At 42.5% G+C, this 72089-nt stretch overlaps 2 long non-coding RNA genes across 3 annotated transcripts; one reads left to right on the top strand and one right to left on the bottom strand.

Annotated features, from left to right (window-relative positions):
• Nucleotides 1-36729: 36729 nt before the first annotated feature.
• Nucleotides 36730-38035, top strand: LOC127003137 (uncharacterized). The gene is made up of 3 exons (XR_007756982.1): nucleotides 36730-37321; nucleotides 37358-37609; nucleotides 37674-38035. It is a non-coding gene; the product is annotated as an uncharacterized LOC127003137 (long non-coding RNA).
• Nucleotides 38036-38192: 157 nt separating this feature from the next.
• Nucleotides 38193-65636, bottom strand: LOC127002876 (uncharacterized). Of its 2 annotated transcripts, XR_007756634.1 has the most exons (6): nucleotides 65422-65621; nucleotides 57786-57896; nucleotides 51405-51590; nucleotides 40612-40733; nucleotides 40312-40378; nucleotides 38193-39522 (listed from the first exon to the last, which is right to left on the bottom strand). It is a non-coding gene; the product is annotated as an uncharacterized LOC127002876 (long non-coding RNA). The 2 variants fall into 2 exon arrangements; XR_007756633.1 differs by having other exon boundaries at nucleotides 38194-39522; nucleotides 40312-40733; nucleotides 65422-65636.
• Nucleotides 65637-72089: the final 6453 nt, after the last annotated feature.

The following is a 72089-nucleotide window of genomic DNA, read 5'->3' as shown; positions in this document are numbered from 1 at the left end:
CCCTCTTAGTTGTTCTTAATTGCATTCTCTCTCTCTCTCTCTCTCTCTCTCTCTCTCTCTCTCTCTCTCTCTCTCTCTCTCTCTCTCTCTCTCTCTCTCTCTCTCTCTCTCTCTCTCTCTCTCTCTCTCTCTCTCTCTCCCCCCCTTAACTATTTGGTGACACACACTCGTGATAAATTGATTTGTTGAGACTTGAGAACAGATTGTCGCCTCGTCTTCATTTTATTCTGTCGGGGTAAACTGTTTGATCTCGAGTGTGTGTGTGTGTGTGTGTGTGTGTGTGTGTGTGTGTGTGTGTGTGTGTGTGTGTGTGTGTTTTGATAAGTTGGTCTTTCGGTTTTTCTCTGTTGATTTGGAAAAGTAAGAAAGGAAGGAAGGAAGGAAGGATGGATGGATGGATGGATGGATGGAAGGAAGGAAGGAAGAAAGAAAGGAAGAAAGAAAGAAAGAGAGAAAGAAAGAAAGAAAAATAGAAAGAAAGGAAAGAAGGAAGGAAGGAAGGAAGGAAGGATGGATGGATGGATGGATGGAAGGAAGGAAGTGATAACGAAAGGAAGGAAGGAAGAAAGAAAGAAAGAAAGAAAGAAAGAAAGAAAGAAAGAAAAAGAAAGAAAGAGAAAGAAAGGATGGATAGAAGGAAGAGAGAACGAAAGGAAGGAAGAAAGAAAAAAAAGAAGAAAGAAAGAAAGAAAGAAAGAAAAGAAAGAACGGATAAATAAATAGATAGAAAGATCGATCCTAAACAACATTAACAGATATACAGATGAATGAGAGATAGATAAAAGAATGGGTATATCATTTCAAAGGAGTAACAAAAATAGATAGCCATACAAAGCTTAGACAAATGAATGGATGAATAAATTAAGGGGTGAATGAGTGAATAAATGGATGAAGAGTATAATGAGGGGAGTTTGGAGGAGAAAAGGGGAGAGAGAAGGAACGTGATATCCCATTAACCTTTCTCTCTCTCTCTCTCTCTCTCTCTCTCTCTCTCTCTCTCTCTCTCTCTCTCTCTCTCTCTCTCTCTCTCTCTCTCTCTCTCTCTCTCTCTCTCTCTTTCCTCCCCTTCTTCTCCCCTCCTCTCCAAATTCTCCCTTTTCTCCCTAATCCTCACCCTTCATAACCTCCTCCTCCTCCTCCTCCTCCTCCTCCTCATGCCTCACCAGTCACTTGTCAATTATTATATTACTCTCTCTCTCTCTCTCTCTCTCTCTCTCTCTCTCTCTCTCTCTCTCTCTCTCTCTCTCTCTCGTATTTCTTCTTGTTTTTCTTCTTTTACTACTACTACTACTACTACTACTACTATTACTACTACTACTACTACTACTACTACTACTACTACAGTTTATGCGTCACCGGCTTTCATCAATAATAATAAATGAGGAAAACGAAGCCGCCAGAATCGTAATCGGAACTTAATGGAAAAGGATTCGATGCTTCAAAATAGAATTGGAATGTACTTTTAAGAGGATTGTGGTGGTGATGGTGATGGTGATGGTTGAACTTATAGTGGTGGAGGAGGATTCTCTCTCTCTCTCTCTCTCTCTCTCTCTCTCTCTCTCTCTCTCTCTCTCTCTCTCTCTCTCTCTCTCTCTCTCTCTCTCTCTCTCTCTCGGTTTCATTTATCTCGATACAAGGCTAGAAGTAGTAGTAGTAGTAGTAGTAGTAGTAGTAGTAGTAGTAGTAGTGCCTCATTAATGAGGCCCAGTCCTTTCGTAGCGCAAGCAAGTGTTTTATAGCGGTGCCATCTTGCTTGGCCCAAGGGGGGTCGCCAAGCGTTTTTCCTGGGGTCGCCAAGACCTCAGATATCAAACATGGTGTTATTATATTATAATGACACATATGCAACTAAACTAGTGGGGTCGCGGTCATGTCTAGAGATGCATGATTGGGGTCGCCTGAAGAAAAAGGTTGGGAGCCACTGTACTAGGGTCAGGCTGTTCCTCGGAGCTCCAATTGATCTTTTTAGGGTTTCGCTGGGTCCGGGCTGATGGATGGTCATGAGGATAGCTTTTGGGTAGTCTTATTAAAGCCGGGAACACACACGCGAACAGAACACCGTAACACAACTCCGTCGCGTAACAAAAACGCCAGTGTGGACGGGGCCTCGCAGTCGCAACGTTACTGCGTAATGCCCGAGCGAGCATAGGCTACAATGGCTACATGTTACGCGTCAGGGCTCGCTCCCGCCCCGCCAATTGTCGGTTTTTGCGCGTCGCATCAAAGGATGTTACGGGGTGAAGTTACGCAGTATGTGGACGGGACGTGTGTTTGACGCGTATCAACTGGCTGCACCGAGTCTGCTTGACTCGCTGACAGCTCAGCAGTCAGCATCTTGCTGTTCCACTGCGTGTGAACTGCTCTTATGAACTGCGTGCCTTACCACCAAGGATGACGGGAGTAACGACACTGTCCTTCAGTTTATAAGCTGTTACTTGAAGACCTTGTGGGATGCAAGACACCCAAGACATTTTAATAAAATGCTTCGCAATGACGCGTGAACAGAAATAACTCAGAAAACAGGCGAGACAATACAACCCCCAAACACGGACAGACTCCGACTGAGATAGGCGGGACGCATGAAAGTTCGCGACTCGACGAGATTCGGTTAGGAATTTCAATATTTCCACACCCTGGTGCGCTGCGCTATGGTCAGGATTCTCCCACGTGAGCCGCGGACCTCCAGTCTTCGTGGCGCAACACGGCCTTGCTGCGATGCGGTGTTCTGTTGGCACGTGTGTACGCGGCGCCTTGTCTCGGCGACGGCTGAAAAATGTCAGTTCGTAGCGGCGGGCAGGACCTGAACCCGCGCCCGCACGATGATCATGCTGAAAGATAGAAAAGAAAGAAAGTAAGTAAAGCAGGAAAAATGTGATGTAGTGAGGGAATGCTGATGCTGGCTAGTTGGTCAGTAAAAGAAAGAAAAAAAAGGAAAAAGAAGAAAAAATTAAGTGGATGGTTCAGAACTTTAGACTGACCCCCTCCCTCCCCCCCCCCCCTCCCCCCCTCTCTCTCTCGCTCTCGCACGCTGCACACCCGAATTAAATTACATGAAGGTGAAAAACACGAAAGGAAAGTTAGGCGAGTTAATTAATGGTGTCTGTCTGTATCCAACACCTGGCAGGAATTCATTAATGAGGCGCTCCGGGCACGTATATAAAGTGTTTCGAGCCCAGAGCTGCGCCTTGCCTCAGTGCTCACATCTGTATCCCTGTATCTTCTGTATCTCTATCTCTGTCTTCTGTAACTGTATCTCTGTATCTTTTGTGTCCCTATCTCAGTATATTCTATTTCTCTATCTATGTTCTTTATCTCTCTCTGTATCTCTATCTCTGTATTTTATGTATCTCTTATCCCTGTATCTCCTGTATCTCTTATCTCTGTATCTCTTCTTGTGGATTTGATTTCTTTGCCACAGGTGACGAGACAGAGCTACGCCTTGCCTCAGTGCCCATTTCTGTATCACTTCACGCTTTGCTTTCCTTGCTGAATGTTATACTTAGAGGAATGTTGAAGGGAGAGAAAATTTGGAGAAGTTTGGAAGATTGGTGGAGAAGGAGGAGGAGGAAGCGGAGGAGGAGGAAGAGAAGAAGAGGAGAAAGAGATGATGGAGGAGAGAGAATCAAGAGAGAATGTAAGGAATGTGTGAAGGGAGAGACAGGAGGGAGGAAATGAAGGGTTGGGGAGAGAGAGAGAGAGAGAGAGAGAGAGAGAGTGGAGGAAAAGAAACGGGGAGAGAAAATTTGAATGCAGTAAAAAAAAAGTCAGTTAAATTTAAAAAAGAAATGGTGTAGGAAGTCAAGCGAAAGGAAGAAGAAAGTGGAAGAAATGAGGAAGACGGAAGTGGAGGAATGAGCGAGTGTCCCGTGTGTGTGTGTGTGTGCGTGTGTGTGTGTGTGTGTGTGGACAGTTTATGATTAGTTAGAGAGTTGTGTGTAGTTTGAGGTCTCGGAGGAGGAGGTCTGAAAAGGGGCTGGCAAGGGTCTGAAAGAGTCTGAGAAGGGTCTAACAGAGGTATTGGCTGACTGGGGCTGACTGAGAGAAACTAAGCCCGATATACACAATTTTATGGGTCTTAGAAGGTCTGAACTTGGTCTACTCATGGTCTGAACAGGTTTGCAATGGTTTGATATTAGCATTCAATCGAGTAAGGCTGACTGAGAGGTATAGTAGGACTAGTATGCATGATTTAATTGGTCTTTGAGGGTCTGAATCTGGTCTGATCATGGTCTGGACTGGCCTGGAATATTTTAAAAGGGGGACAGTGAGGAGAAAGAGAATGGAAGGGAAGAGAGCGAGGGGAGAGAGAATGGAATGGAAAAGAGAGAGGGGAGAGGAGATGGGAAGTGGAGAAGTCTTGAATATACGGGGTTTGTGTTAGTTACCATAGTTTACCCTAACATACCCTCGTTTTCTCTCTCCCTCTCAGGTGGTGGATGTAAACGGCGCGCAGGTCCCGTCACTCGGCGCAGCGGACAACAAGGTGAGTGGTTGGGTCCTAGGTTGGTATTGTCAAATGCTCCCACCTCTCGCACCAACTATTTCCAAAGGCCAAAAAGGAGGTTAATCGAGTTCTAATGAGTGTTCTTTTAGGTTCACGGTACAGAAGTAGGCTCAGACTACCACCAGGGTCATAAAAGTACCCCTGGAAATGCCTTAAACTCCCACGAAAGACTAGTAAACTACGTGTTCTTGGGCGCAGAAATGTTTAAAAATACGGCCCCTAGTCCTTCCTGCCTTCCCGTGAGTGTTGCCGTGGTGTTGCGTTGCTTCGTTGTGGTGTTGATCGTGGTGTTGCTGGTGGTGTTACTAGCGCCAAGTGTTTCTCCTGCAAGGTTTGTGTCTCTTATGTTCCTGTTGTTGATGGGTACAGGTGGAAAGAGAAGGAACGAAAGAATAATGGATGGGGACATCATTATCTTAGCCATATTTAGCCTCTGTTAGTCCACTACAGCACATAGGCCTTTAATAACGTCCTCATTCGGGTTCTCTGTCTTATGTTACAGTGGTTTCAAAATATCGAGTCCGTTTGGGCGTTGGTTGCCCCGGGTGTTCCTCCGTCCGCTGGGCCGCCACATCAGTCCCGACACACCTATCTCTCTCATATGTCGGCTATTAACTATTTTTAAATGAATTTTAAAAACTGTTTAAATTTATTTCTCTAATAAAGCTACATAGTGTTACGAAGATTTAGTTTTTATGGATAATAACAATGATCTTGTATAAATACCACGACTCTTGGCAGTGTTAATGCAATCCGACGTTGTGAGAGTGGCCAAGGCCGCCATTGCCGATGGAAGCTACCTCTGCCACTCGCCCTCATATGTTTCCCAGAGGAGAGAAAGAACTTACTTGCAATGTAAATAAGAATTTAAAGAAAAATCTAACAGAGCACCAATAAGTGGACCCTCAAGAGCTCGAACAGACAAAACTACCAACGTTATCGAGGTGACACAGACAGACTGAAACAAAAAGAGAAAGGAATAATGGTAGAGAGAAAGGTCAGTCAAGGTCAGGTCAGGTCAGGTAAGTTTGGTAGAACATTGGACCCAAAGGGAGCCAACGCCCAAACCATCGCAATATTTTTAAGCCGCTACAGTGACCTGGAGAGGCAGATTGCTGCCTTGGGTAATACGTGCCGACGCAGAATCACGGGATATCGCTGGAATGACTTTGTGTTTGTGCGCGGCGACTTGCCTGGAGTGATTGATAGGGTGGGCGAGGCGACTCGCCCTGCGGCGTTTGCCCCATTGATTGAATTGCAGTTTTATTTGTTAATACAACTTTATTTGTGTGCACTATAAAGAAATATTAGCTAACGTTAGCCTGTAGTACAACAATGTGTGTGTGTGTGTGTGTGGGGGGGGGGGGGGCTGTGCATGTTCATGCAAACTATCACCCAATAACTCAGCCCTCGGCAATATGATAATAGCAATAGCGGCGATCACGCGGCCGTTAGTTGCCTTGTCGCAGCGCTGGAATTACGTGAACTGAGCGCTAATTAATGTGGCGCACCTGCCCGGCCCTCAGGCCCGCCAGGTAACATGACGGTGCGGGAGAGAGAGAGAGAGAGACCCTATGGTCCAGGCTAGGTGGTCTGTCCTTAAACCGAAGTGGAATCCTATCAAATTTAATTATTAATGTCACCAAGACTGTATTTCTCCGTTATTGAATATTAAGAGGAAGTGTTGGCCGAGCTTGTTTTGAAAAGGATCATTCGTACTACACTGGACCGCTGAAGGCGGAATTTATTCCATTCTCGCGCTGCAACGTTGGTGAAGAAAAATTTGGTGCAGTCTGAATTTATTTGTTTACGCTTACGTTTTGTGCCATTATTTTTCGTTCGGAACGTGTCGTCGATCAAAAACAATTTGGATTTGTCCACATTCGGAAAGCCATTGAGTATTTTGAAACATTCGATCAGTTTTCCTCGGAGGCGACGTTTCTCAAGAGAGAAGAGCTAGAGGGTTGAGAGCCTTTCGTCGCAAGGTTTGCTGAGCAGGGAAGAGATCATATTTTGTTGCCCGACGTCGCACACCTAATTTAGCAACGTCCTTTGCGTGGTGGGGAGACCAGAACTGTACCGCGTATTGGAAATGAGGTCAGGCTAAACTATTGTTCTGCTATCTTTATTCTTGAATGAGAAGCTTTTCTTAATGAAGCCCAGCATTCTGTTCGCTTTGTTTGCTGCGCCAGTGCATTTCTGTGAGAATTTGTGGTTTGACGCAGAGAGAGAGAGAGAGAGAGAGAGAGAGAGAGAGAGAGAGAGAATACCACTTACTGACTCATAACAAGCTTTAATAATCGAGGAGGAGGAAGAAGAAAAGTTATGTCTGCTGAGAGAGAGAGAGAGAGAGAGAAGCAGCAGCACACACACACACACACAAAAACATCCATATCAGTTCCTCGCCTTCAGGGAAACCGCTCCTCAGAATTCCTTGGCCTTGGTATCGGTGGGCAGAGGCGCGTCTGTGTGGGAGCTTATTTGGCCCTGGGCGGCGGCGAGGCGAGGGGAGGAGAGGAGGGGAGAAAGAGCGAAGGGAGAGGATATGGAAATGGAGGAAGAAGAAAGAGTGAGAAAAGGGGGAAGGAGGAAAAAGATAGGAGAAGGTAAGGGGAGAGGAGAGAAAAGGGAGGAAAGGAACAGGGAGAAGGAAGGGAGTGTTGAGGAAAGTGAAGAAAGAAGGTAAAGGAGAAGAGAGGGGAGAAAATAGGGAGAGGGAAGAGGAGAGAGCGAAGGTAGAGGAGAGGAAAGAGGGAGAGTAGAAGAAAGGGAAGAAAGATGGGAGGAATAAGGAATATGGGAGAGGAGAGGAAACTGGAGAAGGAATGAAGATGTTAGGAAGGAGAGAGCAAGGGGGGAGGAGAGGAGGGAGAGGAGATAGCAGGGGAGAAAGATGGAGGAGGTAAAAACAGGGTAGAACACAAGGGATGAGGTAAGGGAAAGGGAGAGAAGAAGGAGAGAGGAGATGGAAAGGGAGAAAAGGGAGAGAGATGAGGAAGGGAGGAGAAAGAAGAGGATAACCACAAACAGACAATGATTTACAGAAGCGAAAGAAAGAAAAAATGAAAGACAGACAGACAGACAAACACAGAGAAATGTTAACAAACACACACAAAGAAAGAAAGATAAATAGACATACTGACACATACATACATACATACATACATACATGCATACATTCGCACACCAACAAAACACACACACACACACACACACACACACACACACACACACACACACACACACAAAGATAAACAATGCTCAATACACTAAACCTTCACGCTACAAGAAAGACGAACAGGAAGAAGAGGAGGAGGAGGAGGAGGAAGAGGAGGCTTGGCTCATTCCGTATTAGCTCCACTTGAATAGCTCCACAGAGTCGCCCCTTCCAAGAGAGCTCCGAGAGAATAAAGAAAACGGAGGATCTCGAGGAGTCCCCCTTTAAACGCTGCTCGGGGAAGGAAAATGGGTCTTGAGTTGCCAGCGTGACTTAGCCGACAAATCCAAAAGTAATGAGAGAAGGAACTGAGGGAGGGAGAGAGAGGGAAAGAGGGAGAGATACGGAGAAAGGAAGGAGGGAAGGAAAAAGAGAGAGGGAGGGAAAGAGAGGGGGAGAGGGAGAGAGGGGAAGAGTTAGGAAGGAAGGAGGGGAGGAGTAAGAAGGGAGGGAGAAGAAAGGTTTTGAAGAGAGGGAGAAGGAGGGAGTAAGGGAAGGAGAGAAAGAGGAAGGAATGAGAAGAAAGTAGGGGGAGGTAAAAAGAGAAATGGAGAGAGAAAAAGGAGGGAGGGAAGGAAAGAGGGAAAGGGGGAGACGGAGAGAAGGAAAGATGGAGAAGGAAGAGAAGAGAAAGAGAGAGAAAGAAAGAATGAAGGAATAGGAGGAAAGAAGAGAGTAAGAGAGGAAGAAAGAGGGAAGGGATAAAAAGAAAAAAAAGTAAAGGAGAATGAAGGAGGAACGCAATAGGAAAGGAGAGAAAAGGAAGGAATGGAAGAAAGAACGAAAGAATGGAGAGAAAATAAGGATAGAAGGAGAGATAGAGGAAGAAAGAGAGAAGGAATGAAAGAAAAGGAAAGAAAAAGTAAGAAGGAAGAGAAAAGAAAGGTTTTAAATGAATGGAAGAAGATAAGAAAGAAGAAGTAGAAGAAGAGGAGGGAAGGAGCAATAGAGGAAGGGAGAGAGAAGAAATGAAAGGAGAAAGAAAAGAAGATAAAAAGGGAAGGAGGAAAAGAATTAAGCATGAAAGGGAAGAAAGGAGAAAAGAAGGAAAGACGGAGAGAATGTAGAAGGGAAAAAAGAGAGAGAGAGAAAGAAAAGGAAGGAAAGAGAGAAAAGGTGAAGGAACGTAAGACAGGGAGAAGAAAATAAAATATGAAAGGAAGGAAAAAAAGAAGGAAGAAAGGGAGAAAAGAAAAAGAAAATAGGAAAGGGGAAAGGAAAGGGAAGTAAGAGGAAGAAATTGGATGGAGGGGAGAAAGAAGAGAAAGAGGAAGAGAAAGAGGGAGAAAATAAGGAAGAATGGAAGGGAGAGAGAGGAAGAGAGGGAGGAAGAAAGAAGATAAGGGCAGGGATGATGGAAAAGAAGGAGGAAGAGAAAAATAAAGAAAGAAGGAGAGGGAAGGAAAGAGGGAGAGACAAACAAGGAAGGAAGGAAGGAGGAAGGGAGGAAGGGAGGGAGGAAAAAAAGGGAGATATGACGTACTAAGATCTGGAAAAACAAACATGATAAAGAGAGAGAGAGAGAGAGAGAGAGAGAACCCACCTGTTGCTTATCTTAAAGTGTGGCTACTCAAGGCTCCTCCTCCTCCTCCTCCTCCTCCTCCTTAGTTCTTCTTTGTAAGCATCTCCATCAGAAAGAGAGAAAGAGAAAGAAAGAGTAAAAAATGCTTTGACCAAACTAGTTGAAAAGAGAGAAAACAAACGTAATAACTCTCTCTCTCTCTCTCTCTCTCTCTCTCTCTCTCTCTCTCTCTCTCTCTCTCTCTCTCTCTCTCTCTCTCTCTCTCGATAATTGGGAGTCAAACACTATCAGATTACAGTTTTCTCTCCATCTTTTCCTCCAACCCCTCCATCTCTCCCTCCCTCTCTCTCTCCCTCCTCTCCTCCATTTCATCTCTCCCTCCAGTCCCTCCTTTCTCTCCCTCATTCTTTCTCTCCTCTCTCCCTCTATCTCCTTCCTTCCCTCCCTCCCTTTCCTTCTCTCCCTCTTCTCTTTCTCTCCTACCCTTTCACTTTCTCTCTTCAGTATCAATATCATGGGTTTTTTTCCTTCCTTCTCAATCCTCTTCCCTCCAATCCCTCCCTTTTTTCCCTCCCTTCTTTCCTCCCTCCCTCCCTCCCTCCCTCTCTTGCTCTGAATATTCCTTCCTCCAGTTTTCATCTCTCATTTTTATATTTCTCTCTCTCTCTCTCTCTCTCTCTCTCTCTCTCTCTCTCTCTCTCTCTCTCTCTCTCTCTCTCTCTCTCTCTCTCTCTCTCTCTCTCTCTCTCTCTCTCTCTCTCTCTCTCTCTCTCTCTCTCTCTCTCTCTCTCTCTCTCTCTCTCTCTCTCTCTCTCTCTCTCTCTCTCTCTCTCTCTCAACTATTTCTCCATTACCATCAATTGTCTTTTTTTCTTATTTTTTCCTCCTCCTCCTCCTCCTCCTCCTCCTCCTCCTCCTCCTCCTCCTTCTTCTGCATTCCTCTTCACCTGTCTTCTTGTGCCTCTTGAAAGCGCCCTCGTGACCACTCGCGGAGGAAGAAGAGGAGGAGGAGGAGGAGGAGGAGGAGGAGGAGGAGGAAATATGGTAGCTTTCATCCATTCATCTCTCCTCTCCTCCTCACATTCTTCTCTTCGTTTCCTTCTCTTGTTTTTCCTCTTTTTTCCTCCTCATTTTTCCTTCTTTCCTCCTTTCCCATATTCTTCACGTTTTTCCCCTTCATATTTTCCCTTCTTTTCCCTTCTCCTCCTCTTCCTTCTTTTCTTTTTCTCTATATTCTCTTTCTCTGCTCCTTCTATTCCTCTTACTTCTTTCCCCTTCCTCTCCTTCCTCCTCCTCTCTCTTCTTTCCCTCCTTCTTCTTCTCCTCCTTCTCTTCCTCTTTATTTTCACTCTTCTCTACTCTTTCTGTTCCTCCTACTCCTTTCCTTTTACTTACCTTCTCCTCCTCCTCCTCCTCCTCCTCCTCCTCCTCCTCCTCCTCCTCCTCCTCTTCATCCTCTTGTTCTTCCTTTTCATCTTTATTCACTTCCTCTACTAGTCATCTTTCTATTCCTCTTTCCCTTTTAACTTCCTCCTCCTCCTCCTCCTCTTTATTTACATTTTTATCTTCTTTTTTTACCTTCTCTACCACTCCTCCTCCTCCTCCTCCTCCTCCTCCTCCTCCTCTATTTCCATTTTTACTTTATTTTTTTACCTTCTCTACCAATCCTCCTCCTCCTCCTCCTCCTTCTCTTCCTCCTCCTCCTCCTCCTCCTCCTCCTCCTCCTCCTCCTCCTCCTCCTCCTGTTTCCCCTGGTGTTAATTGGTGGTCTGTCCGCAAGGGGGGGAAGGGGGGCGAGGGGAGGGGGGAGGGGGAAGGGGGGGCATTCTCCCTTGCGTCCAGCCTTTGAGGGGAAAACAACAATGGTCGGCTCTTGATCCTCCGCCCTGACTGACAATTGGCGAGGAGGAGGAGGAGGAGGAGGAGGAGGAGGACGGGCAGGTGAAAGAGGAGGTGAAGGTGGAGGTGGTGGTGGAGGTAAAGGTGGAAGAGGAAGAGGAAGAGGAAGAGGAAGAGGAGGAGAACACATAGAAACACAAAGTAAGAACAAACAACAGCAGACCTGCTGGTCCTTACGAGGCTGTTTGTGGCAAGCTACACTAACTATCAAATCAAAGGTGGAAAATGAAGGACAGCAAAGGCGAAGGCTCCTCCCCACCCCCCCATCCCTCCAGCCAAAGCTGGCAGGAAAGGAAAAAGAACCATGCAGCATGGAAAAACTGCATGGAAATTATGTAGGAAAGAGGAAAGAACTACCATTACTGCTACCACTAACCGGGCGATAAAAACGGACAAGGACACCAGTATTCGAAAGAACTTAACGTTATTATGACAATGAGTAATATCTTAGTTTCTGGCTGGATTCAAAATACTTGTCTAATCTATTCTTGAAGGCCGTAACTGTTGTATTATCAACGACATCACAAGGTAGAGAGTTCCAAACATTAACGACTCGATTGAAGAAGAAGTGTTTGGCTTCGTGCAACGAGAATCTTTTACCACTTATCTTGAAATTGTGATTTCTTCTTGTTCTATTTGATCGATCAATTGTAAAGTAATCTTCCGCATTAATATCACTGAATCCTTTAAACATTTTAAACACTTCTATTAGATCGCCTCGCATTCTTCGTTTTCATAGGCTGAATAAATTTACTTCTTTAAGCCTTTTTTCATACGATAAATTTTTCAACCTTGGAATCATTTTTGTTACTCTCCGTTGAACCCGTTCTAACTTTTCTACGTCTTTTTCTGTAATAGGGAGACCGAAACTGTACACATTTTTTTTTATTTACGTCTTTGGCCTATTGCGCCGGTAGGCTTCGTCCCGGTGGATCCTGATGGTCGGTCCAAGGCTTCTTCCCGGTGGGGCCTGATGGTCGGCCCAGCCCGTTCTGGCGCAGGCGAGTGTTTATAGTGGCGCCATCTTGCATCTCTAGATGGGGACGAACCAGCGAATTATAGTTTTAATAGTACTTTTTTTCCGATTTATTATTAATTAAAGACTCGTCCGATGAGGCCAACCAATTTGTTTGCGGTTTTAACTACCGGGGAGGAATAAAAAAACACAATGGAAAGAGGAAAGAGCTCACTATGATACGAAGAACGATTATCATGCCCAGTACTCGCCCTGTTAACATACGTATGACTAACAAAGTGATGCAGGATTAGTCTGTTCTGGGGCATAAATCCAGTATTCGTATTGCCCATCACGGGGGCTGAGAAGTAAGGTAAACGCGGCTGTCTGTGTCCGTAGAGTTTACCGCGCCGTAGGAATAAAAACGAGGAAAAGGAAGAAAAATGGAAAGGAATATATCGAAGAGGAAGTAAAAAAGGAGGAAGTAGATGAGGAAGAAGAGGAGGAAACTGAAAGAAAACTTGATAGGAGTAAAATGAATAAGAACCAGAAGGAAGGGGGAAGATGAGAGAGGAATAAGAAAGAAAGGAGAAAAAACTATAACAAAAAGGAAGGAAAAAAAGGATGAAGTAGATGATATAAGAGAAGAGGAGGGAACTGAAAGAAAACATGATAGGAGTAAAAAGAATAAGAACCAGAAGGAAGGGGAAGATGAGAGAGCAATTAGACTACTACTACTACTACTACTACTACTACTACTACTACTACTACTACTACTACTACTATTACTACTACTACTACTACTACTACTACTACAAGCTGACGGAGAGAGAAAGGAATTACTGCAAGAGAGAGAGAGAGAGAGAGAGAGAGAGAGAGAGAGAGAGAGAGAGGGAGAGAGAGTGAGAGAGTGTGAGAGAGAGAGAGAGAGAGAGAGAGAGAGAGAGAGAGAGAGAGAGAGAGAGAGAGAGAGAGAGGAGAGGAGAGGAACTGAATGAGTCTGCAGTCTTCTTGTCAAACTTCAGAATACCAAGACAATAGTTATCGCCCTCCTCCTCTTTCTTCCCTCTTCTCCTCCCATCTTTCTTCTTCTCCCTCCTCCTCCTCTTTCTCATTCTTCACCCTTCCCTCCTTTCCCCCACATTCTTCGATACAGATAAAGAAGAGAGAGAGAGAGAGAGAGAGAGAGAGAGAGAGAGAGAGAGAGAGAGAGAGAGAGAGAGAGAGAGAGAGAGAGAGAGAGAGAGAGAGAGAGAGAGAGAGAGAGAGATAGAAACGTGTGGGTATTGATGAGACCGGGTTCTTTTGTTTGCTCAGCTCACCTTAATGATCTCAAATTGATTCCCGAACTGAGCCTAATCCGGTTTGACGAAGAGGAGGAGGAGGAGGAGGAAGAAGAAGAAGAAGAGGAAACATAGAAACTTGGGAACATGGAAAGGGAGGTAAAGAAACGGTCGATACGATTTTTTAAAGGAGGTGACAGTGTCCGCACTTACTACTTCACCAGGGAGATTGTTCCAGTGGCGGATGACTCGGTCTGAAAAGAAACTCCGCCCAGTGTCTGTCCTCGCCTCGCTTGAATAGGCAGACCGTTGTTTTTAGATCTTAAGTTGAAGATCGAGGAGGAGGAGAAGGAGGAAGAGGAGGAGGATAAATATGAGAGAGAGAGAGAGAGAGAGAGAGAGAGAGAGAGAGAGAGAGAGAGAGAGAGAGAGAGAGAGAGAGAGAGAGAGAGAGAGAGAGAGAGAGAGAGAGAGAGAGAGAGAGAGAGAGAGAGAGAGAGAGAGAGAGAGAGAGAGAGAGAGAGAGAGAGAGAGAGAGAGAGAGAGAGAGAGAGAGAGTATACAATCCAAAATAAAAATGGCTGTATGGATCCTTCTCCTCCTCCTCCTCCTCCTCCTCCTCCTCCTCTTCCTCCTCCCATTCTTCCTCCTTCTCCTCTAGTTCTACATCTTCATTTTTGCCTCTTCCCCCTCATCCTTTTACCTTTCTCCAATTTTATCCTCCTCCTCCTCCTCCTCCTCCTCCTCCTCCTCCTCCTCCTCCTCCTCCTCCTCCTCCAGAGAGACCTGGACCTGATCACTCGGTGGTCGGAAAAATGGCAGATGTCCTTCAACACTACCAAATGTAAAGTAATGCATATCGGATCCAGAAACAGCAACCACATATACCACATGGGTGGCGAACCACTACATGTTGTGCAAGAGGAAAGAGACCTCGGGGTCACCATCAGCAGTGACTTGAAACAAACAAAACACTGCAAGTCCGCCTGTAAGAAAGCCAATACAATGCTTGGGTTCATATCGAGGAACTTCGAATACAAGACGCCGGGAGTTATGTTATCCTTGTATAATTCGCTGGTAAGGCCCCACCTGGAATACGCCGTGCAATTCTGGTCTCCTAATTACAGGAAAGACATTGAATTACTTGAGAGAGTACAGCGCCGCGCCACGAAGATGATACCATCACTGAGGACGAAACCCTATGAAGAACGACTCGAGCGACTCAACCTCTTCACGTTGGAAAAGAGACGACCGCGGGGAGACATGATACAAGTCTTTAAGTACCTGAACAAGCTCAGCAACGTTGATCACTCCAAACTCTTCACGCTACAAACTAACCTGAGAACAAGAAACAACGGAAAAACAATTCAAGCAAAGCGATGCAATACCGACATCGGCAGGAGTTATTTCTCAAATAGAGTTGTTCGCCACTGGAACAGCCTTCCTGCAGAAGTGGTTAGCGCAGAGAGCATCAACTCCTTCAAGAAACGCATTGATCGCCACTTTGCTGCATCGGGAGTGAACTTAACGTTCCCAAGAGTAGGTACACAAGTGCTTTAATCCTTCCCTGCAAGCCACTCCTATGGCAAACGGATTGATTAAATCACTGAACGCAGGCAGCCTAGTAATGAGCCAACAGGCTTTCTGCTGCCTGCTAGTCCATGTTTCCATGTTTCCTCCTCCTCCTCCTCCTATTACTCCTTCTGTTCTTCCTCCTTCTCCTCTAATTCTACATCCTCACTTTTGCCTCTTCCCCCTCCTCCTTTTACCTTTCTCCAATTTTATCCTCCTCCTCCTCCTCCTCCTCCTCCTCTAAATCAGATTAATGTCGGAAGTGACGAAACGAACTAGAAAATTGTGTTTTTGGAGAGAACATTCATGAGAGAGAGAGAGAGAGAGAGAGAGAGAGAGAGAGAGAGAGAGAGAGAGAGAGAGAGAGAGAGAGAGAGAGAGAGAGAGAGAGAGAGTAAAGGAAAAGAAGCAAGAGTAAGATAAAGAAAGCAGGAATAGAGAAAAGAAAGTAAGAAAAGTAAAAAAAAAATACTTATCAGATTTATTTTAGTTTCCTCTTTTTACTTGTTTTTCCTAGATTTCATGTTTTTTTTAATTCATCCTTTAATTCCTTTTAAATTGAGTTTATATATATTTCTCTATATTCTTTTCATTTATTGCCAGTCAGTCAGTCAGCCAGGAAATCAGTTAGTCAGTCAGTCGGTCAGTAAGTCAGTTAATCAGTTTAGTAAGTCAGTCAATTATTCAGTCACTCATTTAATCAGTCCGTCGTTAGTCAGTGAGTTAGTTAGTAAGTCAGTCAGTCAGTCAGTGGGTTAGTCAGTCAGTCAGTCAGCCAGTTAGTCAGTCAGTGGGTTAGTCAGTCAGTCAGTCAGTCAGTCAGTCAGTCAGTCAGCCAGTAATATAGTTTTAATAAATGTTCCCAACCAATGAGTGAAAATGTAAATACAAAATCAAATAATGAAGTGTGTGTGTGTGTGTGTGTGTGTGTGTGTGTGTGTGTGTGTGTGTGTGTGTGTGTGTGTGTGTGTATAACTGAACGCATTCCTCATCTTGCTCGGAACACATAATGAAAAATAGTTCTACGAAGGAAACAATATGTGTGTGTGTGTGTGTGTGTGTGTGTGTGTGTGTGTGTGTCAGGGAATTTGCAAGGACACTATTATCATCTTCCTACTTTTCTTTCTCGTCATTCCCTTCCTTTTATTTTTTGTCTTTTTTCCTCCTCTTTTCCTTCTATGCATCTATTCTCTCTCTTCCTTTTCTTCCTCCTCCTCCTCTTTTTCCTTCTCCTCCTCCTCCTCTTGGAATACATTTTTTTCTTTCCAGTTCTTCTTCTTTTTAACTTCGTCGTACTTCTCCTTTTCCTCCTCTCCTACTTTTCCTCTTTCTACTCTTTGGTTTGAACTTCTTTATTTTTCTCTTCTTCCTCCTCTTCCTCCTTCTCCTCCTTCAGTTCCTTCTCCTCTTGTTCCTTTACTTCCCACCTCTTCATCTCTTCTTCATCCTTCTCCTCTTCATCTTTTGCACAATCCAACTTCTGCCTTCTTCATTGCCCCCTCCTCCCTCTTCCTCCTTCCTCCACCTCACCATCCATCTCTCCTCCTCCTCCTCCTCTTTCCTCCTCCTTGTCTTACCTCAGCACCGCTTCGGACTTCCCTTGATTTATTCCACTTGCAAATTGTCCCTTGAGAGCCGCTGATCCGCCTCGCAGCGCCGCGCCTCAGCCAGACTGATCGCGCTGAGGGACCGACTCGAGGCTTTGGCGAGGCGGTGCAGCTCCTGTCCGCAGACCGCTGGGAGGGACGGTGAAGAAGGAGAAGGATAAAGAGGAGGAGGAGGAGGAGGACGAGTTGGAGGGTTGAATTTGAAGTAGTAGGAGAAGATAAAGAGAAAGAGAAGAAGGACGAGTGGTAGTTTTGGAAGGAGAAGAAGGAGGAGAAGGAGGAGGAGGAGGACGAGTTGGAGGGTTGAATATCAAGTAGTAGGAGAAGATAAAGAGAAAGAACAGGAAGACGAGTTGTAGTGTTGGAGGAGGAGGAGGAGGAGGAGAAAGCAAATAAGGAAGAAGAGGAATTGGAATGTCAGATGTGAGGAAAGAGTTAATATGAAGGAAGAGAAGATGGAGAAGGAGAAAGAGGAGGAGGAGGAGGAGGAGTTGGAGGGTTGGAGGAGGAGGAGGAGGAGGAGGGGAAAGCAAATAAGGAAGAGGAGGAACTGGAATGTTAGATGTAAGGAAAGAGGAAATATGAAGGAAGAGAAGATGGAGAAGGAGGAGGAGTGGGAGGGAGGGATGTGAAGGAGAGATTGATTTTGAAGTTGGAATAGATAAGGGAGAGTGTTTGTGGGAGGAGATAGAGGATAGGGAGAGGAAATAGAGAAGGGGCAGTAGAAGTAGATGGGTTGGGCATGAAGGATGAAGAGAAGGTAAAGGAGGAGATGTTGATGTTGAAGTTAAAGTAGAAAAGGAAGGTGATTGCATGAGATGGAGGAGAGGGAGAGAGAGATGATGGAGATGGATGAAGAGACTGAAACTGAATAACTGGAAGAGGAAGAGATGGAAGAACAGACCGCATTGGGCATAAGCTCGCAGCGGGAATTCTTGACCCTTCGCTTACCCACTTTTTTTATAGTTCCCCCAAGCTTGAAAAATGAGAAGAAAAAATCACCCCTCACACAACCATTTCATAATGTATCTCAAAGCATTTGTGATCAGATTATGTATCATCTATTTTGGGGGGTTTATATCATGGCACAAATTTGGCCCGTCGCTGCTACACGGTAAAGCCACAAATTTCGCCCGTCGCTTCTACCGGGTTAAAAAAAAAAGATGTCGAAATAACCACACCTCCAGAAATTATACTCATCTAATTGAATTATAATGGAGATGCTAGGAAGAAAAATAAAACCATGGTGACTCCCAAGTTCAAGAATAGGTTCAGTGTGGGGCTGTACACGAGTAAGGTAAGGGCCCCGTACACTTGGCGCTCATATATTCAACAGCTCCAAACCTTAAAGTCTACGAGCAATGGGTAAATATATTTATCCCCACCAGCAGGCGCCGTGCTCGGAGATTTGGCTCCAAACAATAACTTTTATTCCGTAATCCCGATACAGATAAAGAACAATTCACTTGGAAAAGGACCTCTTGGACAGTTCTCCGGGCTGCCGAGTGGCGCTCCGTGTATGACAAATACGGTCTATAATTAGAAAGAAAAAGGTAATTCTGCTACTACTACTACTACTACTACTACTACTACTACTGCTGCTACTACTACTACTAGTACTACTACTGCTGCTACAATTACTACTACTACTGCTACTAACCTACTACTACTTCCAGTACTACTGTTTCTACTACTACTACTACTATTACTGCTTCTACTGCTGCTGCTACAATTACTACTATCATTACTGGCCATACTACTACAACAACACCACCACCAACCAACACCACCACTCAACCACCACCACCATCACTACCACCACTACTACAACCACTACCACTACCACCACTACTACTGCCACTACCATCAACTACTACCACTACTACCAATGCCACTACTACTACTACTACTACTACTACTACCACCACCAACCACCACCACCCACCACTACCACCACCACTACTACTACCACCACCACCACCACTACTACTACTACTACTACTACTACTACTACTACTACTACTACTACTACTACTACTACTACTACTACTACTACTACTACTACTACTACTACTACTACTACTACTACTACTACTACTACTACTACTACTGCTACTACCACTACTTCTACTACTACTACTACTACTACTACTACTGTTTATCCTTTCGGAATTAATGGGATAAAAACAGAGAGAGAGAGAGAGAGAGAGAGAGAGAGAGAGAGAGAGAGAGAGAGAGAGAGATCCATAACCATCCATTTGTGACTCAATTATAGGCTTTCTGTCACACACACACACACACACACACACACACACACACACACACACACACACACACACACACACCTTCGTCATTTTCCGTACCCGCCGCACTACAATATTCCGTTCGCTATGTATATAAAAAAAATACGAATCTGGCTCAGACATTTTTGTGGTCGAAAAGCGAGGATTTCCGAATTTCACGACAATTCACCAAAAGTCCGGAAAATGGGAAGTAAGAGAATTTATATATACGTGTGTGTGTGTGTGTGTGTGTGTGTGTGTGTGTGTGTGTGTGTGTGTTGGTATTACTAGAGAGGAAATATTTTGATGTACGTAAATTATGTTAACGAAGAGGAAATCAAGTTGTGTTGGTAATATTGTTTTTCTTTTTATTTATCTTCATTGAGGTAAAAAATTATCCATATTAGGTTTTAAAGAAAGTAGTTGATTAGTTAGATATTCTCTCTCTCTCTCTCTCTCTCTCTCTCTCTCTCTCTCAAGTTTCTGCCTAATTGATTTTCTTCTTAACACTGAATCTGATCACCACCACCACCACCACCAAAACCACCATCACCACCACCACCATCACCACCACCACCACCATCACCACCACCACCACCACCACCACCACCATCATCACCACCATCATCATCGGTTTCCCAGCCTGCTTTCGTCTATATCGGATTAATCAAAGCATTCCAATTTATCTTTTTATTCGAATTTACGCTGGTATGTGTGTGTGTGTGTGTGTGTGTGTGTGTGTGTGTGTGTGTGTGTGTGTGTGTGTGTGTGTGTGTGTGTGTCGGAAATCGGTCGTAAAAGTATTTATGATATATTAAAAAAAAAAAATCGCTTTTATTTTCGTCGGAACGTGATACAAACTTAATTACATCCGTTCACACACACACACACACACACACACACACACACACACACACACGTACACCTCACCCAGCTATCAAACACTCCACCACCACCGCCGCCGCCATTCTCTCTTAATAAACACACTCACCGCCATTCAATTTTCGTATATTGGATGCTAAAGTAATATTGGTCGGGGTTTTAGCGAGTCAGGTGAGGCGAGGCAGCTCAGGTGGACGAGGCCAGGGCGCTGCGAGGGCGAGTTTGATTATAACCTTTTAATCAAGACTCCGAATGCATGTGGAATAGTCTGCCCCCTTAATCCGCGTGTTATAGAAAACGGGGCATGTTAGAATGAAAATGGGATACTGGAATGAGTTTTAATGGATCTCTATATATTTTTTGCTCTCAGTATGACCAAACAAACAAAAATAGGAAAACACGTAAACCGCTTATCAAAATAATAATAATAATAATAATAATAATAATAATAATAATAATAATAATAATAAAACAAAAGAGGGTTAGATTCGGGTGTCTCAATTCTCCTCCTCTCCTAAAAGCGTTCAAGTCGTAGGAAAGAGGAAAAACAGACAAAGCATTTACAGTAAAAAGAGGTGAAAGAATGAGGAAGCTACTTAAATCTTGCATCAGAAATTTGGACAGCATAGGAATGAGTTTTTTTTTTATTTTTTTTTTTTTTTTACGTCGTGGACAATTGCGCCGGTAAGGTTCTTCCCGGTGGATCCTGAAATCTTGATGGTCGGTCCAAGGCTTCTTCCCGGTGGGGCCTGATGGTCGGCCCAGCTCGTTCTGGCGCAGGCGAGTGTTTATAGTGGCGCCATCTTGCATTGGCTCATGCTGCCCTCCCGGAGCTCATCTTTAATCCTTGAATCTAGAGTCCGGGTTGATAGGTGGTCTTCTGGACAGCATGTGGGTAGTTTTAAGCCACTCGGCGGCGGCTGAAAAATCCCAGCTTGGTGGCACCGGTCGGGGATTGAACTCGCGTCCTCCTGAACGCGGGGCCGTCTCGCTATCCATTCAGCCACCGCCTCCCCAAGTCGTATGCATCGAGGCCGTGAGAGGAATAGAGGCATGCAGCTAGTTAGTTCATAAAAGCAGTTACCATGAATATATCGATAGATAGAGACGGAATTGAAGGAGTTGAGAGCTTGGGAGTTGAGACGAAAAGAAAGAACTATATTGTAAGGTTATGGGGAAGAATTTGAGGGGTATTGGGATGGTATAGTTGTAGTATCAGTAGTAGTAGTAGTAGTAGTAGTAGTAAAAGTATAGGAAAAAGAAGCAAAAAGAGAAGAAGAAAAAGAAGAAAAAAAGTATTGGAAGAAAAAGAAAAGGCGGAAGGAGAAAAAGAAGAAGAAGAAGAAGAAAAAGAAGCGAGTAATATAGTAGTAGAAATAGTAATAGTGATAATAACAACAATAACAACAATAATAACAATAATAATAATAATAATAATAATAACACCCCCCTCTATCCTCCCCTCCTCCCCTCACCCTCTTCCCCTCCCCCCCCCTCTCCCCCCTCAATAAACCAGAGGAGGCGTTCAAAGAGAAACTTCACACGAGGAACAAGTTAAAAAATCGGGGAAGTCCGCCTAACTTGGCAATAATAAGACCCTTCCCGGGGCTCGAACCCTGTGATGGTCTTAGCAACGTTGAGCCGCCGATAGTTGGTTGGTCCTGATTTGATGCCCTTCCCTTCCCATCACTTGTCAATCCTTCCCTTCAGTTTCCATTTCTTCCATGACTTCCCTTCCCTTCCTCCCCTTAACTTCACTTCACTTCCCCTTCCCTTCCCTTCCCATCACTTGTCAATCCTTCCCTTCAGTTCCCATTCCTTCCATGACTTCCCTTCCCTTCCTCCCCTTAACTTCACTTCACTTCCCCTTCCCTTCCCTTCCCATCACTTGTCAATCCTTCCCTTCAGTTTCCATTCCTTCCATGACTTCACAGATATGTTCACTATCTATCACATTCATCCATTCCCTACAGTTGTCAATTCTTCCATCTACCAACTATCTACATCTCATACCACTCTCTTGGTTTCATCAGATTTCATGCACATTGCTTTTCCAGCTGACTTTCATGATTGCCATATCACCCGATTCCAGATGTACCTTTGCCCTGCTTACCAGTACGTCTTTTTGCCTACCAGCAATTATCCTTGTGAGATGGGTCTAGTTAGAAACTCCCCAATTGAATCTCTGTGTGTTTTCACCCCAGTCGAGGATACCACCATCTTCCACCTTAGAGTGAAACCCTGGCGGTACTTCTATTTCCATCATTCCGATGCTCTTACAGTCACTTGCCCTGGATCCCGACCTAGCAACACCGCTGTCCACGGCTCCTTTGTCATCTTGGAGGCCTGCAGTCTCACATCCCACAACCTGACAACTAAACAATCTAACCATCTATTGCTCAACCAAACCTTTTATACCTACAACCTCAAACCCTTCAACTTGCCGGCACCAACAACTCCCCTACAACTCAAACCCTTACACCCACTAGGAGACACCTTACCCAAACTCATTGCACCAAACATCACCCTACAACCCATTTCATCTCTCACCATATGGCCAGACCTTCGCCCCGACACTGTATACCCCATCCTCGCGTCACTGACTACAGTACTCACGCTCACTGTGATCCTAGCTACCCTACTCATTTGTGTTTTCCACCGCCGCTACGCCTTCCTGCGTCGAGCCATCCTCCAGCGCACCTTACAGCCAGCAACGGCATAGACCATGTTCCCATTGTCCTATAATATCTTTTTCTCCTTGAGCATAAATATCTTCATATGCCATTTATCCCTAACCCGAGGACAGGATAATTTCTTTACAATAACTAAATAACATGCAAGTCCTCTGTGATATGTATCTATTTGCCATTTCTATATACACCTATATATCCATATACCACCATTTTTTTTTTGTTTCCATATTTTAACTTAACTAAACCATGTATATATATAACCATACCATTTAATCCATGATCATGATAGTATTTTCTATTATATATTATTTCTCATATTATATTTCGTTAATAGCTCATTCTCCCGGGAGTTTAGATATTAGGAATTTTTTTTTGTGCACTTGTCTTTATTTGTTTATACACCATTACTCTAGGTAATGTACCCATGTGACAATTGTTTAACTTACATTTAACTGCTATTTGTCCCTTATGGGCTTATAATCCTGTATCCCATTCATTATATTTTTTTTCCCATTCCCTTATACTGTGTACTTCCTTTCTCGTCTTCATACTTTCTATACCTCATTTGGCCCGGCCATCCTTGTACATAGAGTTTTACTTTCATCGTGGCGTGGGCGCCACGCTAGCCTGACCGAGCATTGTAAACATGTAAATATTACTCCTAAATATCTATCCGTTTCCACTTCTTCTCCCTCTATCTGTATTAATCCTCTTAGACTAGGCAACCTCATGAACGAACGATGACGCACATAGCTTGTGCGGCTGCCGAGGGCAGTCATCATTTCGTCTCGATAGAGTTCGCATCACACGCTCCGTGTAAACCACAAAACCAGTAAAAGGACAATTTAGGCAAAGACTTTAACTCCAAACCTGCTAAACTTATACCTTCCTCCCCTTAACTTCACTTCACTTCCCCTTCCCTTCCCTTCCCATCACTTGTCAATCCTTCCCTTCAGTTCCCATTCCTTCCATGACTTCCCTTCCCTTCCTCCCCTTAACTTCACTTCACTTCCCCTTCCCTTCCCTTCCCATCACTTGTCAATCCTTCCCTTCAGTTTCCATTCCTTCCATGACTTCCCTTCCCTTCCTCCCCTTAACTTCACTTCACTTCCCCTTCCCCTCACTCACCATCACTTGCCATTCATTCCCTTCTCTTCCCTTCCCTCCCCTTTCCATCACTTTCCATCCCTTCCCATCTTTTCCTCTCACCTCCCTTCCCATCACTTCCCATCACTTGTCATCCCTTCCCATCCCTTTCTTTCACCTCCTTTCCCATCACTTCCCATCACTTGTCATCCCTTCCCATCCCGTCCCTCTCATTCACTTTCCATCCCTTCACTTCCCTTCCCTGACCTTCACTTGACCTCACTTCCTTTCCCTTCCCTTCCTTTTCCTACCCTCCTTTCCCTTCCCCTTTCTTCCCTTCCCTTTCCATCCTTTCTCCTCCTTTCCCTTCCCTCCCCTTCACATCACTTCACTTATCATCCCTTCCCTTCCCTTCCCTTCCTTTCCCTTCCTTTCCCTTCCCTTCCCTCACATTCCCTTCCCTTCCCTTCCCTTCCTTTCCCTTCCTTTCCCTTCCCTTCCCTCACATTCCCTTCCCTTCCCTTTCCTTCCTTTCCCTTCTTTTCCTTCCCTTCCCTTCCCTTCCCTTCCCTTCCCTTCCCTTCCCTTCCCTTTCCTTCCTTTCCCTTCCTTTCCCTTCCCTTCCCTCACATTCCCTTCCTTTCCCTTTCCTTCCTTTCCCTTCCTTTCCCTTCCCTTCCCTCACATTCCCTTCCCTTCCCTTTCCTTCATTTCCCTTCCTTTCCCTTCCCTTCCCTCACATTCCCTTCCCTTCCTTTCCCTTCCCTTCCCTTCGCTCACTTCACTTTACTTCCCTTCCATTCCTTCCTTCTTCCTTTCCTTCCTTCCCTTCCTTCCTTCCCTTCCTTCCTTCCTTCCAATCCTTCTCAATCCCATCCCTTCCCGTCCCTTCCCTTCCCTTCCCTTCCCTTCATTTCCCTTCAGTTTTCAGTCCAGACCAACACACACACACACACACACACACACACACACACACACACACACACAGTGGGATGGAGTTTATGGTAGAAGAAAGTCATTACACAAAAGAATCACCATAATGAGGTTGTTCGCCCCCTTCCCCTTCCCCCCCTTCCCCCTTCCCCCCCTTCCCCCCCTTCATTATCACCATCATTATCTTACACACCAAGCCTGAGGGAAGAAGGGGGAGAAGAATGGAGGAAAGGGAGGGAGAGAAGGGAGGGAAGAGGAGAGGAAGAAAGGAAGGGAGAGCGAGAAATTTGAGAAGGTGAAAGAAAAGAAGGAGATAAAAGGGAAAGTTTGAGAAAGGGAGAAAGGAGAGAAAGAGGGAAAAGGGAGGGAAGGAAAGAGGAAGGGAAAGCGATAAATTTGAAAAGGGGAAAGAAAGGATGGAAGAGGAGGAGAATGAAGGAAAGGACTGAGTGAGAAAGAGGGAGGAAAGGAGAGAAGAAGAAAGGGAGGAGGAAGAGAAAGGGAGAATGAAGGAAAGAAATAAGGGACAGAAAGAGAAGAATGGAGATAAGAAAGGGAGAGAAAAAAAAGAGAGAGAGGAAAGGAAGAAGGGGATATGGGAGGGAAGAAAGAAAGAAACAAATGAAAGAGGAGGAAAGGAGGAAACGAGGGAGGTAAGAGAAGGAGAAAGAGGAGGGAGGGAAAGGGATGGAAAGAGAAGGGAAGAAACGAGGAAGGGGGAAGAAGGAACAACATTAAAGAGGATAGAAGAAACGAAGGGAGGAAAGAAGGAAGGAAGGAAGAGAGATAATAGAAAAAGGCTTGAAAAACTGATGGCAGAGAGAGAGAGAGAGAGAGAGAGAGAGAGAGAGAGAGAGAGAGAGAGAGAGAGAGGTCAGACGAGACTAACTTTATGAGCGAGAGCAAATTTACTTTAGTTTGCGTCGAGGCGAGGAAGACGTCAACAAGATGATGATGAAAAGAAAGAAAACGGGAAGAAAATGGATGATAAAAGGAAAGAAAATGGAGATTGACGGATGGAGAGAGAGAGAGAGAGAGAGAGAGAGAGAGAGAGAGAGAGAGAGAGAGAGAGAGAGAGAGAGAGAGAGAGAGAAGACAGAATAAGAGACTGGACAAGACAAGACAAGAGAAGAAAAGAGAAAAAAAGAGGGGAAGAAGAAAAGAGAGAAGAAGAGAAGAAAAGGATGGAGAACAAGAGAGAGGAGAAGAGAGAAGAAGAAATTAAATAAAAACAAAAGAAAAGAGATGAGGTGAGATATATTCACCGCCATATTATACACAAAATGAAACTTTCTTTGACTGGGAGCGCGTCAAAAATATAACTAGAGGAAGAAAAGGTACGTGAAGAAGATGGGATATTAGCATTGCCTTAAAGTTTCGCAAAATATCTCACCCTAAAGTATTACATAAAAATATCACACGCAAAAAAGATTGAGTATTACATAAAAGTATTACGTTAAACTACGCACTAAAGAGATTGAGTATTACCAAAAAAAAGTATTACCTTAAACTACACACTAAAGAGATTGAGTATTACCAAAAAAAAGTAACACCTTAAACTACACACTACAGAGATTGAGTATTACCAAAAAAAAGTATCACCTTAAACTACACACTAAAGAGATTGAGTATTACCAAAAAAAAGTATTACCTTAATCTACACACTAAAGAGATTGAGTATTACCAAAAAAAAGTATCACCTTAATCTACACACTAAAGAGATTGAGTATTACCAAAAAAAAGTATCACCTTAATCTACACACTAAAGAGATTGAGTATTACCAAAAAAAAGTATTACCTTAATCTACACACTAAAGAGATTGAGTATTACCAAAAAAAAGTATCACCTTAATCTACACACTAAAGAGATTGAGTATTACCAAAAAAAAGTATTACCTTAATCTACACACTAAAGAGATTGAGTATTACCAAAAAAAAGTATTACCTTAATCTACACACTAAAGAGATTGAGTATTACCAAAAAAAAGTAACACCTTAAACTACACACTAAAGAGATTGAGTATTACCAAAAAAAAGTAACACCTTAAACTACACACTAAAGAGATTGAGTATTACCAAAAAAAAGTATTACCTTAAACTACACACTAAAGAGATTGAGTATTACCAAAAAAAAGTATTACCTAAAACTACACACTAAAGAGATTGAGTATTACCTTAAACTACACACTAAAGAGATTGAGTATTACCAAAAAAAAGTATTACCTTAAACTACACACTAAAGAGATTGAGTATTACCAAAAAAAAGTATTACCTTAAACTACACACTAAAGAGATTGAGTATTACCAAAAAAAAGTAACACCTTAAACTACACACTAAAGAGATTGAGTATTACAGAAAAAAATTATCCCGTAAAATATCACACGCAAAAAAAAGTATTACATCTAAAATATCGCGTAATATATCACAGAGAAAAAAAAGGATATTACAGAAAAAAAGTATAGCGTTAAAATAATCCAAAATAAAATCACACTAAATAAATCATGTATTGTACTCTGAGGTAGGGAAGGAAAGGATGAATGAAGGAAAGGATGAAGGGACAAAAAATGAGAGAGGGAGGAAGGGAGAGAAGAAAGGAGGAGGGAGGGAGAGAAAAGGAAGGATGAAGAAATTTGAGATAAAGATGGGAAGGAGAGTAAAAGAGAAAGAATGAGAGAGGGAGGTAGAGAGAGAAGGAAGAAGGGAGAAAGGGAGAGAAAAGGGAGGAGGAAGAAATTTGAGATAGAGAAAGAAGGGAAGAAGAGGAGAGGAGAATGAAGGAAAGAAGGGACAAAAAGAGATGATGGAAATAAGAATCTACATCTCAGGGGAGTTTCTAGGTGGCGTGAATCTTATGAATGCGCTGTGTTGGCAGGGAAACACTTCTAACTAACCTAACTTCTAACTAACTTCTAACTAACTAACAACAAACTAACTTCTAACTAAATTCTAACTAACTTCTAACTAACTAACATCTAACTAACGTCTAACTAACTAACTAACTTCTAACTAAATTCTAACTAACTTCTAACTAACCTATCTTCTAAGTAACTTCTAACTAACTAACTAACTAACTTCCAACTAACTTCCAACTAACTAACTTCTAACTAAATTCTAAATAACTTCTAACTAACTTCTAACTAACTTACTTCTAATTAACTAACTAACTTCTAACTAACTTCTAACTAACGTCTAGCTTCTTACTAGCTAACTTCTACCTAACTTAAACTTCTAACTAACTTCTAACCAACTAACGTCTAACTACTATCCAGATCAGACCCTATGACATGCCGTTTTTCGCAAATATCTTTCAAACGAAGACGCGGATCAGCATGGGGCTTTGGCACACCATTTCACACTCCGCTAATTTTTGACGCTATTGTGCAAACCAGATGCAGTTAATTATGGCGTTACTCTTGACTGTGATGGCAAAACCGCAAGTGAGGCGTGACGTATTTGTGACCCTGTATCACCACCTACCTCCACCCCTCTACTCCCATCCTTCCCTTTCCTCCTCCCTCCTCCTCCTCCTCCCCCATACCTTCCCCCCACCCCACCTCTCTCTCTCTCTCTCTCTCTCTCTCTCTCTCTCTCTCTCTCTCTCTCTCTCTCTCTCTCTCTCGGTGTACACTGTACATGCGATGTGAAGCGTTGCACACATATGACTTGTCTACAATGGCGGATAACTCGAAAGTATATGCTAAGTATGGTCTGGTGTTTTATGCACACGACCCTGATTCCTGTTCCAGCGTAACTGGATGTTGCTTAAGTGCTGTATGAGTTTTTTGGGGGCAATTATACACCCATTGAAAGTTATACGAGTATATGACCCTCCTTCCCACAGGTTACGTTGAGCGTGTGATGGGATGAAGCACGTAGCTGACGCTTGATCATTTATAGGAAATCGCGTAAGAGACGGAAAGGAATAACGGTGGAATTGAAGTGGGAATTCATTGCAGAGTAAAAACGTGAAACGAAATTGGAGAAATATATGAATAATCTATTCTGATGTTAGGAAAAGACTGTCATACGATATGTGTCCATGTAGATATGTTAAAAAGTCATAGCAAACAAAAATAGATAGCGAGTATATGATGGGTGGATTAATAATGCAAATAACTGACCACATAATGTTACTTCAATATTCATCACCATCGACAAACAGGTCATCCTCGTCATCACTGTTGATGCAGACGGGATACAATTTATATTTATCTGCCATTAATTCAAGTCATACGTGTGCATGGATTCATATCTCGTGTACATAGCAAGAGAGAGAGAGAGAGAGAGAGAGAGAGAGAGAGAGAGAGAGAGAGAGAGAGAGAGAGAGAGAGAGAGAGAGAGAGAGAGTGGGGGCAGCAATGGAGGAGAAAGAGAGCGGGGGAGAGAGAGTGCGGGTAAGTAGTAGGAGGGTAGGAAGGAGGGATGGGAGTAGGGAAAGCCAGGGGTGGAGGTAGGTGGTGGATACACGTCACAAATACGTCACGCCTCACCTGTTCGAATGTGTAAGTGGCTCACGCAGGTTTTGCCATCACGGTCAAGAGTAAACGCCATAATTAACCGCATCTGGCATTGCACAATAGCGTCAAAAATTAGCGGAGTGTGTGAAACAACCTGTGCCAAAGTCCCATGCTGATCCGAGTCTTCGTTTGAAAGATATTTGCGAAAAACGGTATGTCATAGGGTCTGATATGGATAGTAACTTTTTACTAACTTCTAACTAACTAACTTCTAACTAACTAACTTTTAACAAACTTCTAACTAACTGACTTCTAACTAACTAACTTTTAACTAACTTTTAACTAACTAACGTCTAACTAACTTCTAACTAACATCTAACTAACTAGCTTCTAAGTAATTTCTAACTAACTTCTAACTAACTAACGTCTAACTATCTTCTAACTAACTTCTAACTAACTAACTTCTAACTAACTAACTTCTAACTAACTAACGTCTAACTATCTTCTAACTAACTTCTAACTAACTAACTTCTAACTAACTAACTTCTAACTAACTAACTTCTAACCAACTAACTTCTAACTAACTAACTTCTAACTAAATTCTAACTAATTAAGTTCTAACTAACTTCTAACTAACTAACTTCTAACTAACTAACTTCTAACTAACTTCTAACTAACTAACTTCTAACTAACTTCTAACCAACTAACTTCTAACTACCTTCTAACTAACTAACTTCTAACTAACTTCTAACTAACTTATAGCTCATCCTATTCACCGCCTTGTTTGTATCATTATCTAACTATCCCCAAAACACACCAGCAATTAACCATTTCAACGAGAGCTATTAATTAATCTAGTTATCAGCCCCCAGGAGATAGTTTTGGGGTTGGAAATTGATCAGTATAATAGGCTGAGGGGGGACATTTGGCAGAACTGGTGGAGAGAGAGGAGTGCCGATACTATAAGCCCGATACCCAAACACCTGAGACGCCGAGAAAGTGAAAATGAAAATGAAAGTTATAAGAAGGAGAAAGTAGACGAGATGATACAGAAAGTTATAGGATTGGAGGGACAGAAGCAAGGCAACAAGTATCCTCGCTCTCTCTCTCTCTCTGTTATCACCTGAGACGCCGAGAAAGTGAAAATGAAAATGAAAGTTATAAGAAGGAGAAAGTGGACGAGATGATACAGAAAGTTACAGGATTGGAGGGACAGAAGCAGGGCAACAAGTATCCTCGCTCTCTCTGTTATCACCCTCCCTTCCTTCCTTCCTTCCTTCTTTCCCTTTCCTCCCTTAGTTTCTTCTGTACTCTTTAATCTCCTCCCACTCCTCCTCCTCCACCTCCTCCTCCTCCTCCTACTCCTCCACTTATTCTTATCTCACTTGCCAACATCCTCAGCAAGCCTCACTTATCTTCCTATTAATGTATTTCCTCCTTTCCCCCTTCCTCGTCTTTTTACTTCTCTTTCCATATCTTTCCCTCCCTCCTCTTTCTCTCTTTTATCAACCTTCCTTGCTTTCTCCTCGCTTTTTACATTTTCATCTTCAATGGTTATGAGGTCTGCAACTCGTGAATATATCCAAAGATCCATTATCATCTCTAGTTTACTTTACACTCAGATGCAGGCTCTTTGTTACATACCACTCAACAAAATAACAAACCTGTGCAATATAGTCACTACGATTATCAAATAAGCAGCTCACTAAGTTCGATAGTATATGTTATTACAGAGGAAAAAGTTGGAAAGTTTCGTTTAGTCGGTGCAACATCTGTGGTCATATGTCGAATTATTATCACAGAGGACGCATGTATGAATTTACTGCGTACACAAAATTCTATAGTGACTGTTTGGGTTATATTTAGATAAGGTCAAAGGTCTCGTCACACACAGGGCAGTCAGGTAACGAGTGTGGAAGGAAAGGAGGGGGAAGGGGAGGAGGAACAGTAAGAAAAGGGAACAAGGTAACGATTGAGGAAGAGGAGGGGTGGGGAGAAGGGGAGATGGACGGAGAAGGGATAAGAAGAGGAGGCGATGTAACGAGACGGGAGGAGGAGGAAAGGGGACAAGGAGGTGGAGAAAGAGGGAAGGAGGAGGAGTAAGCATAGGGAACAAGGTAACAAGTGTGAGAGATGCGGGTAGGGAAAGAGGGAGAGAAGGAGGGGGATAAAGAGAGGGAACAAGGTAACGAGTAGGGAGTGGGTGAGAAGCAGGAAAGGTGAGGGGAGTGCGAAGGGAGGAGGGAAGAAGGGAGGAAGGCAGGTCTCTCATTCGCTCACCTGCCTGCACAGCGACCAGAGGTATGATCCGCTCGCGTTACTTTTGCTTAACCCGTCCGCTGCGATTGGCACGGATTTCGCCTTCACTGGTAGCCTGGTAACATATGCTCCCAGGTCTTTCTCTGTCTCTGTGGTGGATAGTGGAGTTTCCCATGTGGTATTGGTGTGCTGGATATCCCTTCACTGGTAGCCTGGTAACATATGCTCCCAGGTCTTTCTCTGTCTCTGTGGTGGATAGTGGAGTTTCCCATGTGGTATTGGTGTGCTGGATATCCCTTCACTGGTAGCCTGGTAACATATGCTCCCAGGTCTTTCTCTGTCTCTGTGGTGGATAGTGGATCGAGTTTCCCATGTGGTATTGGTGTGCTGGATATCCCTTCACTGGTAGCCTGGTAACATATGCTCCCAGGTCTTTCTCTGGCTCTGTGGTGGATAGTGGAGTGTTTCCCATGTGGTATTGGTGTGCTGGATATCCCTTCACTGGTAGCCTGGTAACATATGCTCCCAGGTCTTTCTCTGCCTCTGTGGTGGATAATGGAGTGTTTCCCATGTGGTATTGGTGTGCTGGACTTCACATTTTTCTTCATTGAATTGTAGCAGCCACTTTTTGCTCCACTCCTGTAGCTTGGTGATGTCTTCTTATAGGAAATCCGCAGTCAAGGGGTTAAACTTTGCATATTATTGATAAGCTTGTGTTCGGTTAGGTGTTCTCATTTCTTGATGAGTTTGTGTTGAAGTGAAGTTTGGGGTATAGTTTTGTATAATGGATTAACGAACTAGAGTGTTAGTCAAGGATATATCGTATTGGTATATTACATGTTAATTGGTTAGTATAGGTTTAATTATTGTCTTGTGATCAGCCTTCCCTTAGTAACGAGGTAAAGGTAGAGTCCGGGATATATGCGTTTAATTGATCGGGATTTTAGAGTAAGTGTTAGTCAGGGTGGAGCAACGTTGCCAGATTGTCGTACTCAGCCTCCTAAGTTTGCCAATTTCCTACCAAAAACTGCCTCCTCGACCCCAACAACTGCCTTTATATATAATTATCCTTAAAATGGTTAATTATTGGTGTATTTTTGGCAATAGTTATGGCTCAAACTGGTACATAAGGGGCTCTGAGTACGATAATTTGCCAACGGTGGGGTGGAGTATTACGTTCCTTCTGATCCTTTCCTTTCCTTCTTTCCCGTCTCGAATTTCTTGCTTCTTGCCACTCTCTCCCTTCTCTCTTCTCGCTCCCTCCCTCCCATACTTCCTCTCCTTCTCCCATCCTCCATTAGGCTTGGTCTGTAAGATAATGAACGGTAATGACGAGGTTGGGAAATAACCTAATGATGGTGAATTGTGCGAGGTGTTAGTGCCTCGTGCGCCTCGTCTTAGTATTAATGGCAAGCCGTTACTCGTAGTTAGGGAGCCCAGTGAAGTTTAATTGAAAAGTTGCGCCCAAAAGGTTTGACTGGTTTACCCGACTGTACATACAATAAGAATGTCTAAAAGGGATTTCTTAAGTTTCGCATTCCTGGGGTTTGGAAAAGGGACCCTTAAAAGGGGGCCCTTAAATTCCTTATAATTCAAACTTCTACGCCCACTCACAAAACTATGCATACATAACAGAAACACATAGTAAAGCACAATAATGCAACTTAAGAAAAAAAAATCAATGGCATTGCCATTTAAGAATGGTAATAATCATGGTAATTAATTCCTTATAATTCAAAAGTTGCGCCCAAAGTATTTTTTTGTTTCATAAGATTAGTATCCTTAGGTAGTATCTTAAAATGCAACTTAAGAACAAATCTGACCTGGCATTACCACTTAAGAAAGGTCAGAGGGCAAATATGAACCCTTAAGTCACCAAAAATTCAAAATATTTGTCCATCATTCATATTTGGTTTATAAGTTGTTTCTGTTGAGTAGTCATTGAGAATGCAACTTAAGAACAAAAAATCAATGGCATTACCATATAAGAATGGTAATAAATATGGTAATTAATTCCTTATAATTCAAATTTTGCGCCCAAATTATTTCTTTATTTCATAAGATTAGTATGCCTAGGTACTTCTTAAAATGCAACTTAAGAACAAATCTGACCTGGCATTACCATTTAAGAAAGGTCAGAAGTAAAATATGAATCATTAGGCCACCAAAAAAAATGTCCATCATTCATATTTGGTATATAAGCTGTTTCTACTGAATAGTCATTCAGAATGCAACTTAAGAACAAAAATTCAAAGGCACTATCATTTGAGAAGGGTATCAATAGTAGTAATTCATTCCATATATATAATTAATATTTTGCACCCCAAAAAAATCTTTATTCCATAAATTTTGTATGCTAACATATTAAAAAAGAAAAAAAATCCATTGTATTTCCATATAAGGAGTTATGAGGAACTTCATAAAAAAAATATAATGCTATCCAAGATAATTCAGAGAAGTTTTAATTATCATCAGCCTCAGACTCAGAATCACTCTCTTCTGATTCATCCCCCTCATCCATATCAGGATTGTCTGCCGTATCATGATCTTCCTCATCTGCTTCAGTTTCATCACCGTTTACCTCAGGAACAGTTAACTTGGGATCGAGAACTTCAGGTAGCTGGTTACCTTGGAACCATATGATTCTGCACCGCAACAACAGCGGACAACCTTTTCATTTGCTCGTACTTTCTTTCCTCCTCTAATTATTTTACACACTAACATTTTCCCCAATGATAGTTATCGCTTTCATACATGTTACTACGATTGTATAGATGGTAGTGTTCATTTAAAAAAATCTTTCCCCACACACATAGGACAGTGTAACACTGTTGAATAGTCATTCAGAATGCAGCTTAAGTACAAAAAATCAATGGCATAACCATTTAAGAAGGATAGTAATTATGGTAATCCAATCCTTAAAATTCAAATTTTGCATCCAAAATCTTTCATTATTTCATAATTATTCATATTTGACCTCTGACCTTTCTTAAATGATAATGCCAGGTCAGATTTGTTCTTAAGTTGCATTTTAAGATAGTACCTAGGTATACTAATCTTATGAAATAAAGAAATAATTTGGGCGCAAAATTTGAATTATAAGGAATTAATTGCCATATTTATTACCATTCTTATATGGTAATGCCATTGATTTTTTGTTCTTAAGTTGCATTCTCAATGACTACTCAACAGAAACAACTTATAAACCAAATATGAATGATGGACAAATATTTTGAATTTTTGGTGACTTAAGGGTTCATATTTGCCCTCTGACCTTTCTTAAGTGGTAATGCCAGGTCAGATTTGTTCTTAAGTTGCATTTTAAGATACTACCTAAGGATACTAATCTTATGAAACAAAAAAATACTTTGGGCGCAACTTTTGAATTATAAGGAATTAATTACCATGATTATTACCATTCTTAAATGGCAATGCCATTGATTTTTTTTTCTTAAGTTGCATTATTGTGCTTTACTATGTGTTTCTGTTATGTATGCATAGTTTTGTGAGTGGGCGTAGAAGTTTGAATTATAAGGAATTTAAGGGCCCCCTTTTAAGGGTCATTCTTATTGTATGTACAGTCGGGTAAACCAGTCAAACCTTTTGGGCGCAACTTTTCAATTAAACTTCAATGGGCTCCTGAACTATCGGTTTATTAGTTAGGATATGGTTAACTGCTACCGTCCAAGGATAAGTTTAAATGTTAATTGCTTGTGTTGTTGTAGTTGGTGCTGGTGATTAGTTGTTAATCGTAAGTGGGTACTTGGTAGTTGTTGCTTGTAATTTTAGAAGTGCCTCGAGATGTTTTATTATTCAAGCATAACTTTTTTTTTTATTTGTTGCTTGTATACGCAGAATCGGTGCCTCGCGGTTACTTGGTAGGGGAGAGCGGTGATGACCGAGACAATGGCATGGTCCGTGGGACAGTGCCGCGAGGGCTTGTCCTGTGCAAAACTTTGTTTGTCCCACGCGGGACAGCCACGCCCTCGCCGCTGTACTTTTTGATGGGTCAGGATATCTCCCACGTAATATTTGTAGGTTTATCATAAGCCCTCGCTTAATGAGTATTGCAAGTAGTACAAGTGTCCATTATGGTGAAGCAGCGGTGCCCGGCGGAGGCATCGCCGTATAACACGACGTGACGCTCGTGCTGGCATGAGGTGTACAGGCTGGTGGTGATTCAGACCGTTGATTTTTCATGATTTGTAATAATTTTCGGTTTAACGACATTGCAAGAAAGGTTAATTTGGTTGATTTATATTCGGAAGTTAAGGTTTGTGAAGGAAGGAGGAACCAAAGTTACTAATTATTTATTAAAGTTTTTTAACTATATTTTTTCCTAAAAATATTAAGAATATTTTTGTACTTGTAAAAATGTCTTGGACTTGATAAATTCTGGTTTATTAGTATTTGGCAACTTTTATAAGATTTTGCCGAGTAATACAAAGTCGGTACCATACATATTCCACCCTTATGACTGAACCATCAGCACGGGCAAGGCTGTTTCGGACGACTTAGAATATATAAACTTTTTTTCATAATCTATACTGAAAACTGGTAATAGTTAAGATCGAGTGTGATGTTAGTAATAGCTAAGAGTGTGCTGTTAAATTAAAGCGAAATGGTTAGGAACATTTTGAGATCAACGAATTATACAGCTGCTCGAACATTTTTTCTAATTTTATGGCAAGATCACTGCTCTCCTTATAACTATTCGAAGCATGATGGGATACATTTAACGGCTGTATAGGCTTAGGCTTGCATGTTAAATTAGTGCCATGTGATTAGTTATTACTGATCTATAATTATCTTTTATACTTGTTTTCTTCTCATAGAGTACGATGGAGTCCATTAAGTTTTGGAGGCTGATGGACTGACACCACTGGAGGAGTTGAGAAAAAAAAAGTTGAGAAAACGGGTCTTCAAGAGAGAGCCTGGCGTAGAGGTGTGCCGAGCCTGACACGCCAACTCTAGTCTACGCGGGAGCAGAAGGGAGTATTTTAGATTTTCTGGCCCATATTTACTACGTCTCATTCATAATAATAGCCTAACGAGAGTATTGCATTTTGTGTTACTGTTCATAGTTCATTTATATAACTCCATCCCAGGTTGTTTCTGCCATGGTTAGTGAAGTTTCAGGTTAGTTAAGTACAGTTTTATGTCCGTGTAAGTTAATTTCCATGCAAGGTGTAGTTCTACATGCGTCTGAGTCCGTAGCAAATGTACATACCATCCTGGAGCCTCTGTGTTGCCTTGGCTTTTCGTTGTCCATAATCCTCTAGTTATATATGCGGGGCAAGGGGAGCTTTAGCCACCCCCCCCCAATGTTTTTTTTTTATATATATACATCAGTTATCCTTTTAATTTCTTTTTCCTTGCCTGGTTAAAATATATAAACAATCTGCTTATATATAAAGACGCTGCCTCCTGAATTGTTAGTACAAGGCAGAACTATTGTTTAATATTGTTGTGCTGGAAGCTTCCCCCGGCGACCATAGGCCTCTAGAAGGCTCCCGGAGAAACGAGCAAAGGGGCGGGGAGCAAGGCAGTCCGCGCCCCTGTACGGGCGCGGCCAGGCGGGAAGTGTTGCCAACTCGCATATATTTTTGCTACATGTTCTTGTATGATCTGAAATATACTGTAATATTCTAGACTGTACTGTTCTGGATATATATAGGAGAAGAGGGCGAGAGAGGGCCAGTCCCAGTCATAGTAAGCTAGTGGTAAGTGAAGAGTCAGAGTGAAGTGTACTACTAAGGAAGAATATTAAACTACAGAAGCTGTGCAAAGTGTTACATATCTCCCTCCCACGGAGTCTCCTGACGGCGACACGGAACCCAAGTAACACGTCCGGCATAACAATATTATACATTTGGTTATGATGTTTATAGGCCTCAAAATGACTAAGTGCTTGATTTTCAAAAACATTCCCCCAGCCGCACAGACATGCTCGCCCCCGCCCACCCATGCACCCACTCGGGAACCCATGATGCCCCCTAGCCACCCTAAAGACTCTGCCAAAATTATGGGACTGGGATGTTTAAATCTACTTTTTGCAGCTCATTAGGTAAATAATACCGTACTTTTTGCAGCTCATTAGATAAATAACACTGTTCTTTTTGCAGCTCATTAGATAAATAACAACACCGTACTTTTTGCAGCTCATTAGGTAAATAACAACACTGCACTTTTTGCAGCTCATTAGATAAATAACAACACTGTACTTTTTGCAGCTCATTAGATAAATAACAACACTGTACTTTTTGCAGCTCATTAGGTAAATAACAACACCGTACTTTTTGCAGCTCATTAGGTAAATAACAACACCGTACTTTTTGCAGTTCATTAGGTAAATAACAACACCGTACTTTTTGCAGTTCATTAGGTAAATAACAACACCGTACTTTTTGCAGCTCATTAGGTAAATAACAACACCGTACTTTTTGCAGCTCATTAGGTAAATAACTGTTCTTTTTGCAACTCATTAGATAAATAACACCGTCCTTTTTGCAGCTCATTAGGTAAATAACAACACCGTACTTTTTGAAGCTCATTAGGTAAATAACATTCTCCCATATCAAGTTAACCCCCCCAATCCTTACTTTGTCTGCCTGACCCCCCCACCCTTACCTTGTCTGCCTGAACTAAGTATAACCGAGTTGGGGTTTTGTTTTATTAAGCTGTCGGCATTGGTTAAGGTTACTTTTTCATATTAGCATTTAACTATAGCTATAGTAACTGGAAAGACTAAGACTTTAGTTATGAATGTGAAGTTAAAAGGATGAATTGTAGAAGTTTAGGGAAGGCAAGAACATATGCTAAAGTTGGAAGTTACTGTATAAACAAATTAGTTTATGCAAAAAAAAAAAAAAAAAAAAAAAAAGAGCATTATATTTGAAAAGAATTTCACTGCCTTTTTTATTTTATATATTTTTTCTTTTTTTACGTCGTTGCCTGTTGCGCCTATAGGCATCTTCCTGGTGGGGCCTGATGGTCGGCCCAGCCCGTTCTGGCACAGGCGAGTGTTTCTAGTGGCGCCATCTTGCATTGGCTCATGCTGCCCTCCCGGAACTCGTTCTTGATTCGCTTGGACGGCTTCCTCTAGAGTCCGGGTTGATGGGTGGTCCTCAGGACAGCATGTGGGTAGTTTTAAGCCACTCGGCGGTGACTGAAAAATCAGAGTGGTAGCGTGGGGATTCGAACCCGCGTCGTCCATCACACGGTGAATGTGGGCCCAGTACGCTACCAGTTCAGCCACCGCCTACCCTAATAAAGTAGTAGTAGTAGTAGTAGTAGTAGTAACACCTTAAAATGCATAACTTCTAACCTTGGCCATGAAAATCTCAATAGCAATTCAACTTTTTACCAGAAAGTATTATACAGCAGGTTTGAAGGATAGACAATACCCTTCGTGTCCACCCAGTCATTATCGTACTCGGAGCATAGTATTACCGGTTTCCAACGCCTAGATCCATGAAAGCGGCAAACCTATCATTAACTCTAAACTTTTAACTAAAAACAAAACTTTTATCCACACATTCCTCTCACTTAACTGAACCACCCTCATTCTTAGCTTGCAGTTATTGGTTTTCATTTTACTCTTCCATATACCTGTCTTTGCAAATTAAGCTTAAGAGTTACGATCATTCCTGCTTTTAGTTTGTACAGCAGCTCGGTGTTTGCCTTTTCCAGTCTTCCAGCTGCTCCTTTGCTCCCAGGATAGACTATATCCACACCCACTCCAAAACTGTACCTCTAGCATTTGAGCACTTCTACTGTTATATCAATACCAGTGGCTTTTATTTTTAGATTGTCCTGCCTCCTCTATCACAAGCTTCTATGGATGTGAGTGCCCTACATTGATCCTCACTCTGATAATATATCTTCCATTCTTCCCATTGATTCAAAATGCTGCTTCCATACCTTTGTCTTGTCACTTAAATGAAAATATTTTAACTTTGATTTACTTTCAACTGATAAAAGTTGGCTGAACATCAATTAATATGGATGGCTCAAGCCATAATACAAGGCCATCCAACAGTTTGGGTACAGTGAACAAAGATTAATGGTATTCCTTTATTTGAAGCTCGTTAATACAATAGCTCTGACATTGTGTACCAATCTGTTAATATATCTGCTTTAATGCTCTTGAACAGTGTGAAGCTGGCCATGTACTGTAAATGATGTCTGGGAAAATTTACTGTAAAAGTGTAATTCTAGTGAGATGGAACAGTACAGGCTGTGCAGGCATGTACAGAGTTGATATTATATTTAATCTTTGCAGAATGTGATGAGGCGTCCTTCTGGTGGTTAGTTGATGACTGACAGACTGCAAGGAGTCCATCAGTTGCTTGGGGAAATGGGCCACACCTGGAAAAAGATAAGTCTTTCCGTGCATTATTAAGTTCAATGGTAATACATATCTGTACTAGTCAGCTCCAAAGTAATGCCTTAAAGTATTAAAGCAAGGATTCATGGAGAATAAATAATTTTAGTCAGTTATTTACAGTAAATATAGTAGCAGGTTCCTGATGCCCCTCCTGTCCTGAGCAGCAGTGTTATGCAGTGAACACAACCGAATGTGATGTTTAACATGTGTTGTTATAATCCCTTGCAGGTGCCATGGTGGAAGGAGTGGGTAAAGGTGACCCAGAGGCTGCATCTCCAGGATCTGCCCTGCTGCTACACACTTCCTGATCTCTGCTGCATGGTTTCATGTGGTGCCTTGTTATGTGTGAGACTTATCGGCTGACTATTTGCTGGTAAATAAGCAGCTTGCATATTAAGAGTCAGAGACTCCACCACTTTGAATTTTTTTTTTTTTTTTTTTTAATAAATATTTTTTGCGTGGAAGCACTTCAGTTTGTCTACGGAGACTCTTGTAAGTATTGAATACACCATAAATAAAGCTTTGTAAAGTCAAAGTCAATTTCACTAACCTGGAGTTTCCACAACAAATGGAATGCCAATATTCAAACATCAGTGCCATCCATATCCAGGGTACACAGAGGTATCTAGGACTTAAATGTCACATGTGATGCTCCTGCTCCCTGTGTGACTATCCTTTTTCTCTTATTAGGCTAGCTGTATTTTAAACATGTAGGCTATATATATTTACACAAGAATCTGACTTGTCTTGACAGTTACTCTTTAACATACCTCTACAGCATGGTTTTCAGCATAGTAGACAAATCCTCACGGTCCAGTGTGATCATTTCACGACTTCCTGTCAAGATGGCAATATTTTATAAACTCAACTGATCACAATTCAGCAGTGAGTACAGTCAGATAGCAACCAGTCTACTCAAGAGTGTCTCCTTGTGTGCATGTGATGTGAAGACCTGAGCAAAATTCTGCCTGTTGGAATTCATGACAGTTTAGGACAGAATTTTGTACAGGCTTCTGCAACCCATTCACACTAGGAGTCCTGTAGAGTAGCTTCTGCCTGACTGTACCCACCCACTGTGATGTGAACAGTTCTTATACAACATTGCCCTCTTGAATGGTAGGTCATGTAGAGCAGAGGCCTGCTGTGAACTGATTGCACTTGTTTGGTGATGAGCAGCCTTGCTACACACTGCCTGGAAGAGAGGACTTGGTTTAGAAGCGCAAACAACTACACATACACTATAAAAAAAATAGTACGGATGGACTGCCTCGGAGCCCTAGATGATCAACAATCCTCTTGACTGACTGGGAGAAAATCTAAATATCTTTCTGCTTTTACACATACACTGTAAAAAAAATAGTACGGATGGACTGCCTCTGAGCCCTAGATGATCAACAATCCTCTTGACTGACTGGGAGAAAATCTAAATATCTTTCTGCTTTTACACATACACTGTAAAAAAAATAGTACGGATGGACTGCCTCTGAGCCCTAGATGATCAACAATCCTCTTGACTGACTGGGAGAAAATCTAAATATCTTTCTGCATTTGTTTCACTGTCTGGCTATGAACTGATCTGTCATTGCTCAGGTCCCACTACTCATCATAAACACAGGAAACCTTACTGGTATAAATATGGAATAACGTGGGAGATACAAGGCACATGCCACGGTAAGAGGACAAATATTTACAGGCAAATGATGAGCAACTCTACAGCTTGTGTTTCTCATCGAAGAGTCACTTGTACTGTTACTGTAGCACATGCCATGTAAGACTATCCGTTTGTATTTCTACACTACACTACCACCTCTATCTTGCATTAGCAGTCAATGGAATATAATTTGTTGACATGTGTGCTTAGTAGTTGGCAAATAAATCACTCAATACCCAACTTGATGCCTGTTGTTTTTCCTGCACCTCACACACACACACCTTTGTTGAGTCAGGTCATGTAGTGTGTGCTGAGGTCATGATCAACCTGGGAACTTGATTGCATGGTTTGGTTGCTTACAGACTTAACAGAGAAGATGCTTTTCTGCTATAAACCTCCCAACTTCCTGATCACAAACTTTTTTTTTGAGACAGCACAAGGGCACAAAAAAAGGAAACAGTGAAAAAAAGCCCGCTGCTCCTGTAAAGAATCCGAGGAGGCCGAAAGAGCAGTCAATTACGTGAGAAGAGGTGTCCTGATACCTTTGCTAGTTAAAAAAAAAAGGACAGCACAACAGATACTTATAAGAGAGGACTCAATATGAAAGTTGGGATGCTAAATGCCTTTACAGATAAGATATAACTCTGCTAGAAACCCCACAATTCTTAACCCAGTAGCAGCAAGGATCATGTTTCTTAATGGTCCCCCCAAGCGAGAAAAAATCACCCCTCACACAAACCATTTCATAATATATATCAAAGCATTTGTGATTAGATTATGTATCATCTATTTTTGGCGGTTTAAATCATGGCACAAATTTGGCCAGTCGCTGCTACCGGGTTAATCACACTTTGCTCATTGTCAGCTAAAAAGAGAGAACACGATAGATGCTTGTTAGTGTAGATTTGACCAGGATGGAGTACTGAGTGACTTTAAGGATAAGATATAGGGTCGTATTATAAAACATTTTGCCGCCCACAAACACATATTTGACAAGGCTTTCGTATGAGTTGTGGGCATTTCCAGGGGTAGTTTTATGACCCTGGTGGTAGTTTGACCTTTCTTCTGTACCATGAGCCTAAAGAAACACATATTTGACAAGGCTTTCGTATGAGTTGTGGGCATTTCCAGGGGTAGTTTTATGACTCCGGTGGTAGTTTGACCTTTCTTCTGTACCATGAGCCTAAAGAAACACATATTTGACAAGGCTTTCGTATGAGTTGTGGGCATTTCCAGGGATAGTTTTATGACCATGGTGGTAGTTTGACCTTTCTTCTGTACCATGAGCCTTAAGAAACACATATTTGACAAGGCTTTCGTATGAGTTGTGGGCATTTCCAGGGGTAGTTTTATGACCCTGGTGGTAGTTTGACCCTTCCTCTGTACCATAAACCTATAAAACCACTCATGAGAAACCGATTGACCCCCTCTTTGACCTTTAGAAATAGCTGTTGTGAGAAGTGAGAGTGTCTCATATCGACAATAATAAATACAAACCCTACAATTTCTTGACCACACTTTGCCACTGTCAGCAAATACAGAGACAAAACAACAGATACTACTTATTAGTGCAGATTTGGCAAAGTTGGGATGGTCAGTGACTTTACAAATATTACTATTGTTGGTATTACAAAACACTTTCGCTTCTTACACAAACTATTTCTAAAGGTCAAAGGTCAGGTTCTAGTGAGTGTTTCTTTAGGCTCATGGTACAGAAGAAGGGTCACACTACCACCAGAGTCATAAAAGTACTCCTGGGAATGCCAAAAACTCCTACGAAAGCCTTGTCAAATATCTGTTTCTTTAGGCTCATGGTACAGAAGAAGGGTCAAACTACCACCAGTCATAAAACTACTCCTGGAAATGCCAAAAACTCCAATGAAAGCCTTGTCAAATATGTGTTTCTTTAGGCTCATGGTACAGAAAAAGGGTCAAACTACCACCAGAGTCATAAAACTACTCCTGGAAATGCCAAAAACTCCTATGAAAGCTTTGTCAAATATGTGTTTCTTTAGGCTTATGGTACAGAAGAAGGGTCAAACTACCACCAGAGTCATAAAACTACTCCTGGAAATGCCAAAAACTCCTACGAAAGCCTTGTCAAATATGTGTTTCTTTAGGCTTATGGTACAGAAGAAGGGTCAAACTACCACCAGAGTCATAAAACTACTCCTGGAAATGCCAAAAACTCCTATGAAAGCCTTGTCAAATTGGGCAATGAAATGTTTAGTAATAAGAACCTAAGTTGGAAACACTACAATACTATGATCACACTTTCCCCAATGCCAGCTAAAAAGAGACAGCATGACATACTTATTAGTGGAGATTTGACTAGGCTGGGATGTTCAGTGGCTTTAGAAGATACTCCACGACTCCCTATTAGCAACTTGCACTTTGTCAGCTAAAAGGACACCTCATTAAATATTTACTAGAAGATTAAATTTAACTATAGACAAAAGATGGGCTGTGAACATGATCTCTCCCTAAACTTGAGTAAAATGACATCAAACAGCCACCACAATGCTGCACCTCTGCCTTAGTGAATGTTGAGTCTACATCTACACATGCAACGCACAAACAACCATGAAACTGTAGATGGATGTTTGGCAAAAGATGTGATTTCTTGTTCTGTAATAGTAGAATAATAGAAGCAAACAGATTAGACAACAATCTGATAACAAACCTCCAGAGCAAGAAACAGTATAGAGCAGGTATGAAGAATTTGGTCACCCCATTCTGAACGACCTTTCTTATTAGTAAAGGAGTAGCATTGTACAGCCTGAACAAAGATATGGCATGAAACTGCAACAAAGGGCTGAGGAAACATTGAAAAGGTAACATCCAGAGACAATAAACTAACAGAATAAACTTGAATAATTATGTTAGGATGCTGTCCAACTCAAGAAAGGAAAATAAGGATGTCAAAAGAAAAAAAGAATAATTTTGAGAGGTAAGTAAAGAGGAAGGTGACTGTATAATGGAGTATCACAAGAAGGAAGTCTCATTTCCTAAGATGGCTACAAGAAACAGTTTGGCCAGGAAGGTTGGTTGGCCTCAGAGAAGGCATATGACAGGAAGGGTTTATAGGATGTTTTAAGGGTATATGTTGTTGGGGGGCATTTGATAGAGGGGATCAGATTCTTCTCTAAGGATGTGAGTGCCTCTGTATGCGTGAATGGTAAGTTGAGTGAGAGTTTTGGTGTTGGTGTGGGTGTGAGACAGGGGTGTGTGACGTCACCATGACTTTTTAGTGTGTACATGGACGGCTGTATGAGAGAAATAAAAGCCAGAGTGGGGGAGCTTGGTCCAAGGCTGAAAGTGAGAGGTACGGAGGAGTCATTGGTGGTGGGCCTGTCTGCAGATGATACAGTATTCATCATCATCATCATCATCATCATTTCGTTTAACGTCCGTTTTCACTCGCTCGTAAATTGAGCCATATTCAGTGTTTGCCGCAAGATTTTCCGGGTGCATGCCCTTGCAAACCCAACCACCTATTTTAAGTGGTGGCCGTAGCCTTTGCCTGAATGAAACAGGCAAACCCTACAAGGCAGCAGGGGGCTGTGAGGTTTACCACCTGCTATTTCACCCATAGCTGGGACTGGATGGCCACTGACTCTGATAAACATAAGTTCATGTGCCCTTAGAATGGTCTTGTTTTTAATCCACCTGGGCATGCAGCACACCCTCCTCACTGGTCCAAAACAAAACCAGTGGGGTCGCCGGTTTAGCCACTGACTACCCGACCATGCGGCTGGTTGTACTGGGTTACATGTTACCAGTAGCAGAGCACTACCTTAACTGCCCTGACCAGACAAAATGATACAGTATTGTTGACAGAGAATGAGGGGATGCTGCAGAGGATGGTGGATGAGTTTGAAAAGGTTTTTAACCCTTTCCTTGCTAAGCGCTCGCAATGAAACTATCCCTCCAGGTGCGCTCGAGCATCCCAGCGGGGAAGGGGATCTCTTTTTAATCGCTGTATCTCAAAAACTATTCATCACAGCAACAGAACAAAAACACCATTGGAAAGAGGACACCAAGATCTATAAGATTCGGTTATGTAAGCCTCTCCTGCGAATGTACAGGCACATTCAGGGGGTGTTTTTTGCTGTGAGTGCGATTGGCGCTCGCAGCGAGCATTTAGCACCACCAGCATGTGACGCTAGTGCTCGCTCTTTTAACCTCTGTATCTCAAAAACTATTCATCACAGGTAAGAAACAAAAACACCACTGGAAAGAGGAAACCAAGATATATAAGATTCGGTAATGTAAGCATTCATTCATTCATTTCATCAACGCCTGCTCCTAGGAGCTCCCACCAGGGGATGGCCACGGCAGAAGAGCTTCCAACTTTCTCTATCCAGACACTCCCTCCTTGCCTGCTCAAAGTTTCTCAAAGATCTTTCCCCCCTCTCCCTAACATACTCTTGCACCCTATCCCTCCATTTCACTGGAGGTCATCCTCTAGCATTCCCTCCCTCTATCTCACTCACATATACCCTTCTGGTCATCTTACTCTCCTCCATTCGCTCCATGTGGCCAAACCACTTTAAAGTCTGTCGCTTCACTTCTTCCACCACTCCACAGTTCTTCCCTTCACCCCTTTGACACATTCCAAAACGCTCGTACACACTTCCATTACTCATTCCATCCATTCTACTCACACCACAAGCACTCCTCAAATAACTCATTTCCACTGCCTGCACTCTAGACCTCTGACTTTCATTCCAGGCCCACATTTCACTTGCATATGTGAGGGTTGGTACTATTATTGTATTTCTCAAATCCCTCTTTACCTCCATGCTCACACTTCTGCCATTCATGATTCATTCCAAAGACCCTACCACCCTTCTTCCTTGCAATGCCCTTTTCTCTTATCTCTCCCTCCATACCACCATGCCTACACATAACTGATCCAAGGTACTTAAACTCATTGACCTCCTCCATTTCTTCATCATGCAAAATTATTTTGCATTCTTTTTCACATTCAATTCCCACTCTTTATGGACATACAAAATCTACAACCTCACTTCAACTTTGCTCACAAACCATCACTTTACTTTTGTTGACATTTACTTTCAGCTTTCTCCTATTACAGACACCATCAAAAACACTGACCAAATTTTGTAGGTCACTTTCATTTTCTGCAATGAGCACCGTGTCATTTTGACCAAATAGCTGTAAATTTTGCAGTTGGCAATGCTGCCCTGCCAGCACCCCATCATCAAGAGATCCACAGTCTACTCAGTAGTTGCCTTACGGCTGTCCGTCGCACACGTATTAATGTACGTCTTCACAGGCAACACCCCCTGAACGTGCTTGTGCGTTCGCAGGAGAGGCTTTGCGCAGTGGCAGTATCGTAACAAATGAGGTTCATCTGAGGTGCGTTTTGCTGCCTATGCGTAGAGCTCCCTTGTTTAGGGTATTGGGAAAGGAGCAATATGGCTGCCCTCTGACTAGGAAGGTAGCCTACCCCATCCTCACCTTCACGTGGTGCGCACCGTTACTATACCCTGCGGGGCAGAACCAACGGGGAGGGGGGCAGTGACCATCAGCTGCTTTGTTTTAATCCTTTTAGCCTTGACAAGGAGCAAGTCTCCATAACACTACATTGGTCTGGCCACCCATTGGTGGCCTCTAATACTTTTATCGAGTTTTTAGAGGCAGGAGCGATGGCCAGAGGGCGGCAGAAGAGAAAGGAATGTATGAGACTGGTGTCTATTAGTGTGAATGGTTTAGGTGGTGAGGAAAAGAGGAGAGTGATGATTGAAAATTTTGTAAATGGTAGAGTGGATGTGTTGGGAGTGAGTGAAACACATATTCGAGGAACTGGTGTGAATGATGGTAGAGAGGGTACGTGGGAGGGTGTGCCTGGGGGGGTTGTATGGACGGGGATAGATGAGAAGTACGTATAGAGGCAGGAGTAAGGAAGGATGTGCTATTGTGATGTCTGAAAGAGTGTGGAATGGTGTGACTGATTATGGTTGGAAGGGATCAAGAATTGTGTGGGTGAAAGGAAAAGTAGGTTTAGAAAAGTATGCATGGGTGTGTATTTATGCACCAGTAAATGTGAAAAGTAAAAAAGGACTGAGAGAAAGGGAAGCTTTTTGGGAGGAAGTGAATGCATGTTTGAAGAGTTTCGAGAAAGAAAGGAAACTTATTATGATGGGAGATATGAATGCTTAAGTGGGTGATGAATGTGTGATGGATGTGGTGGGAAAATGGGGGATACCTGGGAAGAATGGAAATGGAGAGTGCCTGGTGGATGTCTGTGCTGAGGGGGGAATGTTCCTAGCGAACACCTTCTTTCAGCACAAGAATATCCACCGATACACATGGAGGAGGGGAGAAGACAATGAGCAAAAAGGATTGATTGATTGTGTGGCAGTAGATGAAAGGCTTAGAAAAGAAATTTGTGACGCGAAGGTAGTAAGAGGAATGTTCGATGGATCTGACCATCTTGCAGTGCTGGCAAAGTTAAAGATGAAAGAAAAGTGGGTGTTTGAAAAGAAAGGTGAAGTAAAAAAGGAAATACTGAAGATAGAAAAGTTACAGGAAAAAGAAATAAGAGATGAGTATAACTGTGAAATGGCAGAGGCCATAAGTGAAAAATGGGAAAGTGTAAAAGATAAAACAAATATTGAAAAAGGTTTTGGAACATTTAAAGAAACAATGGTAACTACAACAAAAAAAGTGTTAGGGATGAAAGTGGTGAGAGATGGAAAAAGAAAAGGAAATTCATGGTGGACAGAAGAGATAAGGAGGATAGTAAAAGAGAAAAGGGAACTTTGTAACCCTTTCATTGCTAAGCGCTCGCAATGAGACTATCCCCTCAGGCGCGCTCGGGCACCCCAGCGGGGGAAGGGGGTCTCTTTTAACCGCTATATCTCAAAAAATATTCATCACAATTACAAAACAAAAACACCATTGAAAAGAGGAGGCCAAGATCTATAAGATTCGATTATGTAAGGCTCTCCTGCGACCGTACAGGCACGTTCAGGGGGTGTTTTTTGTTGTGAGTGTGACTGGCACTCGCAGCAAGCTTTTAGCACCACCAGCAAGTGACGCTAGTGCTCGCTCTTTTAACCTCTGTATCTCAAAAACTATTCATCACAGCTAAAAAACAAAAACACCATTGGAAAGAGGAGGCCAAGATCTATACAATTCAGTAATGTAAGCCTCTCCTGCAAAAGTACAGGCACGTTCAGGGGGTGTTGCCTGTGAAGACGTACATTTATACGTGCGCGACGGTCAGCTGCAAGGCAACTACTGTAAATCTCTTGATGATGGGGTGCTGGCAGGGCAGTATTGCTAACTGCAAAATTTACAACTATTTGGTCAAAATATCAGTCATGTGATAGGTGAAGCTATGCAAAAATGTTGCTATATTGGTCAACAATTAACATCCATCAGTTGCTTGTCCATAGATTTTGCCGCGCTGTGCTGACATGATTTTCCACCAAATTTAGAGAAGAGCCCACTCAATTGGCAATCCTGTGTTGTGAGAATTAGTGTTGGAACACTCTCATACGCAGGAGATTTGAATGTGGCTGGAGCTCGCAGCGAGCGTTTAGCGCCACCAGCAGATACGCCTAATGCCCGCTGCAAGCATTTAGCAATGAAAGGGTTAAGAAAACTCAAGAAAGAAATGTGGCTGAACAAGTAAAAAAGGAAAGGAAAAAGAAATATAGAGAATGCAAAATGAAATTAAAACAAGCAATAAAAGAAAGTAAGAATAGAATTGATGAAGACTTTGGAAAAAGACTAAGTGAAAATCATATTGGAAAGAGGTAAAAAATGAAAGAAATGCAGAAACTATCTCATCAAGTAAAATAAATGAGGTTATGGATGAGAATGGAAAGATGTTGAAAGACGGGGAAGCTGTGAAAGAGAGATGGAGAGAATATTTCAAAAACTTAACGAATTTTGAGGATGGACGTCCAGCAGCTGTAACAGCAGCAGTTTTGAGTAGAGGTAGAGGAGGAGTATATAAAGAAAGAAGTATAACATATGAAGAAGTAAATCAGGTAATAAAAAAAAAAAAAAAATGGAAAGGCAGCAGGAATTGATGGAATCACAGCAGAAATGTTGAAGTGTGGAGGAGATGAAGTCGTGAAATGGATGGTCAAGATATGTGAAGTAGCATGGGGGGGGCAGCAAACTGGACGAAAGCCATCATTGTCCCAGTTTACAAGGGGAAGGGCAGGAGAGGGGAATGTGGGAGCTAAAGAGGTATAAGTCTCTTGAGTATACCCGGAAAGGTATATGGAAAAGTCATAATAGAGAGGGTGCAAAGACTTACAGAAGAGAAAATCAATGAAGAACAAGGAGGCTTCAGGAAGGGAAGGGGATGTGTGGATCAGATATTTGCCTTCAGGATGGTAGTAGAAAAAATATTAGCAAAAGGAATGAAACTATACGCTGCTCTCATGGATTTGGATAAAGCTTATGACAGAGTCGATTGGATTGCATTGTGGGATGTTTTAAAGATTTATGGTGTGGGAGGAAAACTGCTTAGTGCAATAAAGTCTTTCTATGAGGATGCATCTGCATGTGTCAAAATTACTGGAGAAACAAGTGAACATTTTGAGATGAAAGTGGGCTTAAGACAAGGGTGCGTCATGTCACCATGGTTATTCAATATTTATATGGATGGTGTCATTAGAGAAATGAAGGGCAAAGTTGGGGAAGTTGGAGTAAGACTGTTCGATGAGGGAAGGAAGTGGGTACTGAATTCGATACTGTTTGCTGATGACACGGTGCTCATTGCAGAAAATGAAAGTGACCTACAAAATTTGGTCAGTGTTTTTGATGGTGTCTGTAATAGGAGAAAGCTGAAAGTAAATGTCAACAAAAGTAAAGTGATGGTTTGTGAGCGAAGTAGAAGTGAGGTTATAGATTTTGTATGCCCATATAGAGTGGGAATTGAATGTGAAAAAGAAGGCAAAATAATCTTGAATGGTGAAGAAATGGAGAAGGTCAATAAGTTTAAGTACCTTGGATCAGTTATGTATAAGCATGGTGGTATGGAGGGAGAGATAAGAGAAAAGGGCATTGCAAGGAAGAAGGGTGATGGGGTCTTTGGGACGAGTCATGGAGGTAAAGAGGGATTTGAGAAATACAATAATAGTACCAACCCTCACATATGCAAGTGAAACGTGGGCCTGGAATGAAAGCCAGAGGTCTAGAGTGCAGGCAGTGGAAATGAGTTATTTGAGGAGTGCTTGTGGTGTGACTAGAATGGATGGAATGAGTAATGGAAGTGTGTACGAGCATTTTGGAATGTGTCAAAGGGTGAAGGGAAGAAGTGTGGAGTGGTGGAAGAAGTGAAGCGACAGACTTTAAAGTGGTTTGGCCACATGGAGCGAATGGAGGAGAGTAAGATGACCAGAAGGGTGTATGTGAGTGAGATAGAGGGAGGGAATGCTAGGGGATGACCTCCAGTGAAATGGAGGGATAGGGTGCAAGAGTATGTTAGGGAGAGGGGGGAAAGATCTTTGAGAAACTTTGAGCAGGCAAGGAGGGAGTGTCTGGATAGAGAAAGTTGGAAGCTCTTCTGCCGTGGCCATCCCCTGGTGGGAGCTCCTAGGAACAGGCGTTGATGAAATGATGAATGATGATGATGAACTACATGAATCAACTATGAATATCAGTTTCCCCTCATACATGGTAACAGTGATTTACACTAAGGCATGAGCGTAGTGACATTCATCATGTAAAGAAATAACGGAACTGTAAGCATTTGAAACTCTTGGGTGGGAGAGTCGTTCATCTGCATGCCGAGCGGCAGGAAATCCTGCCAGCAAGTTATTTTCAGTTATATCTCCGATAAGAAACAAATTGCTGATAATTTCTTAATACAGTTTTATGAAGACATCACTGTAGAGTTAAAAAATAATGGCTACTACTTTGGGAAAAATGGTGAACATAGTTCTACACGCCTTCATTTGTTGTGTGGTCGAGACATGCTTCACACGCCTGTATCAAGCATGTAACTGACACAGCCTCATGAATCAGGGCAACATGCAGACAGGTGACTGACAAGATGAAACCTGCAGCTATCTGCCAGAGAGGTGTTCAGTGTACTAGCACTGAATACCACGTGTCCTGACAGGAATACAGGCAGTGGCAGGATATCCTGCCAGTCATTATTAATGGGTTAACCCATTAATAATGACAACCTCCTCAAGTCGTCCATGAAAAAAATACCTCAAGAATTCGGTGCCTTGCCTCCCACGGTGGTGTTTAGTATTCCTCCTGCCCCACCGACGAAGATGAAAGGTGTGGTCAGGGTCTGCCAGGGAGTGTTATCTACGTCTGAGGGCAGCAGGTGGAGAGGCAGGTGTCACTGCTGTGAGTCTTGCCTTCACATCAAACTCCCACCAGGACTGCATGCTGTGAGGGAAGGTTTGCTCTTGTAATAAATGATGGTAGTAGTACAGCTTGAGAATCCTTTATCCGAAGTTCCAAAATCAGAAAACCACCAAAATCCGAAAGTTTTAAGTTCCGCAGGTTTTGGGTTGGGATTGGGCAGGAACACAGTCCACGACCTGGCAACTCCGGGGCCGGATTCACAAAGCGTTTAGTGCGTAGTTTTGGGCCTCAACAATGAGGTGCAATTCACAAAGCTTCACAGTAGCAACTACAAGTTATTAGCCGCCTTAACGGGTGGATTCACTAAACATAGATGACGTCTCAAGGCGCGCTAGCTACTACACGTTGTCCACCGAGCTACTCCACGCATTCACGAAGCTCTCGTCGCACCGTGTGACACTAAGACCCACTTTCACAGTCATTTTGTTTGTTTTGATCATTACCAATGGCAGCGATCGCCACTATAGTATTTCCACGTAAAACTGGCCAATGGGGTAGTGGCGGCTGCGGGGTTAGCCTAGCCCCGCACCTTGGCACACACTCTCAACACCTCCCGCTTCCTCTGCATCCACCACTACCCCATAGGCCAGTTTCACATGGAAAACTATAGCATCGATCGCCGCCATTGGTAACGATCAAAACAAACAAAGTGACTGTGAAAGCAGCCCTAAATTTGTTGTCCAATAACTACTGCCTCAGAGGTGTAGCAAATGGTAACAATATTATCATGTTTAGCTACATATAAATGCTTCTAAATTGTGTTTTTCAACCTGAAATATAACTTTGCGAGTAAGAGAAGTCAATTTCTTTATAAAATGTTAGGATATTCATTATTTGAGAGGCATGAGAAGTGTGAGTGGTATGATACGTATTCCCAGTGGTGGGCACCGCTAACCGAAAAGTTAGCTTTGCTAACTTGTAATCCACTGACTAAAAAGTTAGCTTTGCTTACGCTAAACCGTTAAACTGATAAATAAATTAGTGGAAACTAACACTAACCGCTAACTGCTAAATTTTTTAAATGGATTTAGCTTTGGTTTAGTATTTGGCTCTAAAACCATTAAAAACAGCCCTAGTGACCTGAAATTTCACTATGTGTAGCTTAGACAATAAATTTCCCTAATAATTATTGTCCAATTACCCTTTCAACACTAGGACACGTATACTGCGTCCTTGCGTGCCCCGTACCATATCCGAGAACACGCATACTGCGTCCTGGCTCGCTTTAGCCAATATATGAGTTATTTTGTCTATATTTATGCTTACATCTCAAAATTATCAATTAATTTATGTTTCTTTATGTGCACCATTTAATTCTGCATGTTTTCATATATAATACATGATGATTGTGTTGAGTTTATGGCTGAAAACTTGTTATATTCAATAGCGACATTTTAAATTTGGCGCGTGCGGCGATCCCGGATACAGCACGGCGTATTGAGTTTCTTTATAAGCACCATTTAATTCTGCATGTTTTCATATATAATACATGATGATTATGTCGAGTTTACGGCTGAAAACTTGTTATATTTAATAGCAACATTTGAAATTTGGCGTGCGCGGCGATCCCGGATATGGCGCAGGGCGCTGTTTTGGCCCGGCCATAGTGAAGAGGTTAAAGGCGTAATATTCTGAAAAGTTAAAGCCCTGGAATTATTGCGCCATGTGGCTCAACTGGTGCTGTGTGCCCACAACAGACAAGAACAAACCTCTATGAATTTTTTAGTGGACTTAACCCTTTCCTTGCGCGCGGGATGGGACGCGACTATCCCCTCAGGAGCAGTCAGGCAGCCCAATGGGGGGTCTCTTTTAATCTCTGTATCTCAAGAACTATTTGTTTCAGCTAAAAACCAAAAACACCATTGGAAAGAGGAGGTCCAGATTTATAGGAGTCGGTTATGTATGCCTCTCTTGCGAATGTACATGCACGTTCAGGGAGTGTTGAATGTTAACACTTACGTCGGTGTGTGCGGGATGATCAGCCATATTGAGGGAACTGCGGACATCTCACCTTCAGATTCTGGCAAGGGAGTATTGCCAACTGCAATATTTACAACTACAGTCGTCCCTCAAATAGTACGGGGGTTAGGGACTCAGGACCCCCGTACTATTCAAAAATCCGTATAATATTAGTGCCCCCACTAGAAACACTCCTGGGCTGCATTTGAGAGAGGGAATTGGGACTCTCGGTACGTCCCGGGTGCTCTCAAACGCGTGACACGGCAGCACGAGTTGCCAACTCGGCACGTCCGCTCCGCTCCCGACTTTGAGAGGTGGAACGCCTCTGTGCTGTGATGATGTCATCAGCAAATATGGCGGCACAAACAAACACATAAGTGCTTCCATTGCATCAGGAAGATCAGCGTACCCCATTTTGCTGCAAGTTAGACGCCGTTACCATAGCAACGACGAGGCGTAGTAAAAGGACAGCCTTTATCTCCACTCTTGCAGCACTTTTGGAGCACTGGCAGTTACTGTGGCAAGAATTTCTTTTACACTATGATGGATACAGCGAACACTGCTCTCATTCACGTGGTATGCTCTCCCTACCGCAATGTAACTCATCCCAAAACGTAACTTCTTCTAAATCTGAAGTCTTCTGCAAGGTGAAAACCTTTCTCGAATGTTTTGCGGTGCTTTCAGCAGGTGTTTTGGTAGAACAGTGTTGCCACTCATGTCATGGCTACTTGGTGCGACGAGCGGGAAATTTGAAAATCCTAAAAAATTCTTACATGACAATCCATATAAAACCAAAACTGTACTATTGGAAACCATACTATTTGAGGGACGACTGTATTTAGTCAAAGAATCCTGTATTTGGTCAAAGAATCAGTCAGGTGACAGGTGAAGCTATGCAAAAATGCCGCTACATTGGGCAAGGACATCCACCAGTTACTCGTCCGTAGATTTGCCGCGCTGGGCTGATATGACTTTCCACCAAATTTAGTGAAGAAATCACTCAATTGGCAATCCTGTGTTGTGAGAATTAGTGTTGGAACACTCTCATACACGGGAGATTTGAGTGCGGGTGGAGCTCACAGCGAGCGTTTAGCACCACCAGCAAATACGCCTATCGCTCGCTGTGAGCATTTAGCAATGAAAGGGTGAAGGGGAGAGTCCACTGTGAAAATATGAAAATAATTTTTAAAAAATACGAAATTGAGTTATACAGTCTATGGCAACACCCTATCTTTGGCTTTCGAATGGTAGATTTTTTTTCAGTCAGACATAATTTTAAATGCCAATAGCGAGGAGATTTAAATGGCTACTGCATGGGTGTGGCACGCTGACTGCGGCACATTAGCTGGCATGCCAGAGTATGAAATAAATGTTGGAAAATCAAACATGCAGCAATCTTCAGGGTGAAGTTTATAAACCATGTAACAGTTTTGGAACACAATTATGGATGTGAGAAGTGCAACCTGCTCACAAAAATGTTAAGAACAAAGAACACATAGAAAAAGGATTAGAAAGGAGAGAAAAGAGAAGAATTACAGCGAAGAAGACAATAAAGAAGAAGAGGAAGACAGACAAAGGAATTCCAAGCGATAGCTATGCACCTGGAGAGTACTGACGGAGCCTTGCAACAATGAGGGGCGTGGCGCGCCTGAACACCCTCGCCTTTGACCAGTTAATACCTTCATAAAGGGGGACAAGGTGCACTTACTGATATGTGATTACTGATCCCATAAAATTCATATGAAAATGGCGTTGACAATATAGTACCTTCACTGGGCCCAAGAACTTTAGCAAAACTTTAGTCACGTTTTTCTCAAAACTAGTACAAAATGAACATAAAATTACTTTTTGTTTTTATTTTCCACACGATTTTCGTGAAACTTTGGGATATACAACATCATATATTGTACTAAAGTTCTACCGGATGTTTTTTTTTAAACGGCTTAGTTTCAATATGTGGGAAAATATCCCAAAACAATTTTCAAATTTTTACAAACATTTTTACAGATTAACAAAAAAAGTTTTCATAAAAACATCTTGACAAATTGTTAGAATAACAATGATTTATCAAATGTGCATGTCACAAGAAATTCAGTAAAAAATGGCTGAGAAAGATTAATTCAAAATTTTCATAAAAACAACAAAGAATAATTTTCTTAAATTTTCATTTCATCTGATCAGCTTGAAATTTTCATATGATAACAAAGGTACTAATATATACAACATATTAATTATTCATGACCACAGATGCAATTTTAATCCACGGCAAACTTTCCCCTTAAGTATATTCATAGATAACAAGATCTTGAAAAGTAGAGTTACCTTGACGTAAATGTGAAGCAAACGACGAAATGTTCCCAGTTACGATTTAGTACAGTTTACCTTAAAAAATTAAAACCTTTAATTTTAACACAAACACCTTTATCACTTAGATATAAAAAGCAGGAATAAAGTAAATATGGTCTTAGAAACGTTATAAACAGCCATTGTGTCTTATGATGGAAAAAGGAAGAAAATGGGAAAAGATAACGTGTTGTTTTGAAGCCGCAGCTGAAGGCGGCTGACGCTGCTGACGGTTCTGAAAACACACTTGTGATTCGCTGCGAGTCTGATGACATCATCGACAGCGCCCCCCCCCCCAATGAGCAGCCTCTATGCCTTAGCGTGCCTCTAACTACAATGTAAGGTTTGCTCCATGAATCTTAAGTTAATGTTGATCGCTAAATCAATAGTGTGAAGCTTTTAGCGTGGGCCGTTAGTGAGTATCTCTGTGTAGCCAACCCCTGGTGTGCTGCTGTGTGCTAGTTTGTTGGCAACAGTCATCACAGCAACACCTTCGCTTGTTACTCTTTGTGATTAGCGCGTGTTGTGTGCTCTGTGGTGTAAAGATATTGTTGAAAATGTCAGAAGGGACTGCAGATACCCCTGTGGGTAATAGCAAAACAAAAAGAGAAAACATTTATGTTTATCTATAATAAAATAAAATAAAATAAAATAAAAATAATATTCCGAAATCCAAAAAATCAGTCCCAGGAATTTCGGATGAGGGATTCTCAACTAGTAGTAGTATCAGTAGTAGTAGTAGTAGTAGTAGTAGTAGTAGTAGTATAGTGTTAGTATCAGTAGTAATAGCAGTGGCTGTAGAAGCAGTTGTAGCTTCCTCAAGGATGCACAAGGATACACAATGATACAAGGAAGCTACAAGAGGCCAGACAGCTCCTGATGACGGGTTGTTCACCAAGTTCCCTTCCCATCCATAAAGACATCTAACCTACATATAAAGCTTTCAATTATGTTTGCCTCACCTGCATACCTGATCAGGTTGTTCCCCTCATCCACCACCCTGTTTGTAAGCCAGTTCTCGACAATTTTCATTATGAATTTGAATTTATTCAACGTACACCAATGCTGGGTCTTCTGAAGTCAGTTTTCAAAATATATCATTATTTCATCTGAATTGCCTCTAGCAATCCCCTTAACCCATTTAAAAATATCAGTTGAATCATCTTGCAGTCCATGTTATTTCAAAGAAAAAGGAATGCAAATTAAAAATACATAATATATACTGCTCTTAAAAACTACGACTGCATATTGTATGGGAAGGCTGACTTGTATTAATGGTGGGTGTAGTGGTGGTAATGCTAGGAACACTGCCAGACAACTGCTCCTCTTTGCCCGGCCCTTCCCTCAACAATACTGACTCCTAGCAACAAGGCCTTCCTAGTCAGGTCTTTCTTTATTGGTAATTTCTTGGACCACTAACTAAGGCAAGGCCCAGGAAAGTCTGCAACTCCTGGCAAGCTCATGCTCCATCCTAGGATTTAGCCACCTGGAATTTTACCCCCAATGTTATTTTTAATTTTATATAAATAAAATTCAATCTTCATGTCTAACAAACAGAACAAAGCAATAAAACTATATGAGGCTGCTTAGCAAAAAATACAAGAGGCAGTGCCATAGTCGAACCATTTCAAATAATCTGTTTGGGTGTTCAATTCCGTGGGTCCTTTCCTCCCCTCTGCTCTGCCACACAGTCCCAACGCCTATCTTCTCATATGTTACCTATATGTAACATATGAGAGGGAAAAACAGGTGTTGGGACTGTGTGGCCAAGCAGAGGGGAGGAAAGGACCCACGGAATTGAACACCCAAACAATCTAATTGAAATGGTTTGACTAGAGTGAAAGTCATGCATAGAGAATCTCTTCTCTTCTTTTGTCATAAAATAACAAAAATGAATAAATAAATATACATTACATCCATAATGATGGACTGTAGCATGCTGAGGCCCTACTCTGCTGAGATTCCCGCATGGTGGTCAGCGTGCCTCCCTGGATCCTTGGGCCTTCCTCCACATCCATGATGGACCTGTCAACAAAAAAGGTAAATTTCCAGAACGTCACCTGTGGGACACTGTTGGACTAAACTATTTTTTGGGTAGTTTTCGGTGTGCTATGAAATATAATTTGCTAGCTGTTTTGGTCGCAAATCACTGTCACTAATAAAATGAGACTTTTCAATGCTTGTTGTGCATCCGCCGCCACAGCCGCAAAATAGCTCACAGAGAGGTTCAACTCGCTTACTGTTTCTATATTTCACTCGCCACTCACAAAGATCACAAGTGGACAAACTAGAACAAAACCAGGCAAATACAAATACAGCAGTGTGTTGCATGGACACAAAATACATCATATAACATCAAGATGGTCTTTGCTGTGATGAGTGACAATCTGGAATAATACTGGGATCTCATTATGTTAAGGCAAATCAGAGTGACAGTGCATGAGAACAGTAGTGACCTGGTCTGCCTTCTTGAAATGGGTGTAATTCTATTGTTTTACCAAGGACTGGATAGGTGTAGAAAATGAAAGTGACTTACAAAATTTGGTCAGTGTTTTTGATGGTGTCTGTAATAGGAGAAAGCTGAAAGTAAATGTCAACAAAAGTAAAGTGATGGTTTGTGAGAGGAGTAGAAGTGAGGTTGTAGATTTTGTATGCCCTTATAGAGTGGGAATTGAATGTGAAAAAGAATGCAAAATAATTTTGCATGGTGAATAAATGGAGGAGGACAATGAGTTTAAGTACCTTGGATCAGTTATGTGTAAGCATGGTGTACAGAGGGGGAGATAAGAGAAAAGGCATTGCAAGGAAGAAGGGTGGTAGGGTCTTTGGGACGAATCATAAATGGCAGAAGTGTGAGCATGGAGGTAAGGAGGGATTTAAGAAATACAATACAAATGTTGTATGTCCTAAAGTTTCACGAAAATCGTGCGGAAAATAAAAACAAAAAACAATTTTGTTCATTTTGTACTAGTTTTGAGAAAAACATGACTAAAGTTCTTCGGCCCAGTGAAGGTACTATATTGTCAATGCCATTTTCATATGAATTTTATGGGATCAGTAATCACATATCAGTAAGTGCATAAAAGGATCAGGCACCTTGTCCCCCCTTATGAAGGTATTAATCGCTCAAAGGCGAGGGTGTTTGGGCGCGCTAAACCCCTCATTGCTGCAAAGTTCGGTATTATTCTAGTGTTTGCCCATACTCACCCCTCGTAACCAAAATTGGCTAGGGGGTCATTGAAACTTCGGGGAATGCGGTGGTAAACATGAAATGCATCGCAAATGCATAGTTTCTGAGTTATGGGGGGGTTGAAAAATACCCTAGATGTAAGGAAATTCCTTACAATTACTTAGTTGTAGGGAAATTTCATATATTGTTGTTGTTTTTTACAACGAACGGAAACCATGCAATTTCACTCACTCTCCATACCAAAGGGGGTTCGAGGGGGGCAAAGCCCCCCGTTACAATATTAAAATCATAACAAAGCATCTAAACGGAAAGTAATTTACGTCATAGGAATCTTGCAACCGTCATATACGACTATGTATTCACTTACTGGTGGCACGTACAAATGCGTGAAGCAGGTTTGGTATCACGTATGAACGCATGAAGCAGGTTCGGACGCAGGTTACTTGTGTTCAATGTCCCTCAGTTAGCTGTTAGGTCGTAAAGTTCGGTTGGGGTACTTTAAGAGGGGGGGTCCAGTGGGGGAGCGCAGCCCCCCTTGGTTAGCAGGGGGGTCGAGGGGGGCAAAGCCCCCCGTTGCAGGTCGTAAAGTTCGGTTGGAGCAGTTTAAATATGCTGCCCCACCCAAATACCCCGACTTCCCGCGGGTCCCCCAAGATCGTTGGGAAGGGGGATTAATTCGGCTTCTTCTTTACCTTTAAGTACTTTGTTTTTTTAACTATGATATATGGAGGCGTATTATTGTATTCTGGAGGCGCGAAGTCAATATCAACAATCACCTTGTATACTGGGAATACGAACCCGTGAAGCAGATTCAAAATGCGGTCAGTAAGGATTCACGTGTTCCAACAGCTCGGGCAGGAGGTTCGAGAGCCTTCACTTGCTCTAGAACCCGCAGTACTGTTTAAGGCGCGGCGTTGGACAGATCATGGCTAGCCGGTGGCTTTGCTTGTGTCAGATACACTGTGCTTGGTGCCACAGACTCAACTTGGAGGACAGAAACCTTGCGATGAGGTTACAACCCACTAGAGAGAGAGGGCGTGAGTATGGTGTAGGCGGTTTTGTGAGCGCAGATGGTGAGATGAGCATCGTTTGGTGGGTTCACTACGCTTCTCTCCCAAAACAAGCTTGGGGATCCAGTGAGTGTGTGGTTTCCGTATGGGAAACACTAAATTCGTCACAAACGCTTATTTTAGTGGTGGTGGGAAGAAAAATCCCTAAATGTAGGGAATTTCCCTAGATCTAGGGAATTTTTATCCCCCCACACACTACAAAAATACGCGATTGTGACGGATTTCATGTCCCCCACCCAAAACCCCGTGTTCCCACCAGGTCCCCAGGCTTGTATGGGGGGAGGGTATGGGAGGTATGGGCAAACACTAGAATTTTACCCAAGGTTCCGTCAGTCGTTTCCCGGTCAAGGATGATGAGGAGGGTGGCATTGCCTGCGACGAGTGTGGTCAGTGGTGTCATGGGTCGCAGGTGTGTACTGGACTTCCCTCTGATTTTTTTAAGCAGGTACTGCAGCACCAGGGTAAGGGAGTAAAGTTTGTTTGCACCAGATGCAGACTGCTTCCTCCTGCGGCTTCAGGTAGTGGGAAGGAGAATCAGGGTGAGCTCGGGTCACTTAGGGAGTGCGTGACCCAGATGTTTAACACTATCGCTGGTCTCGGCAACACAGTGAGATCTAATGATCTAAGATTCAATAATATGGTAAATGATGGTGTCTTTTCAAGAGATAGTGGCAGGGTTGCGGGCCCTGATATTCGGACCATTATTAAAGAAGTTCGTGAGTTGAGCGAGAGGGAAAAGAGGAAGGCAGTATCATCATCAAAGGGCTTGCATTTGGGGAAAATTTTCAGGACAAATTTAATCCACTTGTTTCCTATTTATGGCTGGAGCGACTTGAACCAATCACACTTGTAGATATTGTGCCTATCTCTGCTTCCTTGGTGAGAGCCAAGATATCAAACGTCAGGGTGAGGCAAGAGTTACTGTCTAGGTGCAGTAAACTTTCTGGGAGTCAGTTTTCCAACATTTTCATCTCTAGGGACCTCACCTACAATCAGCGGGAAGAGCTGCGGAAAAAACGGGCTTCTGCCCAGGCCACGAGGAACTTCCAGCCTGTTAGTTCTTCACACATCTCTAACAAAAGCTTAGCCTCTGTTGTTTTGCCCAGTCATGAGTCCCCTCATACTCCTCCCACGTCTCACTTAGTTGCGTCCTCTGCCTCTAACCTTGAAGTATATTCAAAAGATGGGAACCCTCAAAAAAAACTCACATAGAACTTTCTTCTTGGCAAAATCTGAGTAATTCTTCTGTAGATAACCTCTTCATTACCTTTGTTCTTTTGAATCTCAACTGTTTAATCAATAAAGTTAACTTTTTGGCAGAGTTCGTTTCTAGTCACAGTATTGGGGTATGTTGCGTTTGTGAAACTTGGCTAACTTGCAATGTTTCTGATCCAGTTATCAGTATATCGGGTTATAAATTTTTCTGAAATGACTCTCCCTTAAATCTAAGAATTCACGGTGTTGGGATTTACATTCGAGATGATATTAAAGTGGGGAAAACCTTTTTCAGATCATCCGAATACGGTTGGGGTATTTTTGCCTGATTTTGGCGTTACTATATTAGTAGTTTACAGGCCCCCAAGTAATTCTTTGGAAGATAATATTGCTCTTGTTTCATACCTGGAATCTTTCTGCGTTGGTAAAGAATTAATACTGGTTGGTGACTTTAATCTCCCTACTGTTGTCTGGTCCACTGAGGTTCCTTATTGCACTTCCTCTATTGATATTAGATTTCTAGATTTGTTTTCATCTTTGGGTCTCATGCAGTGGGTTACGCAAAGTACCTATGTCCGGTCTAATAATATACTTGACTTGGTCTTTACATCTGAAGATGATAGAATTTCCCATGTCGATATAATAGACCCCTTTCCAGGTTGTGACCATTTTCCAGTTTTGTTTGAGTATCTATTTAGTTCTAATCCAAACAATAATAATGTACATAACAACTTTGACTTTTATAATGGCAACTACACCTTGTTAAACCATCACATTTTGAATTTTGATTGGGATAATGAATTCCTTGGCTTAGATATTGAACAATCATATTTAAGATTTAAAAGTTTAATGCTTAATGCCATTCAGCTATTTATTCCAATTAAGAAGGCAACAAGAATCAGGAAACCTCCTTGGGCAAAATCTATACCTCCTTTAAAACAGCATAAACGACAAGTATGGTTGGAGTATAAGGATGCTCGGACAAAGTTTGGCAGATCTTCCCCAATAGCCTTGAGGTTGTGGCATTCTTTTAAGACAATATCTGTTCAATATAAAGATGCTGTCCATCAATCTGTAATTAAATATGAAAGATCTTTAGTTTCTCCCGAAAATCCTGATGTTAAACGTTTTCACTCCTATCTTCGTAGCAAGAAGGTTCAGCGTCCTACTATTGGACCGCTGTATGGCGATAATGGCTGGTGCGCTGACACAACTGGCATGGCAGATCTTTTTGTTGATGCATTCTCTGGTGTATTTTCTTCTGATGACTTATTGAATCCTTATCCTGCTCAGCATTGTGACAATTCATTTATATTTAATATATTTAGTTTTGATATTTTTAAAATTGAGATTATCCTTTCTAAGCTGAAATCTTCTGCTTGTTGTGGCCCTGATGGTATACCTTCAGTATTTTTAAAGAGATGTGCCCCCTCCATTAGTTATCCTTTGCTCTTGTTGTTCAGAAAATCTCTTTTATCAATGCAAGTCCCATCTGACTGGAAAGATGCTAATGTTATGCCACTGTTCAAAGGTGGAATCCATTCTGATCCCCTCAACTATATATAGACCAATCAGTTTGACATCAGTGTGCTGTAAATCTTTTGAAAGAATAATTGTGTCTCAACTTACTTCTTATTTGGAAGATAATAACTTACTTTCACAGCATCAGTATGGTTTTAGATCGGGTAGATCAGTTTTCGAGCAACTGTTGTTTACTTATGACTATGTGACTCATTTCTATGATAGTGGTATGTCAGTGGATGTGATATTTTTTGATTTCAAGAAAGCTTTTGATGTTGTTAATCATAGATTATTACTCACAATGCTGTCTAGTATTGGGATTGGGGGGTGTTTGGTGGGATGGCTGAAAGACTGTTTGAGTGGGAGAAAGATGCAAGTAGTTGTCCATGGAAGTAAGAGTTATAGAACATAAGAACATAAGAACGCAGGAGTCTGCAAGAGGGAGGTAAGCCTGTGAGAGGGCAGCTCTTTGACCCTCCTAAGCTAAACCCCTAACCCCTACCTATGTCCATGTCATTTAATTTCTATTTTATTTTTTTTTTGTTGTGATGACACTCACCACTCACCACAGCCTATTCAGTTTAAACCCGTTACTTCGTGTCCTACGGTTCTCTTACCAACAAAAAAACCTGAATGTCTCCCCTATTAAAACCCTTCATTTATAAACCTCGAACATGTCTCATGTCTCCACGCACTCCTCTAGCCTTTAGTTTAACTGTTTAACTGTTTTTTCCTCGTGTAGGATTCTTTCTCAGCCCCTGAATCATCTCTCATATCCTCCTCCCATTCGTCCATTCTATAGTAGGGTGACCAGAACTGAACCGCATAGTCAAGATGAGATGAACTAATACTAAATATAATTTGAGGAGAAGACTGGGCTTCTGTTGCTTACGCCTGCTTAAAATCCCCAGCCCTATTTAGCTCGATTTTCTAGCTTGTGCATTTGTGCCCTTGGAGGACGAGACTGAGTACTAGACCCCCCCTCCTCCTTTTGAACCCCTACTAAATATGAGTCATTTACCTGTGTCTAAGTCGATATGATATATAATAAATAAAAAAAAAATAACTAATCAACCTTAGAGGGACCCCACCAGAGCGGATGTAAGCAGTGGTGTTCCCCAAGGGTCTGTAATTGTCCCCTTTTTCTCATTTACATTAATCATGTTGTTTCAGAACTAAATTGTAAGTTTTGTTTATTTGCTGATGATCTTAAATTATACCTAGCTACTGAAATTTCTAAGTCTAACCAATTAATTTCTCACAGTATTTTGCAGACATCAACACTCTTTACAACACAAGCAGCTCTTGGGGTTTATCTTTCTCAGGTGACAAATGTGCCAGAATGAACTTTTGTAGGAATTTCCTTTATGCTCCTGCTCCTTTACCATATTTTATTGGAAACCAACCCATACAAGATGGAGATAACTTTAAGGATCTTGGGGTCAGGGTGGATTCCTCCCTAAAGTTTCATTTACATGTGAGAGAAATCACTGGCAAGGCTGGAGGCATTGGTTACAGTATTCTAAAGGGATCTCCTGATTTCATGAAGACAGTTTTTATCTCGCATATTCGCCCTATCTTGGACTTTGCCTCTGTGGTTTGGTTCACTGGTTATACAGGAGACACTAGGCTTTTAGAAAATGTTCAGAGGAGGTGGACCAAGAAAATTACCGGTTTCCATGATCTGCCATACAGTGAACGTCTCGCTAGATTGAGTCTTTATTCCATTAAAGGAAGATTAATTAGAGCTGATCTTATTATGGTGTTCAACATCCTGAAAGGGTTTTGTCCGAGTCTAGGTCACCTCTTTGTTAGAAATTTCAACAGAGACATGAGAGGCCACTCCTTTAAGCTTTCTGTTCCTCGTTACAATACTGATGTTCGATCTCCTTTCCTCTCTGTGCGGGTCATTAGCATTTGGAATAATTTACCAGAATCAGTTGTTGTGGTGAATTCTGTTAATGCTTTCAAACGGCATCTCCACACTTCTCTCGGTCAAATTTTGTATGATTTTGATTGACTTTGGGTTGCTGAGTATCTCTTTAACTTGTAAACTTGTGTCCTGTGCTGTGCTGTGTCTCCACTCGGGATTGCCAACCTGACTATATTGTCTTGGCACTTGCTCAAGAGTATTGTGGCAGTTGTTTGTGTGGTCTTGGTGATGCCACAATAGCCAACCAGCAGAACATCTAAAGGACAATCTACTTGCTGTCTTGGTTGGAGGCGTCACCTGATTCTAGATAGGGTTCTCCCCATCTAGGTAAGAGTACTCTCCAAGTGCATACACTAGAATAATACCACAGCTACAGACGCAACAGCTTTGGCAAATGCATCTGCCATAAAATCTGGGTCATCCGTGAGGTTTCCATTTAGGGTGAAGAGCAGACGGGGCACGGCTTAAACTCTTGCCTCCATTCACCGCTTAGCACACTACGTCACACTAATCACTCCACCTCAACAGTAAAGTAGGTTCCATGTGTGTACTTATCTGGTAATTGATCCACTAAGTTACGCTACCATTAAGAGATATCGGGAAAAATAATATTCGCCTTACTTTGCACGAGACTTGATCTTAAGCGGCGGTGTTGATCTTGATCCTGATGTCACAGGCGGCTTGGGATTTCTCCCCTGCCAGCAGCCCTTTGTATCGGCAGCTCCCAAGGAGACTATAGAACGTATATAGTCTCTTTGGCAGCTCCTGTGACAGCAAACAAAACATACAGAAAGTAGGTGTTCAGCTACTCGGGGCAAGATGTCAGCGCCTACATCGTGCACGCCACATGCTCTCCAGGAACTCTTTCACTGCCTCAATCACTCGTCCACTCGTCTCTCCACTCAAGCTGCTCCCACACTAGGACTTTTCAAGCGCGTCATCACGCTACTCGATCGCCTCAATTCCCATATATGGTAAAATGGGCGGAGCTACGCGGGACTCACCGAGAACCTAGCCGAGGGGCATTTGGCGGGACTGGCGAGTCCCGCGCTCAGTTGTTTCCATACAGTGAAGATGGCCTAGAGGAGTTTACAATCTATACGGCATAACCTCAGAGGGCCAACGGTCCGCTCACAAGGGGATACGAGAGAAACACTGCATGTTAATAGCCTAGATTGCCCTAGAACTTACAATTTACACGACATGACCTTGGAGGACCTACGGTTCGCTCACAAGAGCTACGAGAGAACGATTACATGTTGAACATTAATTGGGGTAGGAGGGAGTTTGGGTGGTGTGTGCGAGTGTGTGTGTGTGTGTGTGTGGACGAGACGATTGTGTCGCCGGGTCGTCACCAGCAGGTTGAAATGATCGAGGGCGGCTTATGGGCAAAAGGGTAATTACTCGCCCCTAAGATATTAATCAGTATGGTAAGCCGGGGGACAGGGGGGGGGGGGATGATGCACTGGGGAGAAGGGGAGGAATGCTTCACTGGGATGGGTGTTGGAGGGCGTTAAATCACTGGGCAACGGAAAGCTGCTTACCTGTAGGTTGAAATGAGGGTGGGTTATGGGCCACTTCATCGCTCTGCGCTCTCTTTTATACCGGGGACAGGGAGAGAAGAGAGGGATAAAGGGATTCCCTGTATTACCCCGAGGGAAGGAACCGTACAACGTCCACTGACGTCTGACTCAGACGGTCGCCTCGCCCGTTTGGGAGTTTCCCCCCCCTTCCCCCTCGAAAGTCCGACTCATGAAGCGCGTTACCAACCCCAGTGTGGGAGCAGCTTCAGCCCCAGCAGCAGCACCATCCACTCCCTTCCAATCCCTCCATTCACTCCACGTCCCATCTCACTCAGAAAGACCTGCATCATCTTCGTTCTCTCCCTGTCATACTTCTTACATTCCAGCACTACATGCTGCACAGTCTCGTCCACACCCCTGTCACACATCTGGCACACTTTGCTGCGGGACTCAGACCATCTATAGTTCCTTGCATTCACATCCAGACACTGCGCTCTAGCACGGAAAAGATCATCTCCCAGGCTTCCCTCACACCACCTCACACTCATTCTTCCACTCGCTAAATCTCTCATCTTTTACTGCCATATCTATCACATTCTTCCACTGTCTTACATCCCACTCAAACCCCTTTCCATTTCTGTTTGTTATTCTCCATTCAAACACATTCTGCCTATCTTCAAAGGATCGATACACCCACCCAAGGATTATATACTATAAGGATAGCTCACTAAGCATTTGTTTTACCCACAATGCACCGCGGATGACGTCACACATGTACACAAATGGTGCTGGGCGAGAAACTGGTTCACTTCAGTGTTCTCACCGCAGCGTGCTCAGTGAAAATGGTGATTTGTGCTGTTTATGGGTGTTACAGTGGCTCAACCTATATAATAAGGATAGCTTACTAAGCGTTTATTTTACCCACAATGCACCGCGTAGACAATCTGGTCCACTCTCTCCATATAAATTTAGTGTATTGGGCGGCCTTTACTTATTGATCTTGTAACTCATTCATAGTCAGATTTTGCACTTTTTGTGGTTGCTGGGGATATGTGGTTGAATTGGGCAGCTGTTGAGTTGGCAAGTGGTGTGCAGTGGTGGAGATATTTGAGAAATATATGTTATGTGGGGGTTGCTGGGAAATGTTGCTGCATGTCTGCCATGTATCGATGCTTGCGTTTTCTCAAGTTTCGTTAACGTTCGTTTTCAGCAACTTTGCAGGGGTAACTAATCCTGTCATCAAAATAGCTAACAGATATGTACGAGGTGTGTCAGAAAAGTTCCAGGACTGATGTCACAAAAGATTTATTTCGAATCCAAACTACAAACTACAAGTTTTCCCCTTCGAAGTAATCCCCCTGGAGTCTAACGCACTTTCCCATCCTTCACTGCCACGCCTGCATGCACTCCTGGAAGGATTCTTCCGGGATCCTCTTTGATGTCATCCACGTCTTCAAAACGGGTCCTTGAGCTTGGGGAAGAGGAAAAAATCACACGGAGCCAGGTCGGGTGGGTAGGGAGGTTGCTCCAGCACGGCGAGGTTCTTCTCGGCCAGAAAATGTCGGATGCTCAGGGCATTGTGAGCAGGCGCGTTGTCATGGTGAAGCAGCCACGAGTTGTCCTGCCACAACTCTCGCCTCTTCTCGGGCACTGAACGAAGCAAACGCCGCAGTATCTCTCTGTAGACATGCTGGTTGATCGTCTGGCCTTGTGGCAAGAACTCGCAGTGGACGATGCCCCTCACATCGAAGAATGCGATCAACATGACTTTGACTTTGGACTTCGACTGTCTTGCTTTCTTCGGCCTTGGCGACGTTGGACTCTTCCACTGAAGGCTTTGGCTGCTGGAGCAACCTCCCTACTCCTGGCTCTGTGATTTTTTTTTTTTCCTCTTCCCCCAAGGGGGGGGGGGTCAGGGACCCGTTTTGAAGAAGAATCTTCCAGGAGTGCATGCAGGCGTGGCAGAGAAGGATGGAAAGTGCGTGACTCAGGGGATTACTTCGAAGGGGAAAACTTGTAGTTTGAAGTTTGGATTCGAAATAAATCTTTTGTGACATCAGTCCTGGAACTTTTCTGACACACCTCGTATTAAATGAGGTATTATATACTGTTGGATCAGGAAAATTATATCAAATGGTTAATATAAATAATGTATAAAGGGATCAATGTATATGTAACAATACACAAAGACTATACCAACTTCTATATTATCTATAACGATATTGATGACAGGATTGGTTACCCCTGTAAAGTTGTAGAGGGTGGGTGTTGGTGAAATTTGAGAGAACGTAAGCGTCGATGTGTGGTGGACTGCAGTATTTCTCGGTACCTTTTTCTAACATATTTCTCAAATGATTCTGTTGCTCTGTACTGTTTGCCAACTCAACAGCTGCCTAATTTGATTGCATATCCTTAGCAATCAAAAAAGCGCAAAATCTGACCATGAATATAAATAAATAAGGGTTTTCTAGTACATTTTATACCGTGAGAGCAGGGTGAGAGTGAACCAGATGACATACCGCAGTCATGACGTCATCGATGACGTTTCAGTGAGCTATCCTCATAGTATATAATCCTTGCACCCACCTACTTAGCGCAACATTCCTGTAAGAAAGTGCTCCATCCCATGTCACCCCTAAGAGCCTCTACTGCTGCAAACCTTGGTGCATTAAGTGCCATTCTTAATTACTACCCTATTCTGCCCCACTTCCAGTTTCTCTATCTCACTGTCGTTCCATGTTATCACATCCATTCCATACATAATGCTCGGGACAGCCACGTACACTTCCAAACCTTACGGATGACATCATACTAGCTCGCCCGCTCTCATCCTCGCTGCACTCCCCGAAAGGCCTATCCACTGGTTCATCGTGATTATCTTCTCATTCTTGGCTCTATCGCAGCCATCCACATCCATCCACACCCCTAGATCAGGCCTAAACGTAACATGTTAACTGGGTGGGCGACTACCCACCTACAAAAATAAATTGCCCGCCCACTAAATTCATTTCGCCCAAAAGGTAAAAACAAGAAGAAAAAAATGAGGGAATGACAGCGACTTTTCGGGTGTGTGTGTTTGTGTCATTTTACTAAGTATACCTTGGCGTTACGCTGCCAGATGCACGACTCTCACTCGCTACACACACACACACACACACACACACACACACGTATACGGATGCATATATACATACATATATAGTGTAATTATAATGTGTGTGCATGTTTCACAAGAAAAGTGATCATTTTACACTATGTCCAGATTCTGACCTGTGAGTGTTCAGACGTACAGTGTTTACAGCGGGACAAGTAAAGACGTGTGACTCGCTAGTGTCCTTGATGTTCGTCAGTCAGCTCGCTATATAGCCTGTAACAGTCTGCTGCACATTACTACAAGCCTTGTCACTTGTGTAATAACCCTGCTAGTTCATGGGTGTCGATTGTGGGGGGACATGTTCCCCTCACTTTTCAGACTGAGGGGGATAGAGTAGCCTCCCCCCCCCCCCACACACACACACACACTTTTCATGGTAAGCTGTCCATTACTAATTTGTAACAATCACGTCAACACTTAATTGTAGAATGTCACGTTAGAAAAAATGAAGCTTATTAATTATTATTAATTATTAACTCGGTAATAAAAAAGTGACCAGCGCCCATCCACTAAAAAAATCTTAGGTTTAGCCCTGCTGGATACTTGTGTTCTACCGTCTGTTCCAACTCATTCCCTTCCAATCTCCACGTTGCTTGTCTCTCATCCTCTGACCTAGCTATTGACTATCATAATCTTGCTCTTCTCACTGCTAAATCTAACACCAAAATCTCTTCCATAGCCCCCTATCACATCTTATCGCCAATTCCTTCCTGCCACAGACATCAGGCAGTTCAGAGCTAGGAGAGTTTAATATATTCATCTACGTGTTTCTGTGTCTTTTCTTATTGTTTATCCGTTTCCCTGATCTGAGAAACAAATTAATCAGACAGTAACTTAGCAGGGTAATTTGACTGGGATCAAGCAGGATAACATACCCAAAATAAATTGGATAAGCACCCCATGCCTCCATAAAGCATCTCTGGCTACCAGCATTGTGGAAAAATTAGATGAATTCAAGCAAAAATTATCCAAAGAAATATATCTGTGATTGAAAATGAAGTTGAATCAAGGGCTGAGAAGGTGCAGGAAGAGCTGGGACCAGTTGCTGACACGCTTCTTGCTGAGCATGCTGAATCTAACTGGGCTGAGGTGGCAAAGGGAGGCAGGAAAGTGAAGAAGAATATCTTAGTTGTGAAAGCTTCTACCCAGGAAAAGAAGGCAACAGATATGAAGGATGAAGTCTCCCAGGAATTGAATAGTATTTAAATAACTGATTCAAGATTCACAAAGGGAGGTAAGATTGTCATGAACTTTGATAATGAGAACACAAGGGATGAGGCTGCTCAAAAACTGGAGTCTGTTGAGCAAATTAATACCAAGAGTGTTGGAAAGATGAAACCAAAGATCATGATATGCAATGTGCATAAAGAGGAGACCAAGGAAAAATAAAGATCATCTTAGACCGCAATGAGTTCTTACACACAATTGGGGGTGTTGAGAATAAGATTGAGTTGATTTTTAGTAAGCCCGCAGCTGGCGGCACAATGCACTACATTTTGAGGTGCGACGCAACTGAGAGAGAGCAGATTCACAAGAACCACAAGTTAAAACTAGAATGGGGAATATACACAGTGAGAGACAGATACCATGCAATTATATGTTATCAGTGTCAGAGATACGGCCATCTTGAGGCCAATTACCTGTACTGCTAAGAGCAATGGAGACGCTCCAAAATGCTTCAAATGCCCCAACGATCATAAGTCGAAGGATTGATCCATGGCTGAGAAGAAATGCATAAATTGTGTGAGGTACAAGAAGCCTGAAATCAACCACTCAGCGAATGACCAGTGTTGTGTAGTACTTCAGACTGAAATTGAGAGAATTCGTAACATAACCGATCATGGCTATTAATTAGTGTTTGTACTCAAAGATAAATTGTGTGCGATAAATGTTCAATGAGCTGGAAATAATAGTTAGATATTTAATTGTGAACTCAATTGTAAATAACAGACATGAAAACTGAACCAATGGATACTTGTGTTATTATTTGTGAAAGCAATTAAGACTGACTCACTCACTACGATGTTTGAGAATAAGTGCATCGAGGATTATTGAGGCTAACATTGTAATATCTTTAGGTAACGGATTTCTAAGATTTATTCTATTTATTCATTCCTTTACTCTTAACAAACTTGTCCATACTGCTTGTTCATTATCTTTCCAAGCTCCTTCCATATCAAGACACTCGCCCACACAACACTGCAGTTAAGTACTCTTCTTCACCATCAAGCTGACATCATGATCACAGTGCCGTAGCTTATAAGAGACTGCGTGTAGAGGAAGCCTGCTAATTAAGTTATTGTCTGATTAATTTGTTTCTCAGCAGATCAGGGAAACGGAAAAACAATAAGAAAAGATAAAGAAACACGTCTTAGATGAATATATTAAACTCTAATAGCTCTGAACTGCCTGATGTCTGTGGCAAGAAGAAAGTGACGGAAAGAAGAAGAGAAAAACAGGAAGATAGGACTATAGAAACAAGTCTTAGATGAATATATTAACTGTAGGCGAGACACACAATGGTGGTGAGGAGCCTGGAGGCTGCCTTACCGTACGTGTCCGGACGAGGCTGCTGATGGCCGGAAATCCCTTCCTCAGCGTCCAGCGGAAGC

The sequence above is a fragment of the Eriocheir sinensis genome, chromosome 24 (assembly GCF_024679095.1).
Source record: "Eriocheir sinensis breed Jianghai 21 chromosome 24, ASM2467909v1, whole genome shotgun sequence".
Lineage (NCBI taxonomy): Eukaryota > Metazoa > Arthropoda > Malacostraca > Decapoda > Varunidae > Eriocheir > Eriocheir sinensis.
This window is presented reverse-complemented; position numbering and strand designations above follow the sequence as displayed.